Source organism: Pinus tabuliformis, chromosome X, assembly GCF_031772625.1.
Source record: "Pinus tabuliformis cultivar Carrire ecotype Pingquan chromosome X, CPIR1, whole genome shotgun sequence".
In the NCBI taxonomy this organism is placed as follows: domain Eukaryota; kingdom Viridiplantae; phylum Streptophyta; class Pinopsida; order Pinales; family Pinaceae; genus Pinus; species Pinus tabuliformis.
The window spans coordinates 1199523982-1199596070 of NC_142308.1; the positions used below are offsets into that span (position 1 = coordinate 1199523982).

At 34.6% G+C, this 72089-nt stretch overlaps 1 protein-coding gene across 1 annotated transcript; it reads right to left on the reverse strand.

Annotated features, from left to right (window-relative positions):
- Window positions 1-3606: 3606 nt before the first annotated feature.
- LOC149144267 (uncharacterized) lies at window positions 3607-30707 on the reverse strand. The gene is made up of 2 exons (XM_089452103.1): window positions 29771-30707; window positions 3607-3731 (listed from the first exon to the last, which is right to left on the reverse strand). Exons 1-2 carry the CDS (start codon window positions 30705-30707, stop codon window positions 3607-3609), a joined length of 1062 nt encoding a protein of 353 aa, XP_089308229.1.
- Window positions 30708-72089: the final 41382 nt, after the last annotated feature.

Sequence of the window (72089 nt, forward strand, 5' to 3'; positions counted from 1 at the left end):
AATCAAGTATGCATCCATAAAAGGTTCCCACGAAATATTGTTCCCAACTTAAAATATGACTTCACAAAAACAAAGTGAAACCACATTTTGTAAAGGAGCTTAGGAGGGTGAACAAAGAGTGTGATGAGTTCATATGAGATATATCTACACCCTCTACCATCAATACTACTAAAAATATTATAATGGATATTCCATAGATATTATATCAAGGTTTTAATAAAATGAAAAGTGATAATACTTTTATATATAGAGATGTAAAGTTTACATAATACCAACCTAGATCCATCTTAAGTCTGGATCTACCAAGTGTCCAAAGGGATCAAATCTCTTGAGAGTGAAAAGATATCTCTTGAGAGGGAAAATAGATTTCATCCCTCTTGATGCTTGGTAGATCTAGAGTTAAGATGGATCTAGGCTAGTTACCATGAAATTTGTTCATAACATCCTACACAAAAATCAAGCACATTTACAAATATAAAAAGAGAAATAATGAAAAAAAACAATAATGATTAGAGTACAATATATTCATGATCTAGTTAATCTAATTTTTTATTATTTGAAATTGTCAATAATAAACTTAAATCACAATTAAATGTCCTTCTAATTCCTTTAATTTTGTTTATCTAATCAATTCCAAAAAATATATTGTACAACACAATAAGTCAACAAAACTAAAAAAATTATCCTCTATATATAAATATTATTATTTTTATTTTGTTCGTTTAAAAATAGAAGTTTAGAATGTTCAACCATGGACATATAATATCTATTTTCCCAACTTAAAATATTTTAAACAAAGATGAAATGACCCACAATGGAAAACATGCCCTTTAAAGGTTTGAATTTTGGTGACGAACATCACCACGTGCTATTCACCATGGAACATAAACTTTATTGATATAAAAGTATGAGTATATAGTTTATTCTACTTTTTATCTCGTTGGAAATGACAAATTTGTATATTTAAAATATTTTTAATAATTTGTTGTGTCCAAAGTGACAAGTGTTTTATAGCTTAGCGATGTTGTAAAATATTATTTAATGTGATGTTATGTTGAATTGGTTAAATTATTTAAAATAATAATTATTAATATAAGTTTGAGTTAGTCATTTGATGAGTTTCTTAATATTAGTTTACAAGTCAATGGTATTGCGAAGCCCATGGTATTTGTTATGATGAAGAGGCTTGAGGAAATCCATTATAAATTGATTATAAAATATAGAAGTACTTATTTAAATTCATTTTAATGTTAGAGTTGATTTCTCTCAACACTTGGTAAATCTTGGTTTAAAATGAATCTAAGTTTGTTTTAGAAGTAAACCTTCTTTGTAATTAAATTCATAAAAAAATAAAATAATAGAAAAAGGAAAGAACTAAAATAAAATTAGTCAATAAAAAATGGGAAAACATTATTTTAATAGATGTATTCAACTCAGTTAAGTTGAAAAATGGGAAAACATTTTTTTTAAGTTGTCATAGTTCTACAAAATTTCCAAGTGTGTTTTCAAAAGAGAAAATTTTCCCATTTACTGTCAAGAAAAACTGTGTTATAAGTATAAATTTGGAGGATAGAAAATATAGGGTGAATTTGAAATTTGTTTGGAGTTTCCATAAGTATAAAGGATATGAATGTATCTATTTAGAGTGAGAATTTTTTGTGTATAATAAACTCCCTTAGTGTGAAATCACATAAGTGGGAGTGATGGGACTTAGAGAATGGATTGAATGAGAAAGGATAACTATCCCATTACCAAAGATGTTTTATCCATGGAAGGAATGATATTTTATTCAAGGTGCTTAAATTTTCAAGAAAACTAGATTTTGTAGACTAATATTTTATATATATATATGTGTGTGTGTGTGTGTGTTGGGGGGGGGCTTTGTTCATACACCAATTCCTAAGGGTTTTCTCAATGGATTTCCCTTTCAAGTATTGTTCAAATCATATAAGTGATATGTTTCTTCCCAAAATTCAACAATATACACTACAACAAAATAGGCCACTAGTGCCAGAAATACCAACAAAATCTAGTGTTTTTGAGCATGTGAATTGGTTTCCAATGGCATTGTAAAGCCTAGTGTAACATGGCATCTTCACTTAGGCACCCAAAATAGCACTCAGAATAGGATCAGGTGTTGTTTCTTGCATTCTTGCTTCCATTGTTGTGTCCATTTGTACTTATAGTTTTTTTCCCAATTGTGATTCCTATTTTTCATCTCATATGACATCAAAAATAACTTCTTTTTTGGCTTCCTAATTAACACCAAGTCATGATTCCATTATAACATCCTTTGTTGTGTCGATTTTTTCTTCTAATATGAGATCACCTATTGCATCTAGCTTTGATTCCATTATGGCATCTTCTTTAGCTTCTAATATGGCTTCCATTGTAGCTTATTTTTTTTCTTCTAATATTGCTTCCATTATTACTTCTTGGTTTGCTACATGAATAGCCTCTTTATTTGAATCTTAGGGAACGAAGAGTTTGGATTCTAATATTTCTTCCATTATTACTTATTTATTTTCTACCTAAATTGCTTCTCTTTTTTATTCTCACATAACATCAAGTTTGGATGCTAGTATTGATTCCATTATTACTTCTTTTTTTGATACCTAAATTGCTTCTTTTTTTTCTTCCTAGGTAACTCCATGTTTTACTTCCAAGATTTCTTCTAGTGTGCTTCTAGTTTTCTTCCTTTTCTTCTTCCATAATCACTTCCATTTTAGCCTCATGATTTTCTTCCTTTTAGTTGGAAGGTTTTCTTCCTATTTAGTGCCCTCGCTTGCTTCTATTTTAGGTGCATGGTTTACTTCCTTTTAGTGTTGGGATTTGATTCTTAATTAGCCTCCAATTTTTCTTCCTGTTAAGGAACAAATTTAGCTCCCTATTTAGAGCCAATAATAGCTCCAAGTATGGATTTCAATTTAGTGTTGAATTTTACTTCCATTTTAGAGCCACATTCCGTTTTCATTTTAAAAACTCGTGATGCTTCCTTGATAACTTCCATTTATTAATTTAATATTTTTATTTGAATTAAATTAGTTAAGTATATCATGCCTATTAAATAACTTATATGATTAAATATTGAGTGATATTGAATTTTAAATATTTATAGCATACCATTTATAAATAAATTTTATGGAAATAGACATCCATACAAACTAACAAAATTTTTCTTTTAACTACAACTGGTATTTTTATATTACTAATAAACAAAATTGTTGGTTATTACTACCTACACATACTGTAGACCCAGATTGACATCATAGAGATTTCCATGCTAGATCTCTTTCAGGTTTCTTATAGTTAGAAAGCACAACACAACATTGGAATACAATAACAAGATATATATATATATTTTTAACTAGAACTAGTATTTTTTTATTATTAGTAAACAATTTTTTTGGTCGATGACTTACTACACATAATACAGGCCTAGATAATACATTTCCAATGATATAAGTCAAAATGATACATGTGAAAATGATACAACTCAACATGGTACTGAAAGTGAAAATGATAAATATGATAATAAAGATGAAAAAAGAAAATAAATATGTATCGGAGTATATAAGATCAACATCGCCCGCTATTACCAGTAGATTATTCATTATCATCATCATCATGTTTATCATGATCATTAGCATCATGGTCATCATCAATTTTATCATCATCATCGTCTGCCTCAATGTCATCTACATCTACCTCATCACCATCATCTCGAATGTCTGTACCAAATAAAACATAATCAGGATCGATCTTGGGAGTAACTGGATCTTCTCAAAGACGTGTTTTGCAAAAAAAAAAAAAAAAAAAATCAAAATTATTATTTATTTCATGAAATATTAATATTTTTGTAATATTTGTAATATTATAACATATTAACTGGAACCATAATCATATTACATCATATCAAAGTGCATGTATATGGTAGTGCACATATATACCATAGTAAATTTTAATTAAGTAAGATTTAAGATGTCATTCTAGTTATGTAAAATATGCAACAATTCTAATAAACATTAGTAAATCCTCAAGAAGGATAGATGATTGAAATATAGCCACCTCTCAGTAGAGGAAGGAGTAGTTGTAGAAAAAAGAAGGGGACAAGGGTCAAGCACATACATAGAACTTGGCCCTAGAGAAAAAAAATGTCAAGGATACTTTTTCCAAGCATGTTGTTGTGGAGAGGGGGGATGTGGCACTCCACTCCTTGTTTGTTCGAAGATCTCCAACACAACCAGGCTCTCTAACGACGCCTACAAATCTTGTACCAAAGGCTTGAAGAGCCACATATTTGTGTTGGGGGCTTGTTGGAGCCTGTAATTTTTTGAGAAATTTTGCTAAAATGGGTAGGATGTTCTATTGATAATTATAGTAATTTGGAAAAAAATTGTTCTGATATTGAACTAACCTTGGAATTCGTTATCAAATTATTAATATGACTTCTCAAATTAGATCACATAGGAATCAAGAGATTCTCATGATAATATTATCATTGTAAATTGAAATTATAGAGAGGTGTTCTTTCTACCCATGCGAGATAGATAAGTAGAAACATATAGACATTGTAATGTTATGTTTCATAAAATATTAATCATTCATGGCATCATACCTTTTTTTTTACTAACTTGTGTGTTGTGTAATGTACCAACCCCTGGTAGGAAGGAAGGGTCCTCCTTCTTAGCAGGGATCACTAGTTATGAAGGAAATATATTTGTTTGATTCATTTCCTCAGTTATAATTGATGCTTTATTTCTATTATTGTTATTATTAGTCCTGTTCATACTTTAGCAATTGTAGAATTCTAATCTTTGTATTGTGTAACAACATAGGTCTTGGATTAGTCCCATTGTTAGTGTGAGGATGATATAATTCGTGTTAAAGTTTAACAGTGTGTTTATTTCATTTGAATGTGTGTTTCAACATTTTTTGAGAAAATGGTTTCCAAGAGTGTTGTTATTTTCTAAATAAGTGTGAAAGTGTGACAGAGTGGTTCTATTTTGCAATGTGTGTTTGTTTCTTGAGAGTGTGAACAAGGTTTGAAAGTGTAACAACTAGGGTATTGGACTGCTAAAGGTGCAATTACAATGATTTATTTTGAGATTCATTAGTGCTAGACACCATTTTCCATATGCATATATTTTACATAATAGCCTTGCAATAACAAAACCTACCTGTATCAATAATTAATATGAAGAGTTGGAACTATTTCTCTAAATTAAAAGGACAATTGTGCTTTTTAACAACAAGCTGAAGAAACACCTATACACAACTTTCACATAATTAAAGTTGAATTAAAACTTAGAATGTTGTATGAAATTTGTAGGTAAATTATTTAAGGTTGAAAGTAAACATATAATAATTCTAAAGTGTGTAAAATAATTAAATAAAAACTCTACAATTTGAATTAATAATATTGGCCAATAAATGAAGTCTGAGTGTGCATTTTAGTGAAGCAAGGAAATTTTGGTGTAATTCCAAAAAAGGCACCCCTAACCTTCATTTCAAGGCCAAATTGAATGATTCAACTTCGAGAATATATATATATATATATATATATATATATAGATAAGTCATATATATATATATATATAAGCTAAGTCATATCACTGGTACCATCACTTGGAGGTCAACAACCATAACTCACAAATGGAAATCGATTGATTGCATTGACCCATAATGTCACATAACCATAGCTTCTCATTTGTTCAATGCAATCAAGTGGGTCTCCCTTCTATATTCCTGGAGTCAAAGATGGACATTTCCACCATGAAATTACAACAAACTTCATGTCGTGGGATGGACTTTCCCTAACCCTCCTCCTTTACACCCCTATTTAAATCCTCCATGGTACCTCGCTTGTAATCACTAGAGTGACGTCACCATTAGATATCTCCAAGGTGATTCTAAGATTACATCTCACTCGCCACATGGCCTCCTCTGGGAGTGCCACCACTACAAAGAAAAGACCTTCTAGCAAATGTTATAACAAATGTTTGTAGTATTATAAAATTCATAAAAATTATCAAAAAAAACATTCACTAAAACATATGTTTGTGATCGCTGATGTTTTAGTGGATATTATAACATAACTTCATCACAACTAAAGAAATCTAGGTGGTAATAGGTTTTAGAGGGTGTTTTTTTTGTAGTGCGCTTCCTGAAACAAGTAGCACCAGTGCACTACATATATAATAGAACTCAGCCTCATACATAAATAAAGCACTAAGTTGTTTAATTCAAAGAACACGGTCCATGAAATGTATACCGCTGTGGTGCTTATATATCAAATAACACCTCAGTGCATTCTTTTAAGGAACGAGACCAGGGCACGTAAAAAATAATTATAGTCCCCACGATTTTGTTTAAACTCACAGGGCTGATGCATATTATTTTTCTAAACGCACCAATGTGTTAGTGGCATAAAAGGAAAATTAATGTTAATTTTAACAATGCACATGGGATAGAAATATATTTTGTAGTACCGGGGTTTTATTTCTATGAAAGCACTGTTGCGTTTAGAGTTACAATGCACCAAGGCATTAATTGCAAACAATATCAGTGCCTTAAGAACTAAATGCCCCACTGCTGTCATTTTCTGAAAAAGGCAATGGGTATGAAAAAATATGTCGTCATGGTGGTTTTATATAACATAATGTATCGGTGCATTTTTTTTGTTATGAACGCACCAATTTTTTTATGATATTTTCTCTTTTTTGGAAACATTGACTTGTGACACTACAATTATTGTTATTTTTTAAATCCATTATTCATCGAAACATCGACATATATCTTATAATAGTATTAATATAAAATAAAATTTGATTAGTGTATTTGTATATGATGTTTTGACTAATTTTTTATATTATCAGATTTTGCATCTCTTCATTAGAATATTTAATCATCAATATATTTAATCAGTGGTATGCCATTTCATAGTGACATTGGATAACACATTAGAATAAATTAAAATTTATTTTATTATAAATCAATAAGAGCCTCTTTGTCAACCAAAATTTAATTGTTATTGGTAATCCCTTGTCTTTCAATTAGGATACTATGTCCATTATATTAAACAACATGTATGATTTTCATAAACAATTATTTAGAAAAATACAACATTGATATCCAAACAAATCAACATTCTTCACTGGAATTGTTATCAGTGCTCGAGCTACTTATATGAATTGGGTTATTTAGAGAAATGTTTTTTTTATTGTATCGTTTGTTTTCATCTTCTTGATATTGTTCCTTATGCAAACACAAAAATAAAGTGTAATGAGTGTATCTACATTGGTGAGAATAATGAAAATTGAAATAAATAACATACGTCAATGTAAATTGAATAGAAATGTACCATAGCAAAAAGTGACTCATAAACTGTGCACATGGTTTCAAAACCAAGTCACGTGTCTTGGTTGCAACAAGTCTTCTGCTAGCATAGTTCCATACTTTGTTTCCTACATGTTTTAAACCCCATTATAAATCATAGATTTAATATAAAGGAGGGTTTTTTTGTTTTATTGATTATAAACTTGAAGAAGTAAAACAACACAAATACCTACTAATTGCACAATTAATTTTTGATATGCAAGCATATACTTACAACCCTTATTTAATCCATTGTCAATCGATTCTTCTTATGGCTCTTCTTTGTATGTTAGCACTTATTTGAAGACATTCAAGGATGGCTTTTGTAAAACAACTTAAAATATACAAAAATGGAACCTTGAGTTGTTATAAGGAAATATTAATAATTATTTACAAACTTCAAAATCGGCCTTTTTTCTTCCTTGTTGTCCTATTTATATGTCAAATGAGTTCCATTTTTTTCTACAAGAAAATAATTGAAAATTAATATTTAACGCTAAACAATAATTTTATATGTACAAATTCAATAATGATAATTTATGTAACCAACTCACAAAATAAAAGAACAGATAGATCAACGACTTCAAAATCAGCCTCTTCGAGAGGGAAACCTCATTTACATTACAAAAATGAACAATTCTTCGATGATACAAATGAAAAGACATCATTTCTATATATAGGATTCTAAGGGGTCACAACATAATCAAAGCCGACATAAAAGTAATAATGTAAGAGCACAAAAATAACAATATTGGGCTTCTATGGGGCACCATAATAACAATATGGGGACAACATCAAGACAACTATAACAATAAGGGCTACAATGACAATACTAATAAGGAAATCCACCAGTATCATAGGGACCTTATAAGCCCCTATCCTTCATAAAAGTATTTTCCTCAATGCTTGAGTAGTTTTGGATGCTTTTGTATAAAATTCTCATCCTCCCATGTGGAATCTTCAGCGGGTAAGTTCTTCCACTAGCTGAGATACTCTGAAATTGATCGATTTCATAACTGTCGAGTTCTTGTTTGTGTGACTACCTAAGGTTCCAATATGATTTTTCCTTCCTCGTCAAGTTATGGAAATATTGTTTGAACTGGGAGCTTGTCACCTATAACCTTCTTTAAGCATGAAACATGGAAAACTAGCTGCACTCAGGAAGCTGTAGGAAGCTCCAATTTATAGGCCACAGTACCAATCTTTGGAAACACCTTGTACAGACCATAAAACTTTGGTGATAATTTATTATCCTTCTTAGTTTTCTTGAGGGATATTTGTTTGTATGGTTGTAGCCATATAAATACCAAGTCACCTATATCAAAACTTATTTCGCTGCGATGTTGATATGATTGTTGTTTCATTCTATTTTGCGCCAAAGTGAGGTTATCCTTTAAGTGTTGGAGGACTTGTTGTTGATGCTCAATGTGATCTTCCACTGCTTGAACCTTATAAGTTCTCTTAAATATGATGTGATGGATAGTGGATGATATCCATAAATTTCCATCAATGGGATCATTTGTTCTGCAGTACGAAAGGAAGTGTTATACCACCATTCATCTAGAGGCAACCATTTGACCCATTGTGTATGTTTATAAGATACAAATAAATGAAGATATCCTTCCAAACATTTGTTTACTATCTCAGTTTGCCCATCATATTAAGGATGATAAGATGAGCTATGAGCTAACCGAATACCCAGACAAAAAAATAATTATGTCCACAAATTTGCAGTGAAATTGGGATCTCTATCGCTTACAATAATCTTTGGGTTTCCATGTATCTTTTGAATTGTTTCCATAAATATAGTAGCAATTGTATTGGTTTTAAATGGATGAGATAATGCACAAAAGTGTGCATACTTGGTAATTCTATCAACTACCACCATGATGACACTCTTTCCTTCGGACTTGGGTAAACTTGTGATAAAATCCATTGAAACCTCCTCCCAACATTAACTTAGAATGGATAAAATTTGTAATAGACCTGGGGTCTTATTGTTTCAACTTTATTTTTTTAGCAAGCCAAAAATTCCACCATAAACTTTTTGAATATCAGATTTAATTCCATCCCAAAAAAATTCCTTCTTAACCCTATGGTAAGTTTTTAAAAATCCTCAGTGCCCTCCTAAGGGAGAGGTGTGCAATTCCATGAGAATATTTTTTTGAGTTGGGAATTATTACAGAGGTGTAAAGGATCTTTGTACCATAACGAATCATTTTTCCAGCTAAATGTATCAAATGTACTGGGATCTTGTTGTAACTTTTGAATGAGTTCCCGCACTTCTTGGTCATTCTTCCATTCATCCCTTGCTTCGTTTATCCAATCTAGTTGGATAATAAAAATGACACAAAGCAATGCTTCCACATCCTCATCCTTTCTTGAGTGCATCTGCAACAACATTTTTCTTCCCTTTTTTTGTAGATTATTTCGAAGTCATAACCCAACATCTTTTTGAACTAATATTTTTTCTTCTCTTCTGAAGATAATCTTTGTTCTAAAAAGTATTTAAGACTATCATGATCCGTTGTTACCTTGAAGTGTCTTCCCATTAGGTAAGGTCACCATTTCTTAAGCACATGTAGTATTACCAACATTTCTTTCTCATAAATAGCTTTGTGTATTGGACAACTTTCGAAAGAAATGGGTCTTTCTTATTGCATTAAAATAGCACCAATTCCATTTCCTGAGGCATCACATTCTACAATAAAGGTTTTTGTGAAGTCGGGCATAGCTAAGACTGGTGCTTGGCACATTTCCTCTGTAAGATGTTCAAAGGTCGTTGTTGCTTCTAAAGTCCATGAAAATGCATCTTTATTCAATAATGATGTTAGAGGTGTTATTATTCTCCCATAATTCTTAACAAACTTACAATAATATTGTTTCAACCCAAGAAATCCTCGTAGATGCTTTATGGATGTGGGGATTTTCCATTCCTTAATGGATTTAATTTTTCGAGACTCTACCTTAACACCTTCATGAGATAAAATATAACCCAGATATTCCACCTCTTGTGTTGGGTTGTGTTATATTCTTTCCATGACTAGCCCACATAGTTAACTTGGGGGTTAGAGCAAAATTTTCAAGGAAAGCATGGATTTTATTTTATAAGAAAATACAAAAACTTTATTTAGTATATTTTTACCACAAAAAAAAAGGAATTTCCACATAAAATACAAAAGCTACATAAATTATGAATATGTTTTGCATACTCCATGACACATGATTTTGAAACATTTATATGGTAAACATTTATGTAAATGTTCTCTAATTTGAACTTTATTGAATATGATTTAGTTTAAATTAATTATGTATATTAATAATAATAAAAAAATTAGACAAGAGGCTTATTACAAGTTGGGTTTTTATTCTTTTAAATGTTGTGCGACATTTATGTAATTCCTCCTTAGAAAGGTCAAATATCAGCTAATCATTTCCTTCTTTGTCAATGCAACTAGGAAATTGATTGGCAATGTTTATAATGGCATCTATGGGTATTATTGCTTTGAATAGATTCTAGAAATATAGGGTCCCAATTTCCTTGAAGCATGTGGACTTTGTCCCATCTACTCTATCGATGACCCAAACGATGTTGATGGTCTTCCACTCTTTCCAAACTGGCCCAAAAAAACTATAATTTCATCCCCTACTTGCAACCATAAGGCTTGAATTTTCAATATCCATTCATTTTCTTTGTGAAAGTGTATCTTCCTCTTAGCTTTCTCTAATGATTTTACTGCATTCTTTTCTTGATATGATATTTAACCCTGCGCTTCTTCATTGAGCCAATGTTGAAGCTTAAACTCTAGTTCTAAAATGGCATTGTCTTCTCTCTTCTTCCTTTCTTATTTCAAAGATATTAAAACATCCTTCTGGAATTTGCAAGGAATTTGACGGGATGGGATTCCAATGAGAATGGATCATAAGGTCTTTAACTCCCCTTGGTCACTTCCCAAAAAAAGGGTCCCTTCGAATGTTGAGTTTAATTTGAAGGTATTGGGGGGTTATCCAATCAAAGGGCTAATTTTAGCATTCTATGACTATTTTTTGAATCCCTTCTTGATAAAACCCACTCCCTAAGCTTGAGGTTTTTTTCTAAGAAAGATTTATAGGTAAAAAAGTGTTTCAAGTCTTTTTTCCACCCTTAACTCCCTTATATGCATATTTATCAACCTATTATTATATGCATTTTCCATTTTTATTGTAAATGCAAAGGTTTCAACCATATATATATATATATATATATATATAGAGAGAGAGAGAGAGAGAGAGAGAGAGAGAGAGAGAGAGAGAGAGTTGAAACAACCCATGGTTACTATGAAATTTCATTTGGTGAAGACTCTTGTGCCATGGGGTTTTTATCTTATGTCCCTTATATTAAGGAAAATAAGTAAATTATCATATATATTTATGTTTTATAATAAAATTTGTTCTATATCATTGAAATTAAAATATTAAAATATTATGATTAATTTTAAATAATCATTTAAAATCAATTAAATTAGATAGTTAGAGTATAAATATAACAAAATATATATTTTTGGTAGGATCCATATAAATATATTTAGATCTTGAATAAAATCATAAAATTATATATATCTATATATATATACATTTGGTAGATTAATTGAGATTTTATTTTTAATACATTTTATGTATAAACAATTATTGGTATGTACTTATTTTTCCATGGAAAAAAAAAAAACCTAGTCAATTTATTTTTAAAAATAAAACTATAAAGGTAGATGTGTAACAAGTATTCAAATTTTACCTTTACAGAGCTATAGTTTTAGTAGAAAAAAATCACTTGCAATTCCAATGTTATTTTTCAAACAATTCTATAGTAGAATTTACACTATTGAAGCAATATATATTTCTCATTAAAATTTTCAACAAAATATGTAGTCTTCTTTATACATTGAAAAAGTTCATTGGATATTCCCATAGGAACATAGTTTAGATTTACATGAAAAGACACTGATCAAAATTCTCTAAACTAAGCAAAAGAAGATGAGAACTAAGGAACATGAACATATTCAAAGGATTGTGTAGGTATTTTGTTAACAATCTTCCAAATCCCATTTTCTAGTGCCGCTCCATTCTTAAATGGTTGGTTTTTTCATAGTTCATGTCCTAATAAACATGTGATAAAGAAATGTGAGAGAAGGATAATTTCAACTACATAATGGCATGAGAAAGACGTTGCAATGTGAATTTGCACAAAATAAGTTTTCCTTTCATCCATTGAATCACAAGTAGAAAGTATCCATAAACTTGGGATTTGGGAAATCCATAAATTAAGAGTAGTTTTAGAGTCATGAGTTCACAAAAGTTATTAATTTTGTGTCACTCCCCAACTTAGCCTTCAAATAGATCCTATGAGTGTGTCATTTTGTATAATAGGTTCTTGGCGAGGACTCTAGGTATTAGAACGATCCATGTATTATAACAAAGGCTTTGACAATAGGTTAATAGGATGGAAATAATTTTTAGGCCATAATGCATAAAAGAGTAATATCAATCCTCAAAATGGGAATGATTACATTTAATCCAAACTCCTTGAGCTACAATCAAGGGGAGTGCTTTCTAGTTTTTTGTATTCTAATTGTTAATCCTAATTTTAAGAGTTGTTGTTATATGTTCCCCACCCTATATGCACGATGTCCCTAATTTAGACATTTGGATTTTGATCCAAAAAACCATAGAGAAGGATGGCGTATTTGGTGGCTTATTATCGTATTTATAGAATCTACATCTTCTGGTCCCATCAAAATCTCTACATTGTAGTTTCTACCAAGTGAACACTTTGGTGTGTGGTGGAAGCCACATGAAAAACTTAGCATTGGTTGGGCACTTTATCTTATAGACTTATTTCCCCGCCAAAGAGGAGGATCAACTATAATTGCAACTGTGAGGAAAATGTATCCTAGATTTAGAACGTATCCACCATTGGAGTTAAGGGACCAAATTATAAATCGATATTCCTAGTTAAATGGGTAGATGATAGTTCTTTGGAGAGAGTTTGTACATTGGTTCCACACAGGTGCATAGTCAAATCCAATTGCAACCTCTTCGCAAATTATAAATTCCAATCCCACGAATATGAATTTGAATTACACTCCCTTTCTAACTAACTCCCAATCATCTTTTGCAGGGTACAACAAAATGTATTACATTGGTCTAGAAGTAGTGAGAATTGGTGGAAAAACCTCGACATTTCCCTCCAATATATCCACATTTGGCAGTAACAGCAATGGTGGAACCATCGTAGATTCAGGAAATACTTAAACCACCTTTCCCAAAGTAGTCTATAACTCGATTGCAACTGAATTTGCTTCTCAAGTTGGATATCCTGAAGTTGAAATGAAAACTATCTTTGGATTGTGTTATAATGTGTCTTGTGTGGCCAATGCCACTATTCAATTTCATTATTTTGCATTCCATTTGAGTGGTGGCTCAAACATGGTACTTCTTCAAGGAAATTCTTTTATGTCAATGACTTCAGGCACTTACTTCTAAACATTTCAAGTAAACCTTAATTTTTAGTAACCTTGTTGGACCTATTGTTACTCTAGGAAGATATCAGTAGAGGAATTTGTATATATTGTATGACATGGAGATGAATTGTTTGGGATTCACTCAGCAGGCATGCTAGAAATCCGTATGATTCATTAATGGACCCTTACTATGATTTCATCCATACATAGTCTATGTATTGCCTCTTGATCCATATACATCTACTCCATGTATTTCCTCTCGATCCATCTATATAGTCTAGATATTTCCTCTTGATTCATGTTTCTCTCATGGTTTATTCAACATTTTGAAAAATCCTAATATTTTCCTTTTACATATATAGTGAAGTGATTTATGACATTTTGAAAAATATAAATATTTTCCTTTTTTCCTTTTACATATATAGTGAGTTGAATTATGAATATCTAGTCTTACTTCTTATTCTTATGATTTAATTTGCAAAACTCTTAAGGAAAGCATGGATTTCATTTTTAAATAAAGGCAAAGTATATTTTTAAAGGAAAATTTTCCACAGAGAAATACAAAAGCTACATAAACAATGATGATTATGTTTTTTATACTACATGACATATCATGTTGAAGAATTATCATGGTAAACATTTTTTAAATGTTCTCAAATTTAAACTTTATTAAATATTAATTAACTTAAGTTAATTGTGTACATTAATAATAATAATGATAAAATTTGATAGGAAGCTTATTAGGAGTCGAGTTTTTCTTCCTCTCAATGTTGTACAAGACTCTAAGTAGTTCCTCCTTAGAAAGGTTAACTATTAGTTGATCATTTCCTTCTCGGTTAATGAAGCTAGGAAATTGATTGGCAATGTTTAGAATGGCATCTATGCGTATCCGTGTGTGTGTCGTGAATAGATTCTAGAAATCTAGGGTTCCAACTTCATTGAAGCTTGTGGCCTTTGTCTCATATACTCTATCAATGACCCAAATGGTGTTGATTTCTTCCTTTTGGATTTCTCTAAGAATTTTACTGCATTCTTTTGTTGTTATGATATCTAACCTTCTTGGTTGGGCTAATGTGAACCTTAGACTCTATTTCTAAAAGACCATTGTCTTCTATCTTCTTCCTTTCTTCATTCCAAGAGATTAAAATGTTCCTTTTCATATTTCCAAGGAATTGGAGGGGATGGGATTCATGTGAGAATGGTTCATAAGGTCTCTAGCTACCCTTGGTAACTTCCAAAAATAATGGGACCTTCGAATGTTGAGTTTAATTTGAAGGAACTTAGGAGTTATCCAATCAAGTGGATGGTTCTAAAACTATGGTAATATGGTTTGAATCCCTTCTCAATAAAACCCACTACCTAATCCTCACATTTTCTTCTAAGAAAGATTTAGAGATAAGAATTATTTCAAGTCTTGTTTCCACCCCTACCTCCCTTATATGCATATTTATCAACATATTATTTATTATTATTATTATTATTATTATTATTATATTATTATATTATTATATATATATATATATATATAGAATAAAATGTTCTATATCATTGAAATTAAAGTATTTAAATATTACGATTAATGTTAAATAATCATTTTAAAATAAATTAAATTATAGTGTTAGAGTATAGATATAACACAAATATATATATATATAGACTCTACACTTCAATAAAATCATTAAAAATATATATATTTGGTAGATTAATTGAGATTTTATTTTTAATTCATTTTATGTATAACAAATTATTGTTATGCACTTTTTCTCCATGGAAAAAAACTTAGCAATTTTATTTATAAAAATGAAACCACAATTATACATGTATAGAGAGTATTCAAATTTTACCTATACAAAGCTAGAGTTTTAGTCATAAATAATCACTTTCAATTCCAAAGTTATTTTTCAAAAAATACTATACTTAGATTTATACTATTGAAGCAATATATATTATTCTCATTACAATTTTCAACAAAATGTATAGTCTTCATTATACTAGAAAAATTTCATTTGATATTCCCATAAGAACTTAGTCTAGGGAGTTATCCAATCAAGGGGCTAGTTCTAGCACTATGGACTATGGTTTGAATCCATTATTGTTAAAACCCATTGCCTAATCCTAAGATTTTCTTCTAAGAAAGATTTAGACATAAGAAATATTTCAAGTCAGTATATGGGGGAGATGTGTAGGTGTAAATGTTTGTAAAATTTAACATTTAACATTTATATGTTGGCTCAATTAAAAAATAATAAAAATGTTAAAAACAGTATGTAGTGTCCATAAATGAGTGTAAATATTTAAATATTACCTCAATTAATAATAAAAAGCTAAAAGAAATTAATATAATAAAAATCAATTTGTTGTATTGTAATTTTGTTTTGCATGACAACCTAGTCCTTCCAACTCAAGTTAGAAATTATTCTCTAGGAAACATTCCATAAATAATTGTAGATTATGTTGGTCAGTGCTAAACTAATAATAGTCTATAACAGCCCCTCGTTCAATTTCCATGTAAAAAAATATAAGACCAAGGTCATGGGACATGTATTCCAAGCTGAATGGTGGGAAAAACATCTTAGTGGGTGTCACTTTCGATTTATTAATGGCTAAGGAAATTGGCAAAGGAAATGGAAAAGACAAAGAGACATTAATTGATATTTTATTTATGAAATAGAGGAAACTAAGAGAAAAGGAAGGTGAAAGGTCACAAATTTGCATGAGGAGGAAATTGAAGAAAAAATAGAGGAAAATGAAGAAAATAGAGGCCTCAATGATAAAAAGGCTTTTGAGGATCAGTTCATGGCTTTTGTTAGTGTTAACCTTTTGATAATTTTGAGTAAAGCTCACTCTCATTCTCTCTCCCTCATACTCTTGCACTCTTAGAATATTCTTGGAGCATGCTTGGAGAACTCTAACATTCACTTAGATTGGAAGCAAGGCAAAGGAAAGTAGGAAAGTGCAAGGGGACAGTTGGATCAACGGCTACAACGAGATCGCTATGCAAGTATCAAGCTTCATGTATGGTTTCCTTCCTTTATTTAGAATGCATGATACATTCTTGTGGTTTCTTGGTAATGAGCTATCATTGGCATAGGAGATTTCCTAGAGTGATAGTGGTTTTTCCTAGCCTTGACATTTCCTAGATATCCATGGTATTGTGTGTTTTCCCATTTATTTAATTATTGGTGCTCATGTTCCTTATGATTTTGGGTTTCTTTATTAGTCCATAGATCCTTGATTGGACAAACGCTTTGGAAGCCATGGAACAACTTGGGTTGAATTACTTGTCTTGGAAGTCTTGGTTGGAAAACTCTCTGGAGCCCTTGGTGGGTCTAGTTACTAGCCCTCGAGCCTTGGTTGGACAAACTCTTTCGAGCCCTACGATAGTTCTGGGTTGAGTTACTAGTCAAAGATTCGGGTTGGAACAAATGCTCTGGAGCCCTGGACATCTTGGGTAGAGATCGATCTAGGGATGGTTACTAATGTCCGACCGTCAAGTGGAATCATTGGTTAAGGGTCGAGGTGGTTTGGCCTATGGAATCCTTGGTTTGATTTTTCTTGGTTTTTTCCATGAGATCCCATATTCATGCTTGGAATATGGTGTGGGGGTGATTGGTTGAAAGAAATATTTAGTTCAGCCCGGACTATGGCCAGGTGGTACATGGAAGTCTGTGACTTGGTTTGGTTTGCATATGTTAATATTAGCTCCTTTTCTCTGGTGATTCATGAGTATTTATACTTGTTATTATGTGGCTTCAATGGTTGTTTTATCATTGTTATTATGCTAGTTATAAGCATGGTTTTATGACAGATTTTAGTTATGTCTCTTAATGTATTTTATTTCGTAAATGAATGGTTATTGAATGCATTACCTAATAGATGTTTTTCCAGCTATTATGAGATGGAATTGGAAAATTTTGTTGATTCTTGAATAATTATGAAACCCTTATGTTCATATATGTAATTATGACATGTAGATTACATGTTCATGATGTGTTTAATGAAATTTCTATCATAGTTAGGATGGTTCAGGTTAAGTCCTTGTTCAAGTTTTGCATTAGAGACCTTGTCTCTTTGTTATTTATCATCTTTTAGAGTTTCATTAAGTTATGGGTAGAGGCCTGGATCCTAACCCTGAAAAAGTGGCTTAGATCTTGGGGTTGTAGGCACAGAACTGAGTAACTTAGCCTATAGTGGTTGGGAACTAGGCTTATGGGAGTGGCTGGAGAGTTATAGTAGCAGGATTCCCTTGTCATGAGAGCGATTGGGAGTCCAGGTCAATGAAAAATAAATTTAACTAAAGGGTTGGGCACCTAGAGTCTTGGTTAGCTCCTCGAGGTCTTATAACTCCTTAAGAAGGTCAATTTGGTTTTGGTTCATCAATTCCACTTCCTTAACTATATCTTGGAGGTTGATTCACATCATAGTAACTCTTCATCACATATTTACACAAGTGGACCAATAAGCTTGGGTAAATGTGGGAGGAGGGTGTTACATGGTTGATAGACAAATCATGCTATAGTATTTCTTTGGTAAGAACTGAGAAATTAAGATATCAAGTGGATAAGTAAACTTCTTGCTCACTCACATAAATTTTGGTGGGTAGTAACCACTAATAAGTATACACATTTACAGTTGTACTCCTACATAAGTGTTGAGGAAAACATAATAATGGTGGGATGTAATGAATGTTAGGAATATTTATTTACATCTTATTCCTATCCATTTTTTATGAAAAGACTTGTTTAAATTATGGTGGGAAGTAATTGATGATAAATATGTTATTTACTTTAGTATAAGATATTTTCAAGAATTTTATTTTTGGATAGTTTTTTGGCATATCTGAAGAATAAAAAACCATTAGATGAATATCTAAAAAACATGCATGAATATTGCAACCATATCCATAAATTATGGCATAAAATATGTAAGTCAATTATTTAGATGGAATTATATCGTGCAAATGTTGCAATAAGACCTTCAATCTATGGTCCAATCAAATGTTTTAAAATTACTTTTTTTAATAATATTGAAAAATAAATATTTACTTTCCAAAGTTAAACATTATAATTTTCCATGGTCAATGCTAAACTAATAGTGATTAAAAGACAAATCAAATGTTAGAGACTTTCCTTGGGAGGGACTCTTAATATTTCATAACCATATTTAAATTTAATTAATAAACACATATACTTACAATAAACATACAATATAACAAGAATCTTAACCATGGATATTATTAGCTTGTAAATAGGTTTTGTTACAATATCATTGGCCAATACCATGGCTTATCAATACCACATTCCCAAAAACCATAAGTCATTTCACAATAAAAAACTAAAATGTAAAATATATTATACCTTATATTGATCATTCATTGAAGATAGTGACAATTCTCTATCATATGGAGAGAGAGAGAGAGAGAGAGATTTGGCAGATAGAAAGAGAGGGAGAGTGAGGAATGAAGAGAGAAAGGAGGAGATAGAGATAAGGAGACATGGAGGAAGAGAGAGATGGATTTGGATGGGGAGAGAGGGATGGAATAACAATTACATCTAGATATAAAGATAGAGAGGGAATGACAAGGGAGAGACGGGGAGAGAGTAAGGGATAGAGGAGAGGAGGGAAGACAAAGAGAATTAGAGGAGAGAGAGAGAGAGAAACAAAGAGATGGGGGGCGTAGAGAGAGATGGAGATAGGGAGGGAGACAATGATAGAGTTGGAGAGTAGAGAGAGGGAGAGGGGGGGTATAGAGGGAGGTGGGAGAGCAAGGGAGAGAGAGGAAGTAAGAGAGAGGAATTGAAAGAGAGAAGGAGAGGGGGGGAGAGAGATATGGAGTTGGAAGGGGAAAGACAGAGGAACAAAGACATAGATAGATAGAGGTGAAGATAGAGAGAGAGAGTGAGAAGGGATAAATAAAGAGAGAGTGAGAGAAGACTGAAGAGAGAGAGAAGAAGAGGAGAGATGGAGGGAGATAATGGAAAGAGAAAGAGAGAGAGAGAGAGGAAGGGAGGGAGACGCAGAGATGGAATGGGGAGAGAAGAGGAGAGAAAGAAGGAGATAGAGAGGGAGATAGTGACAGAGTTGGAGGGTAGAGAGAGAGAGAGAGATAGTGATCAGTGGGAAAGAGAGAGTTAGGTGGGATAAAATGGGAGAGAGGGGAAGGAAAATCAAGAGGACATGAGAGAGAGAGTGAAGGAGAGAGGGAGATGAAGTTGGAGGTGGAGAGAGGGATGGAAGAAGAAATACATAAAGAGAGAAACATGGAGAGAGAGAGAGAGAGAGGGTGGCAAGGGAGAGACAGAGAGAGAGTAGGGGAGAGAGGAGAGTGCGAGGCAAGAGAGGGAGAGGGATAGAAGAGGAAGAGAAAGAAAGAGAAAAGGAGAAGAGAGAGAGAGAAAGAGAGAAGGGGAAGAGAGGGAGAGGGAAAGGAAGAGGGAGGGAGAGAGAGAGAGATATGGAGAGAGAATGAGAGATATATATAAATCATGAGAGAGTTTGTGTATGTTTGGGGGGTAATATAGAGATCAAATAAAGGAGAGACGGAGACAGAGATAAATATGGATGGGGGATGGAAGGAAGAGGGGAAAGACAACGAGAGGGAGGTAGGAAGAGAGAGCATGCATGTTTGGGGAGTGAGATAGAGATATAAATAAGGAGAGATGGAGGGAGATATAAATATAGATGGTAAGGGAAGAAAGACAGAAGAAGAGAGAGAGAAAAAGTGGGAGCAAGAGGCAAAGAGAAAGAGAGAGGGAGAGAAGGAGAGAGGGAGGGAGATAAACACAAAGCTGGAGCGGAGAGAAAGAGGGAAGAAGAAAGATACGCAAAAAGACAAGTACACATATTATATATTATTATATAATATTCAACATTATTTACCATAAAGAAAGAGGAAGTAAGGCTTTTATGAAACCTAAAATAAGTTGGATTTATAAAGCCATGGATATTTTGGCTTTTCACTCAAATAGATGAATTTTTAGTGTAGATCTTGATTTCTACTCCTATTTGATTCTTACAATAGATGCACTTATTTGAATGTAGATGTTGATTTCTAATCCTATTTGATTTCTTGCACTAGATGCATTCATTAGAGTGTATATGTAGATTTATAATTCTATTTGAATGCTTACACTAGATGGATTGATTTAAGTGTAGATATTTATTACTAATTTGATTAACTAGATGTATGATATATGTTAATTTCAGAATAATTAGAATAATAGTGTGCAAATTTCAATGTAAGCACAAAAAAATTATTGACGATGTGAACTGATTTCTATGTTATATTAATCCAACCATAAATAATTTTTTTGAATTTTCATCTGAAATAAAATGTTCACTTACCTGAAATGTTTGATTCTTGAAACTGTAAATTGTTTGTAATTGACTACATTCTTATTATAAACATTTTCGATCATTCAACATTATTAGTCTTTTTGCATTCAAACAAGTTAATAGAAACAACTACCATTCAAACTTACTTGGGGTTTAAAACTCCATAAGTCACAATGATTGACACTGAAGAAAACTACTATTAATATTGGAGAGAAAGAGAGACAAGGTATATTGGTTACTACAATAGATTGAGTTAAATATTTGAATGGTCAACTATTTCAACTACCCTTTTCATATGATCGATATGAAATGGTGGAAAAACTAACACGTGTGACAATAAGAATAATAGAGGAAAATAGTTTTATAATGAAGAATATTTGTAATTGACTACAATATTATTATTCACATTTTCTATTATTCAACGCTATTGCATTGTCACTTTGCATTCTAATTTTTATTTCATCATTCAAGTTATTAATAGACTTTATCATCTCAAAAAACTGAGGTAATTGGGTAGATTTAAAATTAAAATGACCAGATTAATCTTAGACATATTTAACATATTTAAATGATAAAAATAATAAGATGTTCAACAAATTTTGAGTGATCATGTATGATTGAAACTAACCTAGATCCATCTTAACTCCAGATCTGTCAAGTGCCAAGAGGGGTCAAATATCTTGAGTTGCAAACCTTTCTTCAAGTTTTGCACTCAAAGAAGAGGCTTTCACATCGAGATATTTGATCCTTCTTGACACTTGATAGATCTAGGGTTAATATGTATCTAGGTTGGTTATATATATTTTCCATTTCTATTGAAAATAAAAAGGTTTGAGTCATATTCAAAGAAAACAAATATTGTTTGATGAGTGTTGAAGAAACCCATTGTTACCATGAATTTTCATTTGGTGAATGCTCTTGTACCATGGGGATTTTACCCTATGTCATTTACACTTAAGGAAAATACAAGTAAATTATCATATACAAATATGTTTTATAATAGAATTTGTTCTATATCATTGAAATTAAAGTATTTTAATATTATGATTAATTATAAATAATTATTTAAAATAAATTAAATTACATAATTAGAGTAGAAACATAACAAAATATATATTTTTGGTAGGATCCATATAAATAGACTCAACCCTTCAATAAAATCATTGAAAAAATTATTTGGTAGATTAATTGAGATTTTATTTTTAATATATCTTATGTATAAACAATAGTTTTTTTTCAAGGAAAAAAACTTAGAAAAATTATTTATAAAAACAAAACTTCAATGTTATATGTGTAGAGAGTATTCAAATTTTACATTTACAGAGATGTAGTTATAGTAAAAAAATAATCACTTGGAATTCCCAAGTTATTTTCCAAATAGTTCTATCTTACGATTTATACTATTGAAGCAATATATATTTCTCATTAAAAATTTCAACAAAATATATAGTCTTCACTATAGATTGAAAAATTTCAGCTAATATTCCAATAGGAACTTTGCCTAGATTTATATGAAGAGACACCAATCAAAATTCTCTAAACTAAACAAAGAAAGCTGGCAACTAACGAATATGAACATATTCAAAGGATTGTGTAGGTTTCTTGTTAGGGGTATTCAAAATCGCATTTTCTAGTGCTACTCCATTCTTAAGCAGTTGGGTTGCTTCAAATTTCATGTCCTTATAAACATGTGAGAAAGAAATGTGAGAGAAGGATACTTTTAGCTCTATAATGGTATGAAAAATAGGTTGCAATGTGAATTTTCACAATCTGTATTCTCCTTTCATCCATTGAATAACAAGCAGAAAGTATCGATAAATTTAGATTTAGGAAATTACATTTTCCTTAGTGAGAATTAAGACTAGTTTTAGAGTCACGAGTTCACAAACATTATGTGTGTGACTACCCAACTTAGCCTTGAAATAGATGCTATGAGTATGTCATTTCGTATAATAGGTTCCTCGAAAGGACACTAAGTATCAGAATGAAGGATTTGAAAATAGGTTAATAGGATGACTAGACATTACATGGAACAATGCAAGGAAGAGGAATCCCAAACCTCAAAATGGGAATGATTATATTTAATCCAAATGGTATGAGCTACAATCAACATGATTTCTTTCTAGTCTTTTGTATTATAATTGTTAATCCAACTTTTAAGAGTTATCATTATAGGTTCCCCACCCTAGATGCATGATGTCCCTTTACAACTTTGGATTTCAGTCCAAACAACCATAGAGAAGAAACATTCACATAACAGGTGTTGGTTGGTTTATTATCCTATTTATTGAGGCTGCATATTCTAGTCCCATAGAAATTTCTACATTGTGGTTCGTTGGACGCTTTGTTTTGTAGTAAAAGCCACATGAACAACTTAGCTTGGGTTAGGAACTTTAGTCCAATTGCATGTGTCATGGAAATGTATCCTAGATTTAGAACATATCCATCATTGGTGTTAAGGGACCAAATCAATTGATATTCCTAGTTAGATGGGTATATGAAAGTGTTTTGGAGAGATTTTGTATAGTGGTTCCATAGAGGTGCAGAGTCAAATCCAATTCCAACTTCTTCACAAGTCATTTAATGGGAGTGTTCAATGGCATAATCTCTTCTCTAGATTTGATTGAGGAAGTAAAAACCTCTTCTATCTAGATCTTGAATTAGAGGATCAAGGAGTGAGACATTATTATTGTTATATATCCAAGGGTCCTTTTCTAGAAGAATTTGGGCCCCATCTACAATTCACCAAATTAGCTAGTTACCTATGAGAGGAAAAGAGCTTAAGATAGCTTTCCATATGATCAATCCAATATGTACATTCTTGTTATGTTTTCTTAATCAATCCAATAATGATTCTTAAGGATACTCTTCCTAAAGAACTTATGTCCAAAGGATACTTCCTTGTATGAACTCCCAAACATTCATTTATAGTGTGCTTTTGAGAAAATAAAGATGTTTTTTAGTCCCCAAGCCACAAGAAATTTAGGAGTTGCTAGCTTCCTCTAAGATGCTAGAACTAGAGATATTTTATCTTCTAATCCTAACCAGAGGAATTTGGGGAGTTTATTGAATTTTCCTAGGATTCCCTTGGGGACCCAAGTTAGGGTGAACCACTACATGGGAATGGATTCTAATACTTCCTTTACTAGAAGTAGCTTTCTAGCTCTAGAAAGCCACCTATTGTACCATCCATTTACTTTCTTTCACAAATTATCTAGGAGCTACAGCTAGTCATTTTCTTGGTAGCCATTTGCTTTTAGAGTGAATCCCAAGTATTTAAAACTTAAGTCTAAGTCCTCTTCCTGAAGATCCAAGTTATTTGTGGAATGTTGGTTTTTTCCTATTCCATTATACCCTAGGTGAAGAGAGAGGACTTGTCCTTATTTGCATCCTAGTGGCTTCACAAAATGGAAATAGTAGATCCTCCAATTGTTCCACATATTGGATCTCCTCTTCATAAAAAAATTATGATTTCATTAACAAACAAAATATGTGAGATCAAAATAATGGGGTGGATTGTTATAACTTCATTTGTCCACTAGAAATTGCATCTTTCCTTGGCCTGTTGTAATGCCCCATATTAAGATATAAATAAATAATAATAATAATTGAAATAACATTAATATATAAATAGATAAAAATAATAAATAATAAAGAAAATATAATAATAGTAAATACATAAAATAATAAACAATAAAGAAAACATAATAATAATAATAAATAAATAAAATGATAAATAATAAATTGAAGTTATGAATAAATATATAAAAATAGTAAGAATAAGTAAAGTTAACAAAATGTAAAAGGGAATAAAATAAGTAAGAGTTAATTTAAGAAAAAAATTGAGTTCACGAAAACTTAAGACAAAGAAAAATAGAAATTGGCATGTTGATACATAGATTGTGCACAGGCAGATCCCCTTTCAATCTTATTTCTATTTAATGGATGAAAGGGAGATTAGAGGAATTCATTCTTTCTAAAGGAGAATGTGGAGAGACAAATAGTTCATTGGATGTACTAGTTGATTGAGGGCTCGAGGGTGGGTAACTTTAAAAATATTTTATGCAGTTGATGTGCGTAGCACTGCAACTCTGAAATCACCAGTAAGATATATTTTCACTTTATTGATAAGTCTTCTCGACTCATGGTTTTGTAAAATTGTATGTTGATAAGTTCAATATTTTGTATATGTGTTTTAATTTAAGCCGTTACATATAGTATCTAAACCTAGCTTTCAAATCTATTGGACCTTTGGTTATCTTTTCTTTGTAACTAATTAGTATTGTAATTAATTTTTTTGAAAATATATAAAAAATAAATAAATTATTTTATTTAATAAATAATAATATATATTAAATATTATGCAGGTTGGCATTGATGGGTCACTTTGTATATTAATGAGAAAACATTTTTTCTAATGTCTATTGAAATATGTATGGTATTATTTTAAGCTTTTTATACTTACAATGGTATGTGAAAAAGATTTCTTTTGAAAAAATTATTATTATAATTTATTTTCTCATTTATAATTTATATATATATATATATATATATATATATATAATATAATCATTTTCTTACCTTTTTCTAAATATTACTTAAAAATGAAAGTGTATAACCAAGGGAGGATCCATTTATGTAAACGGTAATGTATTAGTAATATAAAATTAATAAAGTAAAATAAGTGGTGCATAGATGCGAAATCTCATATAAAAAAAAATGAATAAAACTCTATATATCTCAAATTCTATAATTTTTTTGGCATTTTTCATCATTTTTCCAAGTTGCTCTGCTATAGAAAATATTCAGGAATGTGACCATACCCACTAATTTTCCTGCAATATTGGCGGAAATGTAAAATTCACAAGCCTTCAAGTTGTTGCATTGGAAAGATTTTCACAACACCCAAAGGATTGTAGATATTTTCTAGACCAATCGTTGTAGAGTTTTAAAATTTATCTATTTTTGTCCCTTTACACAAACAAAAAAAATAAATAAATAAATAAATCCAGGAACATGATCACTTCAATTTGTATTAAACATGGTGCTATATCCTTCATTCATTTCAAATATTCAGTAGATTACTGAAGCATAGTAAAATTTTTGAACATTAAACTTTTTTTTTGGAGAAAATTTCATTTTATATATTTGTGTGCATCAACAAATTGCACAAAATGCCACACAATAAGCACAATTTTATTAGTAAGTTAAAGCCGCAATTTTTTTTGTCCGTACGAAAAAAACTATATTATATTAATTAATTTTAGAGAGAATAATACATGATCAGACGGATATGATAAACTAATAGAGTACCCGAATATGGCATGCAAGCCTATGATGAGAGATATCATATTCTGATCACAAAAAAATACAGAACCTCAACTAGATATAACCGTATATAATAGAGGCATTGTATGGAACAGCAATAGTAAGCAGGATGAGAAAAATTCATGTGCTGAGCAAAATAGGAAAATATAAACATGGTACTTGATACATACTAGAGATGAAGAAAGTTGATAAATAGATTAAGTACCTGGCAGAATGAAGTCCTGAATATGGTGCCGAACATCTCATCATCCAGAATTCATTTGGAGAAGAAAGGCCTTCTTTTGAAAGAGCATCAACCACTTTGTTTTTTGCTCTATCAATATGGTGAATAGAATAGTCCTTTCGAGATTTCCAGATAGAGTCTATTCTGCTCAGCCACCCCAAAAGATTGAGATTTTTTATGGAGTGAACGGACTTTACATGATCAATTATGACCTTGGAGTCACCGAAAATATGCAGTCCCTGGATGTTTAGATAGTCACAAAACTTTAAAAGGCCAGCCAATGCCATTGCCTCTGCTTTGTTGTTTGTCCCTTTCCCTCCATGCCAAAAAATGTCGATATGCTGGTTCTCCCATGGAATAATAAAGACCCCACATGCACAAAAGCCATTTTGAGCCGCCCCATCGAAGTAAGCACGAGGAACATTTGTGGGATCCATATTTCTTGCCTGCAGCTTTCTAACTCTTTGATGAATAATGGGGGATTTGCAGGCGAAGTACTGGGAGAGAATGTGTTCAAAAACAGTGTTATGATTTTCCTTGCTATTTTGAAAGAGGGCCCTGTTCCTCCATTTCCATATAGCCCATAAGGTTAGCAGCGGAATAGGCCTCCAGTCAGATTTCATATTGCTCCACCATTCAAAAGCTTCCTTAAGAGAGAGAAAAGAAATCCTATTGAATCCAAAATGGTCAGCAAGACTCTTCCATATCCCCTGAGAATGGGGACAATTTAGGAAAATGTGATAGTTGTTTTCTTCATTTGATTTACAGATAGGACAGATAGTAGGCCCACTCCAATTCCTTTTTTGAAGGTTGTCCCACGTTAGATTCTTATTGTGGAAAACAAGCCAAGCAAAGATAATTATCTTATTGGGGCAACCCGATTTCCAAAAGATGATAGGGAAAATGATATCCTGTAGGTTGGAACTATCCTGTTGAAGTTGGATATAGATATCCTTTACAAAAACAGTCGACCTCCCCCTGAACCCCTTCCAGATTAGTTTATCCTCCGCCTCAAATCTGAAAATACCCTTGTTTCTCATAGACCAAGTGATCTGATTCCATTGGAGAGCCAGATTGTCATTGAGGTCCATCATCGCGGCCAATTTCCATATAGGAAGAGATCCCACCCATCTATCAATGGTTTGGTCCCAATAGAAGATCCCTTTTTGCTGTAAGGCCCAAAGTAACTGCGGAGAAATGGATGATTCCTCATCTCCTCCCGCGATGGGATCAAGTCCTATAATGATATTTTTCCCCGATTGAAAACTCCATACCAGATTTTGAAGAAAAAAATGTTCAATTTTTCGGAAACTTCTCCAAATGGCTGATCCCTGAGGAGATCCAATTGTCCCTTGTCTATACTAGAATGATAAGTCTTTGTTGTCCATATATTTTGCCTTGATGGCTTTGCTCCAGAGACTATCCCCAATGACTCCTTTCCATAAAGATTTGCAGAGGAGTGCTATGTGAAACATATTTAGGTCCATGATACCCCAACCCCCCAATTTTTTTGGACGAGTCAAATTTGAGAGTTTAGTAAGGTGGAATCTTCTTTTCTCTTTGTTCCCCCCCCCCCCCCCCCCCCCCCCCCCCCCCCCCCACAAATGAAATTTGCAGTTAATCTATTTAATTTGTGGATTATATTTACAGGAATGTAAAATAGATGAGCCCAATAAACCATTAATTGAACCAGTACTGCTTGAGATAAAATCGCTCTCCCAGCCAAAGAAAGACATTTATATTCCCAACCAGCAATTCTCATGAAGTACCGGTCATGAATCCACATCCAATCAGCAGATGAGTATCCCACAGGTTTTAAATGAAAGCCCAGGTATTTCAAGCCCTCATTGAGGGGTTTGGCTTTTATATTAAAGAGATTGATCAAATGAGCAATAAGTTCCGCATTTACATCCTCCAAATGGAAAGATGACTTGTCATCATTTATATAGAGCCCCGTGGCTTTTTGGAACTTTCCTAATATGTCATGCAAACAGGTCCATGAGGCATGACATAGCATTACTGAAAGCAGAATGTCATCAATAAACACACTATGAGAAAAATAAATATCTCGGCAGATTTCGAAAGGGCAACATCTCTTTTCTCCAACAACCCTTTTTATGTGGAGACTTAAAGAGTCCATGACCAAAATAAATAGGAGAGGGGACAGTGAACAACCCTGCCTCAAACCTCTGGCGGCAGGGAAGAAAGAAGATGGGATACCATTTACAAGAACAGCATAGTTTACATCAACAACACATGCCATTATCCAGTTTGAACAATTGACATTTAGGCCAATTTTGGAGAGAAGACAACTAAGGAAACCCCAATCAATGCAGTCATATGCTTTCTTGAGATCTAATTTCAATAAAGCAGCATCAACTTTTCTTGTGTGCATGGAGTGAAGGCATTCCTGAGTAATAGCAACAGCCTCTAGAATGTTCCTGCCCTTAAGGAAGCCATGCTGCTCAAGGGTCATATGGGAAGATAAAATATTTCTCATCCTTTCAGCAATGAGTTTGGAGATAATCTTATAGAGGGTATTACAAAGGGAGATGGGCCTGAAGTCCATGAAGGTGAGAGAGATCTTCTTTTTTGGAATTAAAGCGATGTATGTGGAGGATATTGAGTGGTTTATTGAGCCATTAATCCTAGACTCCTCCACCATATTCAGAAGGTCGGACTTCAACAGATCATAAAAGTGAATGAAAAAATCAATTGTCCATCCATCCGGACCCGGACTTTTGTCCTTTTGAAAGGATTTCATGATTGACAAAAGTTCCTCCTCAGAGACCTTTGCATAAAGAAGGTCATTCTGCTCCTCATCAAACATTGTAGGGTAGGGTTCAATGCCCCATAAAATGTCATTAAAATCACTACCCCATTCCTGCTGTATGCTTTCTGAAAATAATTTACAGCCTCCTTTGTGATGTCTTCCTGTGACACCACTGAGATCCCCATCTCATTTTTTATCTCCTAGATTGTATTTAGTTCCCGCCTTCTATTTGCATACCGATGAAAAAATTAGTATTTCTATCACCCTCTTTAAGCCATGTGGCTCTGCTCTTCAATCTCCATGATGCCTCTTCAATTGCAAGAAGGTTTTGCTTTTTTCTCTCAAGATCCCTAATATGAGCCCTCATATCCAGAGACACATTATTTGAAATAAGACATACAGATAATCTTTCAAGATCTTCATTTATCTTCTTTAGAGCATCCCTATTAGAGATCACCTTTTCCCGCTGCCATCTTTTAACACATAACCTGAGGGCCGACAAGCGATCCAAGAATGATTTGGAATGCCAAGGGCGATCATCAAGGGAAGAAGATTGCCAATTTTCCCAGATGAGATTATTAAACTGCTCATCCTCCAGCCAGACTCTATTGAATTTGAATGGATAACCATTCCTGTGACCCACCAGATTCCATTGGATGGAGATAGGTCTATGGTCTGAGATGTAGCTCGAAATAATCTTGACAGAGGGATTCCCCAAACGATCAATCAAGCTATCATGAATGAGGAAACAGTCAAGTCTCTTAGCGAGATAAGCATCATTCGATCTCCCATTATCCCAAGTAGGCCCCATTCTGGTAGGATAAACATCGACAAAATTGTGCTGGAGGATAGCATCTCTGATCATACCTCCCACCTGATCATTTTTCCTGCCCCTACCCCAAATCTCATCATTGCTCAAAGTGCAATTTAAATCCCCCCCAATCAACAGAGAATCAATGTCCAGGAACTCAGAGGACAGAAAGTGTTCCCAGAAGGGAAGGCGTTCTTTATATGGGGCATAGACATTTAAGATGTGAAACGGCCCAGGTGAGCCCCTAATATAGGCAAGAAGGAGAATACCTGCAAAACACTTGAAAGCCATAGCCGAAATCCAAGCCGGATCCCACAAGACCGCAAGTCCACCGGAGAGGCCAGAAGCACCCGTCGTAGCCATGTGCCAGGAGGGGAACATGTGTCTAAAGTATGAAATGGTATCCTGGCACCCATGCATTGTCTCTTGAATGAGAAAAATCTTTGATTTAGAGGACCTGAGAAGTTCCTTTAGAGCCAAAAAAATTGGGTCCACTCCAAGACCCTTAATGTTCATTGAAAGAATGTTGATCATTTGGTCATTTCCCCAGGTTTACTTTCTCTAAGCAGCCCTTTGACTACGAGATCGGTGATAGGAATGTCGACCAGAGAGAGGTCCCGAATGATCAAATCCGGCCTACCCTTCCTACCCCGAAAATGTCTGCTCTCCCTGTTCTACTTCCTTCTTACTATAATATTTCCTGCAGAGGTAGGACTGATAGAAGGAGAGGGAGATTTTTGAGGTTTGTGAATAGTCAGAGGTTGAAGGTTAAGGGATTCGCGCTTAAGCAGAAGATCCAGATCACATTCAAAAGAGTTTACAGGGGAAGAATCGGGAGAGTTCAGGGGAGTGACAACGGTACAAGGAGCCTTCCCTTTTAAGTCCGCAATGGCTTTGGAAGGGATGGAGGGAGGCAAGAGGGAGGGAGGGGGTTCGGTCCTCTGTGGCACTGAAATGAGGGTTTTAGGTGATTGAGGAGATGATGATATATATGTAATGTGCGAAGCGGATGGGATATCCAAAGAAGGATGGGACATAGGGAGAGGAGAAGGAATAGCTTTATCCAGGCAAGGTTCAAGGGGGATAGGATTGACAGAGAAAAGCATCCGCCTTTTAGATGGAGAAAGACACAAAGAATGTGGGGACCTCGATTTGCAAGGATAACTTCACAAGTTGTTATTCTCCTTTGGAGGGCATAGATCCCGACGAATGAAATCTAAAGAATGTGACCTTTTCAAAGATAGGCTTGATGATCTTCCTGGAGAAATGCCCCAAGGAGGCGAGAGACGGACATTCCCAAGTCTAGAATCCTTGCCCAAACCATTATTCCAGTTTTGATCTTCTCCACCCAACTCTGATTTGAAGACTGAAGAGTTTCTAAAATGGTCCCTCCCCTTTTGTCTTCCACCAGGACGACGAGGACAGGTCAATTTCAAGTGACCTGTTTTATGACATACGGAGCATCGAAAAGGGACTCCCCAGTAATCCAATCTCTGTTGGATGCTTGACTCACCCCATGATAGATCAATATGCTCAGGGAAACCCCCTCTATATTCTTTTTTGATTAAAATCCAAGCAACCCTTTTGTCCTTAGCCCCGAGACATTTGGGGTCAACGAAGATAAATCTCCCTATGGCGTTGCCAATATCGACCAAAGTCTCCTTTGTCCACAGTTAGATGGGGAGACCCGGAAGCTTCACCCAGATATAATTGTTTTAAGGGGTACACCGCAAAGGATTGAAACCAATGTACCATTTATGCAGCGCCAAGAAGCTTTTGTCATGAACCCAAGGAAGAGCAAAGATAACTTCCAAATCATGGTCACTAAGAAAATGGAAGTTGTACCAGTTGTTCATGAGCCTGACAATAGTCGGAATATATCCCAAAAGAGTGTTCCATTTTGAACCAATCCAAGATCTCATCTGGCCATCCTCCATTGCTGGAAAGTGCCAGCGACCGACCAATGCACGCTTCTGAAGGCTAGCAATCCTATCCAAGAGAAAGGAGCTATCCAGATTGATGGCAGAGGGGGGAGGGGAAGACTTCACAAGGCGTTGATTCCTTCTACTAGGTGGGAAATCAGTGCTGCCACCTTTTTGATCATGTCTTGAGATCAGAGCTTGGGGAATAATCTTATTTTCCAGAGAATATTTCCAATCACCTTTGGTGGACGTCCCTCCAAATCTTGCCTCCGCTTCCATGGTGGTCCGCACCATGGCTGACGCGATAGACACGTCAGAAAAAGCTTCCATGGTGGTCCGCACCATGGCTGACGCGACAGACACGTCAGAAAAAGCTTCCATGGTAGTCCACACCATGGCTGACGCGACAGACACGTTAGAAAAAGCTTCCATTCGGAAAAGGGTACATCCTATATTAAATGGGAAAGAGACATAAGAATCAAAAAAGGAAGATGGAAAGGACAAAATACCAAGGAAGATGGAAAGGACAAAATACCTCCAGGGTATAGTAGAAATAGGACAGGGCAGGAGAGACGATATGACAATACTAAAAAAGATAGTGACAGAGAGTCTGAATGTGCGGGTGATACGGAAAATAACTCTTTAGATATTATATGGGAATGACGGCCTACGGAAAGATATAAAAACTAGTCAAATCTAGGGATTCATCATAAAGTCCCCGGAAGAGCAGGAGCAAGAACTTCTAGGAAGGCTCCACAACCAACTTCCATAAAAGTCAGATTAGCCATCAAACAGAGGGAAGGACCAGAAGAATACATAAATGACGGCTCCCATTTAAGAGGAAAGAGAACAAACCCGCTCCCTCTTACATCATTGACAAAACAGTCAACTGAAAGTGGAAACGGCCGCAAAAATCCGAGAACGAAAAGACCGGGAGAGACGAAGGAGGAAGGAACTAAATGGAGGGAGTTAAGAGTGGTTTGAAGGAATGATACAACAGCAGTAACAGCGACTACCATGGACCAATTTTATACTAAAATCAGAGCATGGCTTCGATAAAACAACATAATGTTTTAAATTTACTAGGGGATCCCAGATCCAATTAAGGAAAAAAGACTAGAGATAAGAGCCCGGCAAAAGAGAGAAAGACATGCAATGAAATATTTGCCCCTAATGTGCTAACAACTGGTCATTTACCATCAAGAAGAATGATGGACAAAACGCAGAGTTCACCTGAGTGTCTAATATTAAACTAAAGCCTAACAATATGAAGACACATAGATGACTATTCAACCATTATCTTCCTAATTTTATCATGTCCTAAACGGATACTTTGATGCATGAAAACAGACGCATAAAATATTTTTCATTTCACTGCTCGAACCCAAGGTACTACAAAAATGTAGGAAATATAAACCGCCTGTTCTGAGAAACAGTCAAAATAATAGTAACCTTTGACCGAAGCAACCGCAGAGAGCAAGAGCACAACAGAACGTTTCAAACGCAGTCCAATGTCGAACCACTAGCATATTCATAGAGATGATAGAACTAGAAATGATGGCCGACCCAAAAAGGTAGAGAGGATAACAGTGATACCGAAAAGGAAGAGGTTCATAAGAGTTTCCGGGGGTAACTTGGGCCAAAAGCTTAGGTCGAGCACAAAATCGGAAACATTACCATATGAAACGAGAAACAATGGACACCATATAGAAATGACAAAATGATTATGAGAGTTTTGCCATAAGGTGCCGCAATTGACTCTGAATAGGAGGAAACTGTCGAGTATGAAACATAAACATAGAATAGAAGGAGAATCGAAAGCCAAAAGGTTATCCCGAGCACAAAAAGGAAATGACCACGATGCAAATAGAGTTCAGAGAACGGAGAAACAGAAATGTCAGACTATGAAACCCCTGCGCAGGGATGCACAGAGGGATAGAAAGGCAAAACCTGATTAGTGCAGGGTGGAGTGTCTTAAAAATGGAGTGTTATGTCGGAAGGAGTAGCCACGACATTGGACAGGAGGCAGCATGTCAAACTACATGCAAGCATGCATCACCAACGCTGGACAGATGGTGCTTCGGGATCGTGGCACAATGGAATGAAGCTCGACGTTCATCTAAGTCATTAGATGGAGATTGGTGCGGATGCAGACGCGGTCGGAACCTCTGGTTGGTCGCCAAGATGGTGCAATCCTCTAGTTCGACACCTGTGCAGTGCTCACTCTCGTGGTTAAACTCTCGTTAAAACCACAATCTATGCTCATTCATATGGTTCTTCCCCTTGGACATAAGGAAGAAATAATCACATTCTTTTGTGAATCTCAACCAAAAAACAACAAAGGTTTGCATATAATTTTTTTACTATACATTGGGTTTAATGTTGTTATTGACATTTATATATTGGTGTTTTTTATAATCTAGGTCATAGGTGTAGGTTTCTTTTTGTTATACACTTGAAATTGTAACTAGATTTCATTAAGTGTGTCACTTTTTCTAGTAGATACGAACCTTTTATGTCATTGGAAAAATGTTTGTTTCCTGTTTATTTCTTTCATTGAGATAAGAGGGTTGTGTAACATATCTAGTCACTTGATTGCATCTCTACTTTTGGTCAATCTAGGCTTCATTTGAATCCAATTTTTTCTTTTGTTTTTTCTTTTCTCTATCCAGATGATTTGGGAAGGTGAGGGTGGCTTCTTAGGCACTGGGCATTGTAGAAAATAATCTCCTCTTGATTTTGTTGCAAAGAATTCTAGGGATGATTTTTCTTTTCACTTTTGGCCCATGAGGTCCCTCATTAAAAAAAAAAATTAAACCACTCTAGTCATGATTTTCTCTTCCTTTTTTTTTATATGAATTCTCCCTAGAAACCATTCTCCTAGTAATTTTACTGCCTCTTAGTGATAAGAATTCTACTAAAATCCATTCTCATACATTCCCAACTCTTCAAAATGGGGGTGTAGCTAGAAACTAGAATAATCATTATTTTCCATCATTTTAATCATTCGGACTTTGTTGGAAATTGATATTCCAATGTTTTACTTTGTAATTTTCATTAGTGGTTATGTAAGATCCTATATTTTATTGTAAAGAAAAAAAATTGTCACATCGAAATTGTCAAAAGTGATCAGCATACTTTAAAAAAAAGGATCTTACAAATTATGTATTCACTTGGATAGTAAGATGTTCTGCAGCATTTCTACCACAGGGCCAAATATAAAATACACATCTTCTTCTTTGAAGAGCTCTAAAGGCTTACAATATTATCCATGGGCCTAATGTGTATTGGGCGTCTCAACCATCCTAACATTGTCATCACTAATTTTTTTGTGTTTCTTGCTTTGCTTCTCATTCTTTAGAATATTATTGGAATTAACTTTCACATACAAAAAAAGAAAATGTTGTAACAATGCCCATTTCTAGACATGCTCCTCTCTTGGCTCAGTGACATAAGGAAACCTATAACCTAAGGAGACTTTCAGGGATTGTGTACATATTAAAAAAAGAAGTGAGAATCAACTAATAGAGGTTGTACTTGACTGATTTGCACTCATTATTTCATGAGTGGATTGAAGATATACTAAATCTTCACATAAAACAACTTATCAAGTTTTGTTCCCTTAGCATAAAAAGAAGTTTTTGCCACAGAACTTGTGCATTTAAAGCTTTTCATAGATAATTATGGTAGTATTGTTTACAAGTATTTCTACTTCCAAACTATATATAGTATTTAACATGTTAAAATTCAAGTGGAAGAATCTCTTGTCCAACTTGAAGAAGGGTGAATCTACTATAAAAGATATCAAGTGATATCTTAATGAAAATATGACACTAATAGTATTGATGAAATGACATAGATTCCAAATGGATGTTTAATAATCTTATTTCATAGTTGTTATTCATTGTTTATACAAGCAAATGCAATTATTATTTTTTTCTCACGAATCATGATAAGAACACTTATAGTTTATTATTTCTCTATCTTTGATATGTATTGAGATGATTCTCACATTTATGATATGATATGAGGTTATATTGACATGTGGTTCCATTTATTATGTGATGTCATGATATATCTTTGATATAGATATGTGATCTGAAATGATCATATGTTACAATTGAAGTAGAATTGATTATGTCAATAGTGAAATGAATGCTAACTTAAAGTGTTGAAACCATGAGAACTGCTTCAGAAGTAAGACTTTATGACAAATGAGAAAACATAAGAAAGATGCAAAAAAGAAGTGAAAACAGCAAATACACGGCGATACTAGACAGCAAGATTGATTATGGAGTTCGCCCCTGATGTACTACGTCTCCTCGTCCGCTTTCAAGACAAGCGACCACTTTATTAGGATTGAATCCGAGGAGGTTGATGACATGGAAAATTGACTGAATTGAATGTGCACGTAGGCACTTCTGGTCACTTTCATAAGAAAGCTCTCTGAACCATCTTTCGAACGCTTGTCATGGTTCCCAATTCTGACTTGTGATGCTCCTGTTACACTGAAAACAAAAATTGCCTATATTCTCCAGACCCTACACATAAAACTCAAAACCACTCTCTCTCTCTTCAGTGAGAAAAACAACCTTTTTAAAAGGGTTGCAGATACATTTGAGGTCTTCCCGGCCAATATTGGCATGAACACTAAAACTAGGAGCTGCAATTATGTTCATATGCCCTCGATCTTTTCATTCTTTGACACCTAGGGATAACATACATGGAGGTTTAATTAAAATAGTCAAAACTCACCGAAAAAAAACCCAAAAACAAACTTTAGGTTATAATTATCCTGCTGATAGTCAGGAACCAGAGCAGGAATGGTTGACTGACCACATGTGAATAGGTGGTTCTATTGCGGTCTTGTCACAAGTCGCCACCTTGCAGGTTAAGCCCAACGGTTTTGGTCAATCAAACTGCATGTGACGCGGTTATCTAGGCGGTAATCCACTCCAATGTTCCAATAGTGGTTACAGTCGCGATTACCCTGACATATTACCACCGTTACTGCTAAACGTTCACATGACATGGTTGTTGCGGTTAAGGCTCTGAAATCTCCACTGTTTTTAACCCCGACTGCCATGACGGCTCACATGGTCGCGGTTCCGACGCGGTCTAAACCCCACGGTCAAGACTGTATTAAAGTTTTGAAATAGTTTTGTAATGTATTACAAAGGCCAAGGGTTGATAACATAGGGGTAAGGTTTTTAATGTATTTTTAATACATGGTTTTATAATGTAGCATTGTCTAAGGGTTGTTGCGGTTAAGGCTCTGACATCTCCGTTTTTTTTAACCCCGACTGCCATGACAGCTCACATGGTCGCGGTTCCGACGCGGTCTAAACCCCATGGTCAGGACTATATTAAATTTTTGAAATAGTTTTGTAATGTATTACAAAGGCCAAGGGTTGATAACATAGGGTTAAGGTTTTTAATGTATTTTTAATACATGGTTTTATAATGGACTTAGGGTTATGATATTTATTGCATTTTTGGGCAGTAGGGAGATCTCGGGGAGGGATGGCTCTGAAGCCGCGCATTATCTCAAACCGCGACGGTTTCGGCTAATCAACCTCTCTTCGCTGTCGCAGGACCATAGGTCAGGGTTTCGGTATCGGTTACTAGGGTTCCGGAACAGGTGACAGATCGACGGCATCGGGGAATCGGGTCGCTGTCCGGCATGGAGGAACTACCGGCAACGGACCTCGTGGACTATTCCGAGGATCCGTTGGTTGGACAGACGGTATTCGCAAACCCTAACCTGGCATCTTCGGGATACGCATCAACAACCGCAGAGGGTTCACAAGAACCGAATTTTCTGACTGGGGTTAATTTGTTGAACTTTGCTCCGCCTTTCCAGGGACTAGAGGCACCGCCACTCTCACCTGGTACCGCCTTTCTCCTCGCATCCTCATCTCCTGTGTCTCTGTCTCTTGAAGATATACCATCGCCGCCGACAGAACCTCCTATTGCGCAAGAAGAATCGAGGGTTCCATCGCCACAGAAGATAAACTCGTCAATCCCCCCCCCCTCGTCAAATGGGCCTAAACCCTCAGGATGTTTTGGAACTCCAGTAGTAAATTCAAATCCCCTCAGGCCAACCTCGGCGGGAACATCAAACCCTCTCTCGGACCATCCGTCTGCTCCTCGCTCAAAGAAGCAGAAAGCGAGGTGCGTTAGGGCCATCAGAAAAGATACTACTGTCTCATTCGGCAACTCACCAAGTTTTGAGGAAACTATGGTGCTAGCCTGCACTGTATTGGTGGGTCACGTGCGAGGGCGCACTTTCTCGGCGGAACGGTTGCTTCGATGGGTTAAAGAAATTTGGGGCACCCTGCTCCCACAGCTCCCGGAGGTTGAGGTTCTCCCTCGTGGATGGTTTACCCTCCAATTTGCCAGCGAAGGTCACACGAATACAGTGCTTGAGCGATACTGGCACATCGAGACGGCTCCCGTACTATTGAAGAGATGGACCCCATTATTTGATCCTGAGAGGGAGCAAATTGCTGCTGGACCACTGTGGGTAAGATTACCGGGACTTCCCCGTCAATACTGGAACGACGAGGCCTTCTCCAAAATTGGAAATGCTCTGGGGACCTATCTGGATCACGACCGATCCTATGTAGACACTCGAAGGAGAACAGTGGCTCGCATTTTGGTACATCTTGATACCAGGGAAGGATTAGAGGAGGATATCACCCTGCAATGGGGAAGACACAGGCGTATTCAGATCTTGGACTACGAAGGAGTCCCATTCCGGTGCAACCGGTGTCACCAAGTGGGGCACCTGTACAAGGATTGCCCTCTTATCAATCGCCCAGACAGTTCTCCAAAGATCACTCCCATAGCCCCCAGAAGGACTGCACCTCAAATATCTCTGCCAATGCCGGGAGTTTCGGCACCCCATGGAGCTCTACATCACCCAGCGAAAAGCATCGAGGATTCATCCACTCCCCCCTTGACGAGGGCAAGGGCAGCCGCTGCAGCAATCCAAAAATCGGGTACAAATCTCTCTCCTCCCTCAAACTCTCCTTCTCATACTTCTGATTGCTTAAATTCCATATCTATCACAATGGCACAGTGCACGATTCCGCCGCCCCCGTTGAATACCTCCACCGTCCCACCTTCCCTCACCTCTGCTCTTTCTCCGCCCTCATCCCCCCCACCTGTGTCTCCCCCCGGATCAAAACCTCCCCACCAATATTCCCTCCGCCCACGAACCTCACAACCTGCATTAACTGATGGCCAATATGGGCTGGGCATTATTCCTCTTGATCCGGGTCCCTCCTCCACCAGGGGTCGGAAATCAAATCTGAACAAAGCCATCCGACGTGCTGGGGCGGAAGTCGCTTCGGGACGCCAATCCACCATTGTTGGGGCCCTTAGAGCTACAAACCCCCTGCAGCGGGGTCCCCCATGAAGTGCCTTTCCTTCAACTGCAGGGGTTTGGCTAGTTCCCCTAAAAAACAAGCTCTTAAGCGACTTTTTGAGGTCGAATTGCCGGATATCATCCTTCTACAGGAGACCCTGGGTTCTGCAGAGTCCATAACTCACGCCCTAAATTCGATTGCGCCTAGGTGGCATTTCATCGGGCTGGATGCCATGGGCAGATCAGGCGGATTGGCCATAGGTTTCAACCCTTACTCCATTAGAATGGACTCATCCTGGGGAGGACTGGGCTTTTTGGGTGCTGACATTTTCTCAAAGGACCTGGGCCTGTCATTGCGAATTATCAATATCTACGGACCTTGCTAGCAGAGAGAAGGATTTTGGCGAACCCTCCTCGGTAGGACTCTGATGAACGCAGAGAATTTAATCCTGGGGGGTGACCTAAACTTCTCTTTGGGGTTTAGTGAATCATGGGGTTCTTCTGCACAGGCCGACTCCATAACAGATTTCATGCGAAGTCTGCTCGAACAACATGATCTAATTGATATCCCCATGCATCACCCTCTTCCTACATGGCGAAATCGAAGGATTGGGCCTGCAGCACTGGCCCGTAGGCTCGACCGTTTTCTGATGAAAGGATCGCTGGTGCGCCATCTTCATCATTATAAGCAGTGGGTGGGTGCAGGGGGTATATCTGATCACTCCCCAATTCTGATGGAGATTATGGGCCCCTACCCAAAACCAAAAGCCCCTTTCAAATTCAATCACCTCTGGCTACAGGATCCTGGCTTCTCCAAAATTGTCACGGAATACTGGCTAGCCCACCCTATTAGCAGAGAATCTTCGCTGGCAAGGGGTTTTGTCAAAAACCTGACTGAACTCAAACATATTGTGATTGAGTGGGCGAAAGCGAAAAAGGCCAAGGATGATGAGCAACTCATCTCGGTGGAAGAGGACATAAAAGCTCTATTGGATGAGCATAACCTGGGCTTTATTTCTGAAGAGAACAAGAATCGGCTTGTTGAATTGGAGAAGCAGAAGCAAAGTATCCTCAAGCTAAGAGAGGAATCGATTAGGCTGAGGAGCAGGGCTATCTGGCTAAAGGCGGGAGATGAGAACTCCAGATTCTTTCATAACTTTGCAAATGGGAGGAGAGTGGCTAACACCATCTGGAACCTCCCCATTCCGGATGGGGGCCTGGCGGACTCTTTCAACAAGCTCTCCCGATTAGGCACATCCCACTTCAAAGGCATCTTCAAAAGCCCTGAGGGTACAAACCTTGCAGAAATCATCAATGTGGCCTCTCATTTTCCGAGGTTTGTAAACAATGAAGATCTGGAGGACCTTACTGCACCGGTTACCATGAATGAACTTGAGAACACCATCAAGTGGTTTCAGAAAGAAAAGAGTCCTGGCCCTGATGGATGGACCATCGAGTTCTATCTGGCATTCTTTGACACCATAGGGGAAGACATCTTGAGAGTTGTGGAGGAAAGTAGAACCTCTGGACAGCTCTACCATGCCATAAACTCCACCTTCATTGCTCTCATCCCCAAATCGGACTCTCCATCATCCTTTGCTGACTTTCGTCCCATTTCGCTCTGCAATGTCCTTTATAAAATCATATCCAAGATCATTGCCAACCGGATCAGGCCCATCCTGTCTAAGCATATCGCTCCTCAGCAATTTTCCTTTTTGGAAAATAGACAGATTCATGAAGCCATTGGCTCTGCGCAGGAAGCCATTCACTCCATATGGACTAAGCATCTCAAAAGCATTCTCCTCAAAATAGACCTTTCCAAGGCTTTTGATCGAGTCAGCTGGCTCTATATCAAGATGATACTTATCCATCTGGGGTTCCCTCATCAGCTCATCACTTGGATTATGGCTTGCATCACTTCACCCACCTATAGTATTCTGATTAACGGAGCTGCATCTCACTTCTTCCACTCGGAGAGAGGTCTCCGACAGGGGTGCCCTCTATCCCCCCTACTTTTCCTTTTGGTAATGGAAGCGCTCAGCCGTCTCATCATTTCAGCAAAAAGGGAGGGATCCATCAGGGGACTCAAAATTACAGAGGAATGCTATCTGACTCATCTTCTGTTTGTAGACGATGTCCTTATCCTCCTTGATGGCAGTATTCAGGACACATCATCCTTCAACAGAATCCTAAAGCTGTTCGCACATGCCACTGGGATGGAGGTAAACAAGGAAAAGTCTACCATCACATTGGTGGGCACCTCTGTAAATGAATCCTTCTCTGCAAAGCATGCTTTTCCATATACCACTCAGCCCTTGGATAGGGGACTAAAATATCTTGGCTACTGGCTAAAACCCACAAACCAAAAAATAGCTGACTGGGTTTGGTTGGTCTCCAAGATTGAAAAGAAAATATCATGCTGGTACTTCAGGTACCTCTCCAGAGCTGGAAGACTAACCCTGATCAAATCAGTCTTAGAAGCGACCCCTGTTTTTTGGATGGCTCTTGCTTGGATCCCACGGAACATCCTTGCAAAGATCCAGAGACTCTGCAACAGATATCTGTGGGCTGGTAATGAAGAGAAGCGCACCTTTGCATGGATTGCTTGGAACAAGATTGCACTACCCAAGAAATGGGGAGGCTGGGGCTTAAAGGATCTAGCATCTTTTGCAAATGCTCTGGCAGCCAAAATGGGATGGGCCCTGCTGACTTCACACAGCCTATGGACAGACATCTCCTACCATAAGTACATCTGGCCCCTCAACACCATCGATTGGGCTCGGCTTCCCAACTGGAACAGATCTGGCATCTCTTCTATTTGGAAAGCCCTCCTGCACTCCCTCCCTCTCATCAGGAACAATATTGTTTGGCGCATCAGGAATGGAAACAATGCCCGCATAGGCATTGACCCCTGGAGTGGCTGTGGGGGCAGACACAGGCTCCCTCATGATCTGATTGAATTTCTCAATTCCCGCGGTATCAGGGTGATCGCTCAGATTGCAGATCAAGAGGGCTCTGATATCTTCCACCAGGCCTGGATGACCGCTGCACAATTAAATCTCCCGAACAGATGGCTCATACCTTGGCGAGAATTCTGTGCTGCGCTCACTGAATCTCATATCAGAATAGTGGAGGGCCCAGATGAGCTCATTTGGCAGCAGGCTGAAAGTGGATTATATACTCCACGAGAGGGATACAAACAAATCATCATACACAGGAAACCAGAGGTACTAGACAGATGGTGGCACCATATCTGGAAGCTATCAGCGTCGCCCAGATCAAAACTATTCACATGGTGTGTCCTCCGTAATAGATTACCCACAGGCGAAAACCTCAAGCGCAGGGCTATATATGGGCCTTCGAGATGTGTGCTGTGTAAATCCGACATAGAATCAACTGAACATCTATTCATGCGATGCCCCACTGTACAACATATTTGGCAAAACATCAAACCTTATGTGCATTACTCGGGAGAATGGATTGGTACAGACCTTATCAATACATGGATTGAATGGGGAAACAAACACAGGGGCTCGAAGGTTGTGAACCTCCCCATCATCGTAAACTGGTCTATCTGGAGGACCAGGAACAAAATGATATTTGAAGACCGGGAGGCTCAGTGGCCACTCATAGAAGCTGGCATCATATCCGCATACAATGAACTACCGAACCCTCCGCCCCCAAGACAGCGTAGACAGACCCCTCCACCTAATATTGATCTGGGCACCCCGTGGGCTTTTTTTGATGGGGCAGCAAATGCGCAAAGCTGCGGTGGGGGAATCATCCTTCACAAATCCGCGAGTCATTATTACCACATCAAAGTGGGATTGGGAGTCGGAACTAACAATTATGCAGAGCTCATATCCCTTCGACATCTGCTTCATTTTGCATTAAGTCACCAATGCACCAGCATCAACATTTTTGGCGATTCTCAGATAGTCACAAATTGGATCAATAGAACAACTGCTTGTCACTCACACACACTAAATGTCTTGCTTGATGAAGTCTTTATATTTAAGGAAGCATTTAACCAAATCCATGTTTCTCATATATACAGAGAACATAACCAGGATGCTGACAAGCTTTCCAAGGAGGCCGCGTTGATGGAGAATGGACTATGGGAAATCACAGAATTTTTGGATCAGCAGGAGCGGAAATATTACCATCGGCCATTTATAGACCCGACATATCCAACAACGGGTCTACAGGCAACATAACTTACAGCTTTTTGACAGCAGTTATATATAAAATGACTGTATAACATGATATATATTTTTTGTATAGACTGATGAATGCCAAAAATGGCATCAATTTTTACACAGCATACAGAGAAATGTAACAGAATCATATACAGCATAGATATGCAAATTTTGAGAAAATGTACAGCAAAACAGTGAACAAAGGCATATGCTTCACAGCATCTACATATGTAACCTTTCATATATTAATGAAATATTACGGATTTTTCCAGTGGAAAAAAATATATTTATTGCATTTTTTTAATACATGGGTTAGGTTTAAAGCGTTTATATTTTTACCATAGCTTTTTAGGGCTAGGACTTAGGTTTAGATTTTAGTCATTACGACTTTACATCTTTTGGTTCTTAAAACAACCCATTTTTTACAATCATTTGTCACAATGTGACATTAACCCATGTGAAGAAAAACCCTTGTCGACAAAAAAACTTTTCAAGGCAAATGACCAACCCACATCAACAACCATATCCTAGCGGACTCACGACAACCACATGTCGACAACCATATCCTAGTGGAACTGACGACAATCACATGTCGACAATCAGGTACCAAACCATATTCGTCGAACACCATGAAAACCATATACATTATCGGACAACCTGAACCATAAACATCATTGTCGAAGTTGATGACATCAGACCTGAATGCTAACGACGAAATTGAACTTGTGAAACTAACCTCACAAGATCCTCCTAGGTCAATCCTCTCCACTTGAAAGCTTTTGGACCACAAAAGTTTGACTCAAACAAATATTCGATGAGGGTAGAGCTCCCTCACTTTCCACCTTGCCCTGATGATGTACCAATACATTCAATCAATCACCTGCAAATGATGACCCTGATGATGCTGACCAGGGCACATTTTGAATCTGTTAACTATTCCATCCATCTGCAGTGTACAAAACTTGCGAAGACGGTCAAACAACCTGTTATGAACATGGCAATTGACTTCTTTCCACGAGTACCATGAGTTAGTGATTCATAATCATCTTTGAAAACAATCTCTACATGATATTGTTCAATACTATTGACATGTATTAACAATCTATTTTGCGTAATGACAAAGAAAATCAAAGACATTTTTGACATCAAACAAGCTACTTGACTTGTGATACTTTCCTGATTCCTATTTACTAAGTGAACTTGCTGCAATAAATTCATCAAACTGTAAGGTGAAAACTATAGTAACTTACTTTGATTTCGAAAGTATTGAAATGGTTGTTGATTTGTTTGAATCATTGTTTCCTTATTCATTAAACGATGTTTCCATTGATTAGCACTTTCGCCTAATGCATAAGATTCCCTTAGATGTATCGAATACTTTGAAACTGCTTTAGAAAAGGCTTTGATATGAAAAAATTAGGCTTCCTCTCCACTTGAAAAAAGGTTTCCAAACTGTTTGAAACATGAATTGGTGACACAATACAAGAGAAATTTAACACTGACTTTCCCCAATACTAACCTGCATCCTTGTAACTTTTAACTTCCAAACTTGGACTGAATTGATTCACTCTGACATTAGGAAGAGGAGCTTTAGGCATCAATTGTAATTCATGTTGTATTCCCTTCTTATGAGTAATTTGTTTGGTTTTTTTAAATAGAACTGGAAAAGTTTATATTTCTTCAATCAAACTATCTTTAAACTGGAACTCATTACTTTAACAATCATCATGTTGATTCTTATGTTGTTCCTTTACACACATGATTACAAATCTCTTATTTGAACTTATTAATCGCTTCATCTTATTAGCAACAACTAAATTCAAGTTATTTTTGTTTTGATGTGGTCTGACAATAAATTCAACCCCATCTTTCTTAAGGTGATATTATCCTCTCTTATATAAAATACTACATCACGATTATAAAGATAAGGACTTCCTAAGACAACTCCACATATGTCTACTGGAACCACATCTAATTCCACTTCATCAATGTAATTAGCTGTAATGGAAAATCTTAATCGACACTATTTTGTGACTTTTATCTGAGTTGATTTATTTATCCATCCTAATGGGTAAGGTCTTGGATGATTTGTGTCTCCAAACCCAAACACTTAACTAAATATTCAGATATTAAATTGGCTTGTCATCCATTGTCAAACATTGTATCTATTTTTGTGTGCTTAGAGGGTATCCTTATGTTAAATAATTCAACTCTTTTATCCTCATTTGAAGGCTTTATGTTTGATGAAGATGTAATAGTATTCAAACTTGAACCAGTGTTGGAAGTTTTACCTGTCGAAACTATGGTAGTTATCCTCCTTTCATCACTTGAATCTGAACCTAGATCTTGTTGGGCTGCTACAATTGCTTTATTTTCATCCTTCTCTTTAAGGAACTTTTTTTGCTTAAGTTCTGGATGAAGTTCCCAACACTTAGATTCATCATGACCGATTCTTTGGAAATGAGAACAAGTAGGTCTTTCCTTTTGAGCTGTCGTTGATTTCTTTCTCTTCGAATTATTCTTCCCCTTACTTTCATTGGAATCTTTGATTTCCAACTCTTTGGATGATTGTGGTGAAAATTTGAATGGTCTGCAACCTAATTCAATATATATGGCTTGAACACACACTTCATCAAAATCATCAGGATTAAACATCAATAATGTATGCTGCAAATATGAATGTAAACTGTCAATGTATTTTAATAAATTTTCACGTGTATCCAATGAAATACCAGGCGCCAATGCTTACTTTCTGAACTCCTGAGTAAACTCCTAAACACTCTGCCCTTTACCTTACCTCAAATATTGCCAATCAATAACAGCTTGTTGCATGTATCCTAAAGGATAGAATTGTTTCCTAAGAGATTTTAAAAACTTAGACCATGAAGAGATGACTTTTCCTTTTCTCTTTACATCTATTTGAGTTTTACTTTCCCACTAGATTAAATTCCCCCCCCCCCCCCATTCTAAGTGTAGCTAACTGAATTTTTTTTTATCGTCAGAAATGTTCTGAATACGATAATACACTTCTAACTGCTTAATCTGGTTATCTAGATTTTCAGGATTCATTTTGCCATCATAAATAAGTAACTCAAATTTTACATCAAGTTTTAAAATAAATGTTTTCTTAGGTTTCTTTTATGTTTCAAATTCTACACTAGAAGAAGAAGAATAAGAAAAAGAATAAGAAGAAGATGATGATGGAGATGATGAAGGTGAAGGTGGTTTATCAAACTTTCCTTTACCTTTGTCCTTCTTTGATGTCTTTGAAGAAGAAGCTGCATCTCTCGCCTTATTATCTTCGTAAATTTCTTCCAACATCTGTTGCATAGTCAAGAATGCTTGCTGAAACTATTCATCACTCATCTTAGTTTCTAGCTTTTCACCTGCATTAGATCATGTCATGGTCGACTTATGAATGACTCTTCGTCTTCCAATATTTGGATCAATCTGCTCGAGGATTGCTTCTCCACACTGCAACTTTGATATGGTTAACATTCAATGGAAAAATTATACAAACACAACTGCTCTGATACCAAATTATATGATCTGAAATGATCATATGTTAAAACTAAAGTAGAATTGATTATGTCAACAGTGAAATGAATTCTAACTTAAAGTGTTGAAACCGTGAGAACTTCTTGAGAAGAAAGACTTTACGAGAGATGAGAAAACATAAGAAAGATGCAAAACAGAAGTGAAAACAGCAAATACATAGGGATACCAGAAATCAATATTGATTACATAGTTCGTCCCTAATGGACTACGTCTCGGGATCCGCTTTCAAGATGGGCAACCGTTTTATTAGGATTGAATCCGAGGAGGTAAATTACATGGAAAATTGACCAAACTGAATTTGCATGCAGGAACTTATGGTCACTGTCATAAGAAAGCTCTCTGAACCAGCCTTCCAACACCTATCACGGTTCCCAATTCCGACTCTCAATGCTCCTGTTACACTGAAAACAAAAATCACCTATATTCTCTAGAACCTGCACATAAAACTCAAAACCACTCTCTCCCTCTTCAATAAACAAAACAACTTTTTTAAAAGGGTTGCAAATACATCTGAGGTCTCCCATCCAAGATTGGCACGAAAACTGAAAGTAGGAGCTATAATTACATTCATATGCCCTCGGTCTTGTCATTGTTTGACACCTAAGGATAAAATACATGGAGGTTTAATTAAAATAGTCAAAACTCACCGAAAAAAACCAAAAAACAAACTTTAGGTTATAATTAGCCTTCTGGCAGTCAGGTAACAGTGCGGGAATGGTTGAATGACCACATGTGAATAGGTGGTTCTATTGCGGTCTTGTCACAAACCTCCACCTTGCAGGTTAAGCCCGACGATTGCGGTCAATCGAACTACATGTGACATTATTCCCGGTGCAGTTATCCAGGTGGTAATCCACTCTAGCGGTTTTGACGGTGGTTACAGTCATGGTTACCCTGACATCTTACCATTTTTACTGTTAAACGTTCACATTACATGGTTGTTGCGGTTAAGGATCGGACATCTTCAATGTTTGTAACCCCGACTACCACGACGGCTCACATGGTCGCGGTTCTGATGCGGTCTAAACCTCGCATTTAGGACTGTATTAAATTTTTGCAATAGTTTTGTAATGTATTACAAAGGCCGAGGGTTGATAACATAGGGTTAAGGTTTTTAATGTATTTTTAATACATGGTTTTATAATGTAGCATGGTCTGAGGGTTGTAGACTTAGGGTTATGATTTTTATTGCATTTTTTTAATACATGGGTTAGGTTTAAAGGGTTTAGATTTGTACCATAGCTTTTTAGGGCTAGGACTTAGGTTTAGATTTTAGTCATTAGGACTTTACATCTTTTGGTTCTTAAAACAACCCCTTTTTTACAATCATTTGTCACAATGTGACATTAACCCATGTGAAGAAAAACCCTTGTCAACAAACGAACTCTACAAGGCGGATGACCAACCCATGTCGACAACCATATCCTAGCGAACGGACGACAACCACATGTCAACAACCATATCCTGGTAGAACTGATGACAATCACATGTCGACAATCAGGTACCAAACCATATTCGTTGAACACCATGAAAACCATATACATTATCGGACAAACTGAACCATAAACATCACTGTCGAAGATGACGACACCGCACCTGAATGCTGATGACAAAACTGAACCTGTGCAACTGATCCGAGAAGATCCTCTTGGATCAATCCTCTCCACTTGAAAGCTTTTGGACCATAAAAAATTGACTTAAACAAATATTCGATGAGGGTAGAGCTCCCTCACTTTCCACCTTGCCCTGATGATGTACCAATACATGCGATCAATCACCTGCAAGTGATGACCCTGATGATGCTGACCATGGCACATTTTGAATCTGTGAACTTCTCCATCCATCTACAATATGCACAACTTGAAAAGATGGTCAAACAACCTGTTATGAAGATGGAAATTGGCTTCTTTCCACGAAGTACCATGAGTTAGTGATTCATAATCATCTTTGAAAATAGTCTCTACAGGATATTGTTCAATACTATTGGCATGTATTAAAAATCTATTTTGCAGAATGATAAAGACAATCAAAGAAATTTTTGACATCAAACCAGCTACTTGACTTGTGATACTTTCCTGATTCTTGTTTACTAAGTGAACTTGCTGCAATAAACTCATCAAACTGTAAGGTGAAAACTGCTGCAACTTAGTTTTATTTTGAAAGTATTGAAATGGTTGTTGATTTGTTTGAATCACTGTTTCCTTATTCATTAAATGATGTTTCCATTGATTATGACTTTCCCCTGATGCATAAGTTTCCCTTAGATGTACTAAATACTTTGACACTACTTTAGAAAAGGCTTTGATATTAAAACAAATAAGCTTCCTCTCCACTTTAAAAGAGGCTTCCAAACTGTTTGAAACATGAATTGGTGACACAATATAAGAGAAATTTAACGCTGACTTTCCCCAATATTGACCTGCATCCCTGTAACTTATAATTTCCAAACTTGGACTGAATTGATTCATTCTGACATTAGGAAGAGGAGCTTTATGCATCAATTGTAATTCATGTTGTATTCCCTGCTTATGAGTAAGATGTTTGGTTTTCTTAAATAGAACTGAAAAAGTTTCTACTTCTTCAATCAAACTATCTTTAAACTGGAACTCATAACTTAAACAATCATCATGTTGATTATTATGTTGTTCCTTTTCACACATGATTATAAATCTCTTATTTGAACTTATTAATCGCTTCATCTGATTAGAAACAACTAAATTCAAGTGATTTTTGTTTTGATGTGCCTTGACAATATTTTCAACCCCATCTTTCTTAAGGTGATATTTATGCTCGCTTCTATAAAATACTGCATCACGATCATAAATATAAGGACTTCCTAAGACAACTCCACATATGTCTACTGGAACCACATCTAATTCCAACATTGTAAACTTTGAAACGGGAACTCTGGCCCAAAAACCCTGAAAAAAACATGAAAAATTGTTCTAAAAATGAGAAGTGTGTATACTGGAACTATGGTTTTTTCTTTTAGGGCCAACTTTGAACATGTTTTAAAAACGGCAGTGAAAACGATTTTTTTGTGGAAAAATTGTGCAAAAAACACCCTGAAAATGAAAAGTGTTGATAGTGGAATGATGGCTTTTTTTTAGGGTCAATTTTCAACATTATTAAAAAATGCTAGTAAAACTGAATTTAAAATTTTGATTTAATTTTTTTATAATATTGTTATATATATATATATATATATATATATATATATAAAACAAAAAAAAAGACTCACACTACACTATAAAAATATAAATATAATTTTTTTTAAATGTTTTTCGCACACAAGATATTGCATCATAGAGGAAGGAGGTATGTTAGGATTTATTTTCCTTCTTCGTACAACGATCTAAAAGAAATTTGTCCTTCCATATGACTGAATAGTGTAGGTGTGTTAGGATTTATTTTCCTTCTTGGTACAACGATCTAAAAGAAATTTGTCCTTCCATATGATTGAATACTTTGTTCATTGAATTATTTTATTTCAAATTAAATGTGACAAGCAAAATATTGGGTCATTCAAAAAAGAGAACGTGGGTTCCGCATTTGAAAATCGGTGGAAAATAGACTTGAATATTCCGGAAACGGACTTGTGAGGAACCCACACAAATTAAAAAAAAATGAAAGGTATGTGCATGGAGTTCAAATGTGTTACCATGAAAATGATTTCAGTGATATCTTATGCTCGGTCATTTATATGATCTCTATTAATAGAAACCTCTAAAACAGTTTTCTCTGGTTATATGCACGTCGCTTGTGACCTGTTGTTGTACGTGATGGCATAATTCACAACTTTAAAATTCATAAAAGATTAAACTGGGAGAGTGGATGTGATTCATATCTTAAAATGTGTGCGGAAAGTTCCCATGTATGCCGACATAGGCCTGGAATTTCATTCTCTCTCCTTGTCAAATTTTAATGAAAATTTGATGACTTTTTGTGCATTCTTTTTATGCATGTTATTTTACGTTTTAATCCAATCAAATTTGTGAGCGTCTACTTGCTTTTATTTGTAAACTTTCTTTCAACAACTCTTACAAATTTATTTTATAATACAAAATAATTAAATTCCAAGCCAATAATAACTAGTATTTATAAGCATTCATTTTAAATTTCCATCATTTACAAATATTTAATAATAATTTTTTTAAATGAATTTTCTTTTCAAAATATCACTTTTTTTTCTAAAAAATAAACTCTTGGATTTATTCTGTCGCAAGAAAATTATGCAGCTTGAGTGATATTGTAACGCTCGTTTTGTAATTAAAACTGTCAGTTTTTGTGTCGAAAATAATATTTTTTGAATTAATAAATAAGTATTAATAAATAAAGTTTGTTGTCCTATGGTTGAAAATCATAATGGGTGACACTAGAATAAATGATACTTTACCGGAATTTAGAGGAATTACATTCAAATTAAAATTCCTAAATTTAAAATATATTGGGAGCCAGGCGATTCTGGGAATCGTCCAACCTAAATGAAAAAAGCTTTGATCTTGTTATGTTGCAATTATTATAACTGTAACCACTCCAAAATGATGCATGTAGATTTATTTGATTCCCTATTAATGTTAAAAAAGTATCATGTTATTTGATTCCCTGTTAATGTTACTGAAGTTACTATTTTATAATTTTAACTCTTGGATTTTTAAATGAGGAATTAATAAAATGGATTAACAACTTTGATATCACTTAAAATATAATGATAATAGTTTGGAAATTAAGGGTTTTGATTTAACCTAAAATATTAGGGATTGAGATTAGTTAATTCTCGTTGGAAAATAATATTTTTTTTGAACTAATAAATAAGTATTAATAAATAAAGTTTGTTATTTTATGGTTGAAAATCATAATGGGTGACACTAGAATAAATGATACTTTGCCAGAATTTAGAGGAATTAGATTCAAATTAAAATTCCTAAATTTAAAATATATTGGCAGCAGGGTGATTCCGGGAAACGCCCAACGTAAACGAGAAAAGCTTTGATCTTGTTCTGTTGCAATTATTATAACTCTAACCACTCCAAAATGATGCATGTAGATTTATTTGATTCCCTATTAACGTTAAAAAAGTATCATGTTATTTGATTCCCTGTTAATGTTACTTAATGTTACTGAAGTTACTATTTTATCATTTTAACTCTTAAATTTTTAAATGAGGAATTAATAGAGTGGATTAACAACTTTGGTATCACTTAAAATATAATGATAATAATTTGGACATTAAGGGTTTTGATTTAACCTAAAACATTTGGGATTGGGATTAGTTGATTCTGGTTGGAAAATATTTTTTTTTGAATTAATAAATAAAGTTTGTTGTTATATGGTTGAAAATCATAATGGGTGACACTAGAATAAATGATACTTTGCCAGAATTTAGAGGAATTAGATTCAAATTAAAATTCCTAAATTTAAAATATATTGGCAGTCAGGCGATTCTGGGAATCGCCCAATGTAAACGAGAAAAGATTTGATCTTGTTATGTTGCAACTATTATAACTTTAACGACTCCAAAATGATGCATGTAGATTTATCTGATTCCCTATTAATGTTGATAAAGTATCATGTTATTTGATTCCCTATTAATTTTACTGAAGTCACTATTTTATTATTTTAACTCTTGGATTTTTAAATGACGAATTAATAAAGTGGATTAACAACTTTGGTATCACTTAAAATATAATGAAAATAGTTTGGACATTAAGAGTTTTGATTTAACCTAAAACATTAAGGATTGAGATTAGTTGATTATGGTTGGAAAATAATATTTTTTTGAATTAATAAATAAGTATTAATAAATAAAATTTGTTGTTCTATGGTTGAAAATCATAATGGGTGACACTAGAATAAATGATACTTGCCCGAATTTAAAAGAATTAGATTCAAATTAAAATTCCTAAATTTAAAATATATTGGCAGCCGAGCAATTCTGGGAATCGCCCAACGAAAACGAGAAAAGCTTTGATCTTGTTATGTTGCAATTATTATAATTGTAACCACTCCAAAATGATGCATGTAGATTTATTTGATTCCCTGTTAATGTTGATAAAGTATCATGTTATTTGATTCCCTGTTAATGTTACTGAAGTTACTATTTTATCATTTTAACTCTTGGATTTTTAAATGAGGAATTAATAAAGTGGATTAATAACTTTGGTATCACTTAAAATATAATTATAATAGTTTGGACATTAAGGGTTTTGATTTAACCTAAAACATTAGGGATTGAAATTAGTTGATTATGGTTGGAAAATAATATTTTTTTGAATTAATAAATAAAGTTTGTTGTTCTATGGTTGAAAATCATAATGGGTGACACTAGAATAAATGATACTTTGCCGAAATTTAGAGGAATTAGATTCAAATTAAAATTCCTAAATTTAAAATATATTGGCAGCTAGGCGATTCCGGGAATCGCCCAACGTAAACGAGAAAATCTTTGATCTTGTTATGTTGCAATTATTATAACTGTAACCACTCCAAAATGATGCATGTAGATTTATTTGATTCTCTATTAATGTTTAAAAAAATCATGTTATTTGATTCCCTGTTAATGTTACTGAAGTTACTATTTTTAAATGATGAATTAATAAAGTGGATTAACAACTTTGGTATCACTTAAAATATAATGATAATAGTTTGGACATTAAGGATTTTGATTTAACCTAAAACATTAGGGATTGAGATTAGTTGATTCTGGTTGGAAAATAATATTTTTTTGAATTAATAAATAAGTATTGATAAATCAAGTTTGTTGTTCTATGGTTGATAATCATAATGGGTGACACTAGAATAAATGATACTTTGTCGAAATTTAGAGGAATTAGATTCAAATTAAAATTCCTAAATTTAAAATATATTGGCAGCTGGACAATTCCGAGAATCGCCCAACGTAAACGAAAAAAGTTTTTATCTTGTTATTTTGCAATTATTATAACTCTAACCACTCCAAAATGATGCATGTAGGTTTATTTGATTCCCTATTAATGTTCAAAAAGTATCATCTTATTTGATTCCCTATTAATGTTACTGAAGTTACTATTTTATCATTTTAACTCTTGGATTTTTAAATGAGGAATTAATAAAGTGGATTAAGAACTTTGGTATCACTTAAAATATAATGATAATAATTTGAACATTAAGGATTTTGATTAACCTAAAACATTAGGGATTGAGATTAGTTGATTCTCGTTAGAAAGCAATATTTTTTTGAATTAATAAATAAGTATTAATAAATAAAGTTTGTTGTTCTATGGTTGAAAATCATAATGGGCGACACTAGAATAAATGATACTTTGCCGGAATTTAGAGGAATTAGATTCAAATTTAAATTCCTAAATTTAAAATATATTGGCAGCCAGGCAATTCCGAGAATCGCCCAATGTAAACGACAAAAGCTTTGATCTTGTTATGTTGCAATTATTATAACTTTAACCACTCCAAAATGATGCATGTATATTTATTTGATTCCCTATTAATGTTGATAAAGTATCATGTTATTTGATTCCCTGTTAATGTTACTTAAGTTGCTATTTTATCATTTTAACTCTTGGATTTTTAAATGATGAATTAATAAAGTGGATTAACAACTTTGGTATCACTTAAAATATAATGATAATATTTTGGACATTAAGGGTTTTGATTTATCCTAAAACATTAGGGATTGAGATTAGTTGATTCTGGTTGGAAAATAATATTTTTTTGAATTAATAAATAAGTATTAATAAATAAAGTTTGTTGTTCTATGGTTGAAAATCATAATGGGTGACACTAGAATAAATGATACTTTGCTGAAATTTAGAGGAATTAGATTCAATTTAAAATTCTAATTTTAAAATATATTGGCCGTCAGGAATCGCCCAACGTAAACAAGAAAATCTTTGATCTCATTATGTTGCAATTATTATAACTGTAACCACTCCAAAATGATGCATGTAGATTTATTTGATTCCCTATTAACGTTAAAAAAGTAACATGTTATTTGATTCCTTGTTAATGTTACTAAGTTTACTATTTTATCATTTTAACTCTTGGATTTTTAAATGAGGAATTAATAAAGTGGATTAACAACTTTGGTATCACTTAAAATAAAGTTATAATAGTTTGGACATTAAGGGTTTTGATTTAACCTAAAACATTAGGGATTGAGATTAGCTGATTCTGGTTGGAAAATAATATTTTTTTGAATTAATAAATAAAGTTTGTTGTTCTATGGTTGAAAATCATAATGGGTGACACTAAAATAAATGATACTTTGCCAAAATTTAGAGGAATTAGATTCAAATTGAAATTCCTAAATTTAAAATATATTGGCAGCGGGGCGATTCTAGAAATCGCCAAACGTAAACGAGAAAAGCTTTGATCTTGTTATGTTGAAATTATTATAACTGTAACCACTCCAAAATTATGCATGTAGATTTATTTGATTCTCTATGAATATTAAAAAAACATGATGTTATTTGATTCCCTGTTAATGTTACTAAAGTTACTATTTTATCATTTTAACTCTTGGAATTTTAAATGAGGAATTAATAAAGTGGGTTAACAACTTTGGTTTCACTTAAAATATAATGATAATAATTTGTACATTAAGGGTTTTGATTTAACTTAAAACATTAGGGATTGAGATTAGTTGATTCTGGTTGGAAAAATAATATTTTTTTGAATTAATAAATAAGTATTAATAAATAAAGTTTGGTGTTCTATAGTTGATAATCATAATGGGTGACACTACAATAAATGATACTTTGCCGGAATTTACAGGAATTAGATTCAAATTAAAATTCCTAAATTTAAAATATATTGGTAGTCGGGCGATTCTGGGAATTGCGCAACGTAAACGAGAAAAGCTTTTATCTTGTTATGTTGCAATTATTATAACTCTAACCACTCCAAAATTATGCATGTAGATTTATTTGATTCACTATTAATGTTTAAAAAAATCATGTTATTTATTCCCTGTTAACGTTACTGAAGTTATTATTTTATCATTTTAACTCTTGGATTTTTAAATGAGGAGTTAATAAAGTGGATTAACAACTTTGGTATCACTTAAAATATAATGATAATAGTTTGGACATTAAGGGTTTTGATTTAACCTAAAACAATAGGGATTGAGATTAGTTGATTCTGGTTGGAAAATAATATTTTTTTGAATTAATAAATAAGTATTAATAAATAAAGTTTGTTGTTATATGGTTGAAAACCATAATGGGTGACACTAGAATAAATGATACTTTGTCGGAATTTAGAGGAATTAGATTCAATTTAAAATTCCTAAATTTAAAATATATTGGCAGTCGAGCGATTCCGGGAATTGCCCAATGAAAACAAGAAAAGCTTTGATCTTCTTATGTTGCAATTATTATAACTTTAACGACTCCAAAATGATGCATGTAGATTTATTTGATTCCCTATTAATGTTGATAAAGTATCATGTTATTTGATTCCCTATTAATGTTACTGAAGTTACTATTTTATTATTTTAACTCCTGAATTTTTAAATGAGGAATTAATAAAGTGGATTAACAACTTTGGTATCACTTAAAATATAATGATAATAGTTTGTACATTAAGGGTTTTGATTTAACCTAAAACATTAGGGATTGAGATTAGTTGATTCTCGTTGGAAAATAATATTTTTTTGAATTAATAAATAAGTATTAATAAATAAAGTTGTTGTTCTATGGTTGAAAGTCATAGTGGGTGACACTAGAATAAATGATACTTTGCTGGAATTTAGAGGAATTAGTTCAAATTAAAATTCCTAAATTTAAAATATATTGGCAGCCGAGCGATTACGGGAATCGCCCAACGAAAACGAGAAAAGCTTTGATCTTGTTATATTGCAATTATTATAACTGTAACCACTCCAAAATGATGCATGTAGATTTATTTGATTCCCTATTAATGTTGATAAAGTATCATGTTATTTGATTCCATGTTAATGTTACTAAATTTACTATTTTGTCATTTTAACTCTTGGATTTTTAAATGAGGAATTAATAAAGTAGATTAACAACTTTGGTATTGTTGGGTCCCTATAATACTAGTAATTACCCCATTACTATTTTAGTTGCATCCCTTATTAATATTATTGTGCCCCTATTATCCCCATATTGTTATTACTGTGCCCCATAGAATCCCTCTATGGTTATTTTTGTGGCTTTATATTATTATTGTTAGGTCGGCTGGGTTATATTGTGACTCCTTAAACTTCTATATATAGAAAGGAAGTCTTGTCATTTGAATCATCCAAGAAGTGTTCATTTATGTAATGTAAAGGAGGTTGCCCCCTCAAAGAGGCTAAATTCTAAGGTGTTGATCTATCTTTTCTATCTTTTCTTGAGCTGGTTTCATAACATTTGGTATCAGAGCTTTGGATTCTAGGGTTTCGCTGCTCCAAACAGGTCATCGTGGCATTTTCGCTATAATTTTTTTTTTGCGATGTTTCAGAAGTTGCAAAAAAAATCCATTTGAAAAGAAATCGCGTTGAACCTTGGGTCCGAATTTCAGAGCGTTTCGCGCTATATTTGCGGAGATATGATCTGAGGAAGTTGGTTTTTTTGCAGACTCCTGAATTACATTCCAAACAGGTGACCTGGGGAAAATCGTCATAACTTTCTCTCTGGGAATCAGATTGAAATTTCGTAAGAAGGTATAGAAAGAGGATGGACTATAGTTTCTTGTATGCATTTTTTAGATCCAAAGGTCGAAACAGTGACTTGTGGCATGTCGTACAAGTTCACACTACTGAACTAGTCTATAATCAAGTCACTGTGGGAGATTTTGCATAACTCTTCCTTGGAGAATCCAATTTGGGTCAGACTTGTGGCATTGGAAATAGGACACGGAGGGCTATTGTAGGTCACAAATTTAGAACTAGATGATCAGAAAGTACAGAGATACATCAGAGGCAATATCGAGCTCCTACAAAGTGAAAAAAGGTGTGTAGATTTTCTTAAATTTTTGCTTAAGCTTGGTTTGAAAATTTATTTTGAAGGAATTCAAAGGGAATAGTAGAGCATTATTATTGGTAACTGATGCCCCAAGGAAAGAAAATGCAAACACCCAGTAAGAAACCTGAAAGCTCTAGCATGACTCATGAAGAAGAGGAAAAAATGCTACATGATATATCAAAATTACAAGAACAAGTGCAACAAATGTCACTGTCACAAAAGCTAACAAGAGCTAAGATAAATGGTGTGGAAGCTAATATGAATGGCATGGAAGCTAAGATGGACAATTTGAAGATAGATTTGAACACAAATTTGAAGACAGACATGGCAGATTTGAAGACAGATTTGACAAATTTTCTACAAGAAATACTTACCAATGGTGAAAAGGTAGTAAAGGAAACTCATGATGCGAACAAAATAAATGTTAATCATGATTTCTTAGACTCTAATGTGGGATCGAAAACCCACCATATTCCGAAAATCGATATGAGGAAGTTTGATGGCAAGGATCCCGCAACATGGATATTACAAATGGAGCAATTTTTCGATCTCAATAATGTGCAAAACACACAAAAGGTACGTATTGCAACTTTATATTTGGAACCAAATCAGTTTGTATGGTATCAATGGCTTTTCTCTCGTAAACAAATTATCACTTGGGCAATTTTTATGGAATAATTGATAGCACATTATGAAGATACAAAAAGCAAAACTTTTTTTAGCCAATTGATAAGTCTCAAACAAAAGGGTTCAATAATGGAGCACATTGAGGAGTTCCAAAAATTGAACATAAGGGTAAAAGATATTCCAGAGGAGCATAGGATTGATGTGTTCATAGGGACTTTAAAGGATAATATCCAACATGATGTTCGCCTTTGGGAACCTGATTCATTAGAGAAGGCATTCAGGTTAGCAAGAAAAATGGAAGCAAAATTATGGCAACCAGAAAGCATACCACTCACAACTATAAAGATGGAAGTGTGGTTGATCCTAGTCTTCCAAAACCTATAAGGTTGACACCACAAAAATTGGAAGAAAAAAGAGCAAAAGGGCTTTGTTACAGTTGTGATAGCAAATACACTAAAGGTCATAAGTGTGCTGAGAAGAAATTATTCTACATAGATTGTGAAGAGGAAGAAGAAAAGGAGCAAGAAAGGTCAAAAGAAGAGGATATACTCCAGGAACAAAGCCTAGATAAAGAAGAAATGAATCCGACCATATCCTGTAATGCATTGGCGGGAATTACCACTCCTCAAACCATCAAGTTAGAAGGACAAATCAAGAAGAAAAAGGTACTAGTGTTGATTGATTCAGGAAGTACCCACAATTTTATTCATTGTAAGGCAGCAAAAGAATTGAATTGCTTCTTATACCCAGCACCAGAGTGTTAAGTGATGGTTGCAAATGGAGGAACAATAAACTGCTCTGGAAAGTGCCATAATATCAAGCTATCGATGGGAGAATATGTATTGACTAGCCCAATGCTTTCCATTCCAATGGGAGGTGTTGATGTTGTACTAGGAGTACAATGGCTACAATCCTTGGGTACAATAGCGTTCAATTTTCAAGAACTTTTCATGAAATTTTCTGTGGAAAGAAAGGAAGTTGAATTAAGGGGTATTGCAGGGAAACCGGGAAAGATAATTAGCTCTAATGGTATGACAAAGCTTCTAAAAAAGGAACAAATGGGTGTAATTGCACAATTATGTTCGCTAGATGTTTCCACATTGCAACCATCTATTTCTTCAGATCTCCAAAAAGTCTTGGACAATCATTCCAAGGTATTTGAGACTCCCAAAGGTCTCCCACCTATTCCTGATCATGATCATGCTATTCATTTGATTCCAGGAAGTGTTCCTCCAAACATCAGGCCGTACAGATATCCCTATGCCCAAAAGAGTGAAATTGAATGTATGGTTGCAGAAATGATAGAGGCTGGTATAATTCAACCGAGTCAAAGTTCTTTCTCTGCTCCAGTAGTATTAGTGCACAAGAAGGATGGATCATGGCGCATGTGTCCGGATTATAGGGAGCTCAACAAGCTGACTATTAAAGATAAGTTTCCCATTCCCTTCATTGATGAATTACTGGATGAATTGCATGGATCAATTTACTTCACCAAGTTGGATGTTCGTTCAGGATATCATCAAATCAGAATGAAGACTGAAGACATTCTGAAAACAGCATTTAGAACTCATGAGGGTCATTATGAATTTTTGGTCATGCCTTTTGGCCTTACCAATGCACCTTCGACATTTCAAGGTTTGATGAATTCCATTTTCAAACCATTCCTTAGAAAATTTGTGTTAGTATTTTTTGATGATATACTAATCTACAACAAGTCTTGGAAGGATCATGTTGAACATGCTGACAGGGTGCTACAACTATTAGAGGAGAAACAATTATATGCAAAAAGATCCAAATGTTTCTTTGGAGTACAAGAGGTGGAATATTTGGGTCATATTGTATCTCATGAAGGAGTTAAGGTAGACCCTAGCAAAATTAAAGCCATTAAGGATTTTATTAAAGGTTGAGTCTATTTATATAGATCCTACCAAAATTATATTTATATATATATATTTTTATTTATACTATAACTATGAAATTTAATTTATTTAAATAATTATTTATCATTAATCATAATATTTAAATACTTTAGTTTCAATTATATAGAACAAGTTTTATTATAAAACATATTTGAATATGATAATTTACTTTTATTTTCCTTAATTTTAAGACACATAAGAGAAAATTCTCAAAGTATAAGAGTATGAAACTTCATAGTAACCGTGGGTTTCTTCAATAAGTTCATCTATATATATATATATATATGACTGAACCTTTGTATTTACAATACAAATGGAAAATATATATAATAATGGGTTGAGAAATATGCATATAAGGGAGGTATGGGGAAGAATTGAAATCGTTCTTATCTCTAAACCTTTCTTGATAGTGGGTTTTATCCATAAGGGATTCAAACCATAGTCCCATAGTGCTAGAACTAGCCCCTTCATTGGATAGCCCCTCAATGCATTCAAATTAAACTCAACTATAGAAGGGCCCCTCTTGATCTGGGAAGTGACCAAGGGGAGCTAAAGACATAAGGATGCATTCGCACATGAATTGCACCCCCTCCAATTCCTTGCAAATTTCAAAAGGATGTTTTGATCTCTTTGAACAAAGAAAGGAAGAAGAGAGAAAGGCAATGCCTTTTTAGAACTAGAGTCTAAGCTTGAACATTGGCTCAATGAGGAAGGGTAGGGCCATATATCATATCAACAAAAGAATGCATTACAATACTCAGAGAAAACCAAGAGGAACATTCACCTTTACAAAGAAATATATGGATATTGAAAATTCAAGCTTTATGGTTGTAAGTAGTGCATGAAACTACAATTTGTTTCCACCAATTTGAAAAAAGAGGAAGACCATCAACACCATTTGGGTCATTGAGAGAGTAGATGGGACAAAGGACACATGCTTCAAGGAAATTAGGACCCTATATTTCTAGAATATATTCAAGGCACACACACTAATTCCCATAGATGTGATTCTAATAGTTGGTCTTACTAAGGAGGAACCACTTAGAGTCTTGCACAACATCCAGAAGAATAAAAATCCAACTCTTAGTGAACTTCTTGTCAATTACTATTATTATTATTATTATTAATTCAAATTAATTAATATTTATTAAAGTTTAAATTAGAGAACATTTTCATAAATGTCTACCATAGTACTGTTGGAAAATCAAAATCATGTTTGATATAGTACTTAAAACATACTCATAATTTATAATTTATACACATTTTTTATTTCTTTGTGGAAATTCTTCTTTTTTACTGTAAAAATATCCTTTTCCTTTATTTATAAAGTTTCTATATTTTTTTGGTAAAATAAAATATGTGTTTTCTAGTAAATTTTGCAAGTTATATTATAAAAATAAACCAGAAAACTGGATTTTCATAAATCACTTCACTATATGTGAAACTAGTGAAATTTGAGAAGTGTATTGAGATTATTATTCAAAATGTTCGATAAACCATGAAAAAAGCATGGATTGAGAAGTTTATTGAGATTCACATTCAAAATGTTGAATAAACCATAAACGAGAAACATGGATCAAAAGGAAATAAGTAGACAGTATATATAGATAAACCATGAAAGAAACATGGATCAAGAGGAAATACGACACTATATATCGATGGATCAAGAGAAAATACATAGAATAGATATAAATGAATGAAGAGGAAACACCTGGACTATATAAAGATCAAGAGAAAATACATAAACAGCGGTAGGAGTAGACCATTAATGGATTAGAAGAATTTCTAGCACGCCAGCTGAGCGAAGCCCAAACGATTCATCTCCCTCTCATACAATATATACAAATTCCTTTGGTGATAGCTTCCTATAATAACAGTAGGTCCATTAGGGGTGGTAGGAAAAGCATCAATGTTTAACCCAAATCTTGAGGCGCAGTTAATGTAAAACATTTCCCTGAGGCATTACCATGTCTGAGCCACCACTCAAATGGAATCCAAACTCAGGGAATTTAATACTAGCATTGGCCACACCAGACACATTGTAACACATTTCATAGCCTTTGTCTTTAGGATATGCAATATGAGAGTCAAATTCAGTTGCAATCAACTCTAATACTGCTTCAGGAAAGAGAGTGTAAGTAGTGCATGAATCTATGATGGTTCCACCATTGCCATTACTATCAATTGTGGATACATTGGAGGGAAGGGTTAAAGCTTTTCCACCAATACTCACTCCTTGTAGAACAAGGTAATAGTTTTTCCTTGAAAATATGTTTGGGTGTTAGTTAGAAAGGGAGTGTATTTCAAAGTCATATTGGTGGGAATTGCTCTGTTACCCAACACTACCATGCTGCCATTTTTTTGGTTGTTCAGGCAATACGCGACTTTATCGCCAATGCTAGCACTAAGCTGGGAAGGAAAAGACAGATTTCCTCTGCCAAATCCTGCAATACCACCAACCCCCATCGAATTGAGTGAGCATCCTAATGCCAATGTAGTTATTTGTCCACTTCTTCATGGAAAAGTCAAGGTGTCAGTGAGTAGATACCCGTTCATGGTTGCTAAACCATAGCAAAGTTAATAGTCTAAACACTTTCCAGAGCACTTGTCTGGGCAAGTCCTCAAGCTGCCCCCTTCTTCACACACATCTATTCACTTTGGATCTGCACAATGTACAGGAAGAGCAAACGATGACTTGTTGGGAAGAAAAATGGTGATAGATCTAGAGTACATGTATAAGTTGGGGTGCAAGCTACCCACACCACACTACTGCCACTATCCATGACCACTAGTAAATCCTGCGGAGGAGTGGCCACTAAAAATTCCATGTAATACTCGTAGGTGCTGGCGTTATAGTAGAGAGGCTCCTTCATTGTCATCCCTCCTCTCAAATACCTTCTGGCGTGAAGGGTCATAGACATTCCATTACACAACAATAGTGCAACAAAGAGTTGCAATGAGAGGATGATCAAGAAGATGAAAACAAACTTGGAGACCACTAGAATTTTGCAAATTATACTATAAAATAAATGAGAAGACTAGATCTTCATAAATCACTTCACTATATGTAAAACCATTAAAATTTGAGAATTTTATTGAGATTCTTATTCAAAATGTTGGATAAACCATGAAAGGAGAATGGATCAAGAGGAAATATTGTTGGGCCCCTATAATACTAGTGATTACCCCATTACTATTGTAGTTGTATCCCTTATTAATATTGTTGTGCCCCCATATTGTTATTACTGTGCCCCATAGAATCCATCTATTGTTATTTTTGTGGCTTTATATTATTATTGTTAGGTTGGATGGGTTATATTGTGACTCCTTAGACTCCTATATATAGAAAGGAGGTTTTGTCATTTGAATCATCCAATAATTGCTCATTTATGTAATGTAAAGGAGGTTGCCCCCTCGAAGAGGCTGAATTCTAAGGCGTGGATCTCTCTTTTCTATCTTTTTGTGAGCTGGTTTCATAACATTTGGTATCAGAGCTTTGGATTTTAGGGTTTTGCTGCTCCAAACAGGTCATCGTGGAATTTTTACTATAACTTTTTTTCTGCAACATTTCAGAAGCTAAAAAAAAAAAACCATTTGAGAAGAAATCGTGCTGAATCTCGGGTCCAAATTTCAGAGCTTTTCGCTCTATATTTGCAGAGATATGATCTGAGAAAGTTGGTCTTTTTGCAGACTCCTAAATTACATTCTAAACAGGTGACCTGGGGAAAATCATCATAACTTTCTCTTTGAGCATCAGATTGAAATTTCGTAAGAAGGTACAGAAAGAGGATGGACTGTAGTTTCCTTTTTATCTTTTTTAGATCCAAAGGTCGAAACAGTGACTCATGGCACGTCATACAAGTTCGCTCTACTGAACTAGTCTATAATCAGGTCATCTTGGGAGATTGTGCATAACTCTTCCTTGGAGAATCCAACTTGGATCAGACTGGTGGCATTGGAACGAGGAAATAGAGGGCTACTATAGGTCGCAATTTTAAAACTGGATGATCCAAAATTGTAGAGATACATCAGATTCAATATCAAGCTTCTACAAAGTGAAAAAATGTGTGTACTTTTTTTAAATTTTTGCATAAGCTTGGTTTGAAAAATTAGTTTGAATCGGTAATTGATGCCCCGAGGAAAGAAAATGTAAACACCTAGTAAGAAACCTCAAATCTCTAGCATGACTTATGAAGAAGAGGAAGAAATGAAACATGATATATCAAAATTACGAGACCAAGTGCAACAAGTGTCACTTGCACAAAAAGCAACAGAATCTAAGATGGATGGTTTAAGGAAAGATGTAGAAGCTAAGATGGATGGTTTAAAGAAAGGTGTAGAAGCTAATATGGATTGTTTAAAGAAAGGCATAGAAGCTAAGATGGATGGCATGGAAGCTAAGATGAATGGCATGGATGCTAAAATTGATGGCATGGATGATAAGATGGAAAAAATGAAGATAAATATGAATAAGTTGCTACAAGAAATGGTCACTAATGGTGAAAGGGTAGTAAAGGAAACTCATGATGAGAACAAAATAAATGTTAATCATGATTCCATAGACTCTAATGTTGGATCGAAGACCCACCATATTCCAAAAATCGATATGAGGAAGTTTGATGGCAAGGATCCCGCAACATGGATATTACAGATGGAGCAATTTTTCGATCTCAATAATGTGAAAAACACACAAAAGGTACGTATTGCAACTTTATATTTGGAACCAAATCAGTTTGTATGGTATCAATGGCTTTGCTCTCGTAAACAAATTATCACTTGGACAATTTTTATGGAAGAATTGACAACACATTATGAGGATACAAGAAGCAACACTTTTTTTAGCCAATTGATAAGTCTCAAACAAAAGGGTTCAATAATGGAGCACATTGAGGAGTTCCAAAAATTGAACATAAGGGTAAAAAATATTCAAGAGGAGCATAGGATTGATGTGTTCATAGGGACTTTAAAGGATAATATCCAACATGATGTTCGCCTTTGGGAACCTGATTCATTAGAGAAGGCATTCAGGTTAGCAAGAAAAATGGAAAGCAAAATTATGGCAACCAGGAAGCATACCACTCACAACTATAAAGATGGAAGTGTTGTTGCCCCTAGTCTTCCACAACCTATAAGGTTGACACCACAACAATTGGAAGAAAAAATAGCAAAAGTGCTTTGTTACAGTTGTGATAGCAAATACACTAAAGGTCATAAGTGTGCTGAGAATAAATTATTCTACATAGATTGTGAAGAAGAAGAAGAAAAGGAGCAAGAAAGGTTAAAAGAAGAGAATATACTCCAAGAACAAAGCCTAGATAAAGAATAAATGAATCCGACCATATCTTGTAATGCATTGGCAGGAATTACCACTCCTCAAACCATCAAGATAGAAGGACAAATCAAGAAGAAAAAGGTAATAGTGTTGATTGATTCAGGAAGTACCCACAATTTTATTCATTGTAAGGTAGCAAAAGAATTGAATTGCTTCTTATATCCAACACTAGAGTGTCAAGTGATGGTTGCAAATGGAGGAACAATAAATTTCTCTAGAAAGTGCCATAATATCAAGCTATCCATGAGAGAATATGTATTGACTAGCCCAATGCTTTACATTCCAATGGGAGGTGTTGATGTTGTACTAGGAGTCCAATGGCTACAATCCTTGGGTACAATAGCTTTTAATTTTCAAGAACTTTTCATGAAATTTTCTGTGGAAGGAAAGGAAGTTGAATTAAGGGGTATTGCAGGGAAACCGGGAAAGATAATCAACTCTAACGGTATGACAAAGCTTCTAAAAAAGGAACAAAGAGGTGTGATTGCACAATTATGTTCGCTAAACGTTTCCACATTGCAATCATCTATTTCTTCAGATCTCCAAAAGGTCTTGGACAATCATTCCAAGGTATTTGAGACTCCCAAAGGTCTCCCACCTATTCCGGATCATGATCATGCTATTCATTTGATTCCAGGAAGTGTTCCTCCAAACATCAGGCCGTACAGATATCCCTATACCCAAAAGAGTGAAATTGAATGTATGGTTGCAGAAATGATAGAGGCTGGTATAATTCAACCGAGTCAAAGTTCTTTCTCTGCTCCAGTAGTATTAGTGCACAAGAAGGATGGATCATGGCACATGTGTCCAGATTATAGGGAGCTCAACAAGCTCACTATTAAAGATAAGTTTCCCATTCCTGTCATTGATGAATTACTGGATGAATTGCATGGATCAATTTACTTCACCAAGTTGGATGTTCGTTCAGGATATCATCAAATCAGAATGAAGACTGAAGACATTCCGGAAACAACATTTAGAACTCATGAGGGTCATTATGAATTTTTGGTCATGCCTTTTGGCCTTACCAATGCACCTTCGACATTTCAAGGTTTGATGAACTCCATTTTCAAACCATTCCTTAGAAAATTTGTGTTAGTATTTTTTGATGATATACTAATCTACAACAAGTCTTGGAAGGATCATGTTGAACATATTGACAGGGTGCTACAACTATTGCAGGAGAAACAATTATATGCAAAAGGATCCAAATGTTTCTTTGGAGTACAAGAGGTGGAATATTTGGGTCATATTGTATCTCATGAAGGAGTTAAGGTAGACCCTAGCAAAATTAAAGCCATTAAGGAATGGAAAATCCCCACATCCATAAAGCATCTGCGAGGATTTCTCGGGTTGACAGGGTATTATCACAAGTTTGTTAAGAATTATGGGAGAATAGCAGCACCTCTAACAACATTATTGAAGAAAGATGCATTTTCATGGACTCCAGAAGCAACAAAGGCCTTCAAGCATCTTAAAGAGGCAATGTGCCAAGAACCAATCTTAGCTACACCAGACTTCACAAAAACCTTTATTGTGGAATGTGATGCTTCAGGAAATGGAATTGGTGCTGTTTTAATGCAAGATGAAAGACCCATTGCTTTTGAAAGTCGTCCAATCAAGGGAAAGTTTTTACACAAAGCTATTTATGAGAAGGAAATGTTGGCAATACTCCATGCACTTAAGAAATGGCGACCCTACCTAATGGGAAGACACTTCAAGGTAAAAACAAATCATGATAGCCTTAAATACTTTTTAGAACAAAGATTATCCTCTTAAGAGCAGTAAAAGTGGGTCACAAAGATGTTGGGTTATGACTTTGAAATCATCTACAAAAAAGGGAAGAAAAATGTGGTGGCAGATGCACTCTCAAGAAAGGATGAGGATGTGGAAGCATTGTTGTGCGCCATTTCTATTATCCAACCAAATTGGATAAACGAAGCAAGGGAGGAATGGAAGAATGATGAAGAAGTGTGGGCACTTATTCGAAAGTTACAACAAGATTCCAATACGTTTAATACATTTAGCTGGAAAAATGATTCGTTATGGTACAAAGATTGCTTATACCTCTGTAAGAATTCCCAGCTAAAACAAAAGATTCTTATGGAATTGCACACTTCTCCCTTAGGAGGGCACTCAGGATTTTTAAAAACTTACCACAGGGTTAAGAAGGAATTTTTTTGGGATGGACTTAAATCAGATATTCAAAATTTTGTGGCAGAATGTTTGGTTTGCCAACAAAATAAAGTTGAAACAATTAAGACACCGGGTCTATTACAACCTTTATCCATTCCAAGCCAACGTTGGGAGGAGGTTTCAATGGATTTTATCACAGGTTTACCCAAGTCTGAGGGAAAGAGTGTCATCATGGTGGTAGTTGACAGACTTACCAAGTATGCACACTTTTGTGCATTATCACATCCATTTAAAGCCAGTACAGTTTCTACTGCATTTATGGAAACAATTCAAAAGCTACATGGAAACCCAAAGATTATTGTAAGTGACAGAGATCCCATTTTCACTGGAAATTTTTGGACAGAATTATTTTCTTGTCTTGGTACTCAGTTAGCTCATAGCTCATCTTATCATCCTCAATCTGATGGGCGAGCTGAGATAGTAAACAAATGTTTGGAAGGATATCTTCGTTGCTTTGTATCTGATAAACAGACACAATGAGTCAAATGGTTGCCTCTGGCTGAATGGTGGTATAACACTTCCTTCCATACAGCAACAAAAATGACCCCATTTATGGCACTTTATGGATATCAGCCACCATCCATTATATCATATTTAAGAGAAAATTCTAAGGTTCAAGCAGTGGAACATCACATCGAACATCAACAACATGTCCTCCAACTCTTAAAGGATAACCTCGTGTTGGCACAGAATAGAATGAAACAACAAGCAGATCAACATCGTAGCGAAAGAAGTTTTGATGTAGGTGATTGGGTATTCCTATGGCTAAAGCCATATAAGCAAATGTCCCTCAAGCAAGCTAAGAAGGATAATAAATTATCACCAAAGTATTATGATTCGTACAAGGTGTTGCAAAAGATTGGTACTATGGCATACAAATTGGAGCTTCTTGCAACTTCTCGATTGCACCCAATTTTCCATGTTTCATGTTTAAAGAAGGTTATAGGCGACAAGCTCCCAGTTCAAACAATATTGCTAGAACTTGACGAGGAAGGAAAAATTATATTGGAACCAGAAGCAGTCACAAAAACAAGAACTCGACAGTTACGAAATCGATCAGTTTCAGAGTATCTTATCAAGTGGAAGAACTTATCCGTTGAAGATTCCACATGGGAGGATGAGAATTTTATACAAAAGCATCCAGAACTACTGAAGCATTGAGGACAACACTTTTTTTAAGGAGAGGGGCATGTTGGGTCCCTATAATACTAGTGATTACCCCATTACTATTTTAGTTGTATCCCTTATTAATATTGTTGTGCCCCTATTGCCCCCATATTGTTATTACTGTGCCCCATAGAATCCCTCTATTGTTATTTTTGTGGCTTTATATTATTATTGTTAGGTCAGTTGGGTTATATTGTGACTCCTTAGACTCCTATATATAGAAAGGAGGTCTTGTCATTTGAATCATCCAAGAATTGTTCATTTATGTAATGTAAAGGAGGTTGCCCCTTCGAAGAGGCTAAATTCTAAGGCATTGATCTATCTTTTCTATCTTTTCTTGAGCTGGTTTCATAACAGGTATCACTATAAATATAATGATAATAGTTTGGACATTAAGGGTTTTGATTTAACCTAAAACATTAGGGATTGAAATTAGTTGATTCTCGTTGGAAAATAATATCTTTTTTGGCAGTCGAGCGATTTCGGGAATCGCCCAACGTAAACGAGAAAAGCTTTGATCTTGTTATGTTACAATTATTATAATTGTAACCACTCCAAAATGATGCATGTAGATTTATTTGATTCTCTATTAATGTTAAAAAGAAAACCATGTTATTTGATTCTCTGTTAATGTTACTGAAGTTGCTATTTTATCATTTTAACTCTTGGATTTTTAAATGAGGAATTAATAAAGTGGATTAACAACTTTGGTATCACTTAAAATATAATGATAATAGTTTGGACATTAAGGGTTTTGATTTAACCTAAAAATTAGGAATTGAGATTAGTTGATTCTAGTTGGAAAATAATCTTTTTTTGAATTAATAAATAAATATTAATAAATAAAGTTTGTTGTGCTATGGTTGATAATCATAATGGGTGACACTAGAATAAATGATACTTTGCCGGAATTTAGAGGAATTAGATTCAAATTAAAATTCCTAACTTTAAAATATATTGGCAGCCGGGTGATTCTGGGAATCGCCCAACGTAAATTGAAAAGCTTTTATCTTGTTATGTTGCAATTATTATAACTCTAACCACTCCAAAATTATGCATGTAGATTTATTTGATTCCCTATTAATGTTCAAAAAATATCATGTTATTTGATTCCCTGTCAATGTTACTTAATGTTACTGAAGTTACTATTTTATCATTTTAACTCTTGGGTTTTTAAATGAGGAATTAATAAAGTGGATTAACAACTTTGGTATCACTTAAAATATAATAATAATAGTTTGGACATTAAGGGTTTTGATTTAACCTAAAACATTGGGGATTGAGATTAGTTGATTCTGGTTGGAAAATAATATTTTTTTGAATTAATAAATAAGTATTAATAAATAAAGTTTATTGTTCTATGGTTGAAAATCATAATGGGTGATACTAGAATAAATGATACTTTGCTGGAATATAGAGGAATTAGATTCAAATTAAAATTCCTAAATTTAAAATACATTGGCAGCCAGGCGATTCCGGGAATCGCCCAACGTAAACGAGAAAAGCTTTGATCTTGTTATGTTGCAATTATTATAACTCTAACCACTCCAAAATGATGCATGTAGATTTATTTGATTCCCTATTAACGTTAAAAAAGTATCATGTTATTTGATTCCCTGTTAATGTTACTTAATGTTACTGAAGTTACTATTTTATCATTTTAACTCTTAAATTTTTAAATGAGGAATTAATAAAGTGGATTAATAACTTTGGTATCACTTAAAATATAATGATAATAGTTTGGACATTATGGCTTTTGATTTAACCTAAAACATTAGGGATTGAGATTAGTTGATTCTGGTTAGAAAATAATTTTTTTTTGAATTAATAAATAAAGTTTGTTGTTCTATGGTTGAAAATCATAATGGGTGACACTAGAATAAATGATACTTTGCCGGAATTTAGAGGAATTAAATTCAAATTAAAATTCCTAAATTTAAAATATATTTGTCATCAGGGAATTCCGGGAAACTCCCAACGTAAATGAGAAAAGCTTTGATCTCATTATGTTGTAATTATTATAACTGTAACCACTCCAAAATGATGCATGTAGATTTATTTGATTCCTTATTAATGTTTAAAAAGTATCATGTTATTTGATTCCCTATTAATGTTACTAAATTTACTATTTTATCATTTTAACTCTTGGATTTTTAAATGGGGAATTAATAAAGTGGATTAACAACTTTGGTATCGCTTAAAATATAATTATAATAGTTTGGACATTAAGGGTTTTGATTTAACCTAAAACATTGGGGATTGAGATTTGTTGATTCTGATTGGAAAAATAATATTTTTTTGAATTAATAAATAAGTATTAATAAATAAAGTTTGTTGTTCTATGGTTGAAAATCATAATGGGTGACACTAGAATAAATGATACTTTGCCGGAATTTAGAGGAATTAGATTCAAATTAAAATTCCTAAATTTAAAATATATTGGCAGTCGAGCGATTCCGGAAATCACCCAACGTAAACGAGAAAAGCTT

Excerpts from the sequence above, each read along its gene's own strand:
- LOC149144267 (XM_089452103.1), bottom strand. The coding sequence starts at position 30,707 with ATGGCTACGACGGGTGCTTCTGGCCTCTCCGGTGGACTTGCGGTCTTG. Across the intron at positions 3,732-29,770 it reads AAATACTAATTTTTTCATCG|ACATTCGAGATGATGGTGAT; the intron begins GTATGCAAATAG and ends TATTTGGTACAG.